General features: G+C 48.1%; 1 long non-coding RNA gene across 1 annotated transcript; it reads left to right on the forward strand.

The window, feature by feature from the left end:
* Positions 1–9550: 9550 nt before the first annotated feature.
* On the forward strand, positions 9551–25584 carry LOC102150664 (uncharacterized). Its single transcript, XR_288369.4, has 3 exons — positions 9551–9689; positions 12325–12377; positions 25247–25584. It is a non-coding gene; the product is annotated as an uncharacterized lncRNA (long non-coding RNA).
* Positions 25585–72089: the final 46505 nt, after the last annotated feature.

The raw sequence follows: 72089 nt of genomic DNA on the forward strand, positions 1-72089 counted from the left end.
TGATAGACGTAAAGCAGCCAGCACACACCTGGCCCGTTAAAGGGACCCCATGGATAGAAAAGCCATCCCCTCCTGTTGCCAGGAGGCCCTTTCAGAATTAAACTAACTCACTACACGCAGTGGAAGCAGCATAGTTACTCTGTCCTGCATCCTGTGGGAGACAGAAATTCAAACCTCCCGCAGGAGGACCAGGAGCTCCCCTTTTCCACCAGCAGAGCACAGAGTTACTGTAATGATCTTTTGAATCAGTTTGCTCAGATAATTCTGGGACTGTCTCTTTTCTGAAATATGGAGAAAAATTGCCATTTCGATAAGAAGTCCACCACCAGCCGGTGACTTAATTTTCACGGAGAATGGTGGAAATTGGAGATGGATGGTTCTAATCATTTTGGCACCCGGAGGGCAGGTGGAGGCGGGGAGGAGCCCAGAGGGGCTGCACCACCTGAGAGGCCGTGTAGGGACTGGGGGAGGCAGCCACGGGGTGCCTCTCATGTGGCAGCTCCGGTTCTGTCCAGGCGCCCCCTGTGCTGGTCTCAGCCCGTGAACACAGAGGAGGTGATGCTCACTTTGGACGGTGAGGCAGTGACTGGGCGACTCACTTCCTCCCAGGGAACCTCCCGGTTTGCAGTCACCTCTCATGCTGCTGGGTGGCAGTCTGTACTCATTCTGCGTCTCACTCCTCCCCTCTGTGGAGCTTAACTCTGAGCTAGGACTTCAAAGGGACCGCTGCACAGAGACAGCCACCCGTCTGTCAGGCCAGGCTCAGCGGCGCCAGCTTGAAAGACATGTCTGAAGCGAATCGAATGAACCAACCCACAAACTCTGAGGATGTGACTGTGTGTAAACAACTAAAACAGCAATCATCGATAGCCAAGCGTTTAAACGTTCCAGATGTTTAAGGTAACTTACTGCTAGTCTCTAATCAACAGCTGCCCCAGGGTTAGCTAGCCTTGCCAAAAGCTCCCCGGGCTTGAGGATGGGGAAAGAGACAACAAGAGAGGAGGATGACCTCCCCATCAAGAGTCGGGCTGAGCATCTAAATAATCGCTACCCGCCCCATTTGTCTGCGGGTCACATCACGCATTTGATTGTGTGACATGCCTCATCGTCCTCGCATCTCCATCAGTCAAACCTGTGCAGCAAGGTGAGCTGTTGGTATCCTGTAAGATGCCCCACAATGCTAGATGCTGGCAACCTTGGAGGCAGTCACTAGTGGAGTGCCACAGGTCTCTGCTCTTGGTCTGCACCCATCCTAAAGGCCTTCTGGTGAAGATGCAAAGGGACACCTCTCCAACTAGATGATGTGAGCTTCGTATATGAGGAGAATATACGGGCCAAATCCAGAAGATTCAACCAAGGAGAATGCAAAGTTCTACTTATATTTAAAAAATCAAAAACAAAAAGTCAGCACCTCAAATGCAAAAGGAGGGAGACGTGGCTTTGCACATGGCCCCACACAAAGAGGCGAGGACGTCAGCTGACGGCAAGCACAGTGTGGGTGCAAAATGGGTGTGTTGGCCAAAACCCTCAGCCTAGTATCCAGGCCAAGACAGGACATCAGGCTCATGGGAAGAGGGACATTAAAAAACAGCATCCGTGCAGAGGGAGGCAGCGCGAGTCAAGGCTACTGAGCGCCTCTCTGCTCACTGCATCCCTCAGGAACCGTGGGAAGAGGGAAGAGCGTGAACACAGTGCTGACGCCCATGCAGCTGGAAGGGCTCCAGCACGGAAGAAGCCAGCTCGTGTTATAACTCAGCAGTTTTGGGGACAGAATAATTGCTCGATGAATGTTAATGAATGTGTTGAATTATGACCATAATTACGATCGTGGCTATAACTGCGTGGCTTCAGGGGGCAGAGCGGGGTCCAAAATGTGCAAACGCCAGAAAGCAGGCTTTCGATTATTTATGGACGCCTTCTCCATCAGCGCTCTGTGGCGACTGGGCTGGGCTGTCTCTCGAGGGAGGGAAGGAGGGAGCACAGTGGTCCCCCTTATCCGCGGTTTCACTTTCCTCGGTTTCGGTTACCCACGGTTAACCGCAGTCCGAAAATTTAAATGGAAAAAACAATTCATAAGTTTTCAGTTGCGCGCCGTGCTGAGTAGCGTGAGGAAATGTCGTGCCCACCGTCCCGGGATGTGAACCTTCCATTTGTACAGCATTCACGCCGTGTGTTCACCAGCCTGCCCCGCAGTCACTTAGTAGCCGTCTGGGTTATCAGATCGACTGTCCGGGCTCGTGGTGCTGGTGTTTGAGTCACCCTTATGGCCCCAAAGCGCAAGAGTAGTGATGCTGGCAGCTTGGATGCCAAAGAGAAGCGGTAAGGTGCTTCCTTTAAGTGAAGAGGTGATAGTTCTTGACTTAATAAGGAAAGAAAAAAAATTGCATGCTGAGGTTGCTAAGATCTACAGTAACTTTTACTACAGTATATTGTTACAACTGTTCTATTTTATTACGTTATTGTTGTTAATCTCTTCTGTGCCAAATTTATAAATTAAACTTTATCACAGGTATGTATGTATAGGAAAAAACATAGGATATGTTCTGTTTGGTACTATCACAGTTTCAGGTATCCACTGGGGGTCTTGGAACATATCCCCACAGAGAAGGGGGGACTACTGTATAAATTAGATGGCCCCTTATGGGGCACAAAGTAAAGAGTGTCTTCGTAATGATGATGATGCCAAGCTGGGTTGTTGAACGCCTGTCCCTGTGGGTCACTTTGCCCATGTGGTGCAGAGGATCAGAGAGGCTCAGCGACTCACTCAGGGACACACAGCTAGTAAGGGGGAGCCAGGACTCTACTCAAGCTGCCATATCCATATAGGAAAAATAAGCACCACACACACACCAGCCTGCTCCTCTCAGATCTCCACTCAAATGCCTTCCCGTCAGAGGGACCTCCGGAGAGCACCCATGTGTGGCGGGCCCCCTCACCCCGCCCTGCTGCACCCCCTCCTCCAGCACCCGCCTCCCAACTACGCTTAACACCTGCCTCCACAGGTCTCAGTAAGTACTGTTGACTAACTAATGAATAAATGAAGGGGTGGACAGTCGAACCTCTTCCCTCCAACTGTCTAGGGCTCCGCAGGCGAGGCTGCCCCTGGGCCTGCAGAAAATAAATCGTGCAGGCCGGCCTGTGGAACTCCCCGGATGCCCAGGTCAGGGTGGATGGACCACTGCTGGGGTGGCAACCTGGGGCCCAGAGAAAGGCTCCTGTGGTCAGGAGTAAACGGCAAAAAGGCATCAGTTCCAACGAGAACAGCTAATACTCTTGGTCACCTACTGTGTGCGGCACTGTTCTGAGAATTTTTCACGCTGCAACTCCTTTCATCCTCAGATTAACCCTCCGTGGTCCTTACTCCATTTCACAGATTGGGAAACTGAGGCCAGCAGGAACTTGACACGCATGAGCAGCTGGCTGAGCCGAGACTCACCTCCCGCAGCGGTTTATCACCGGGCTCCGTGGCCTCCTCAGCGACAGACAGTCCTCAAATCCAGGGCCAACAGCCTTGCGCCGGGGGATCAGCCCGGAGCAAACCCTGGCGGTGGGGCGTGGCTTCAGCGGAGGGATGCGGCGCGTGGGCCCGCGAGCCCGCACCTGTGGAAGGATCTCACCTGTGCCAGGATCTCACCTGTGCCACAGCGCTAGCGCTGTGCTTGTGCTGTGCCGAGCAGCTGGAGCAGAGCACGGCGGGAGAGGGGCAAGGGGCCAGGCCCCGCCTTCAGATGCCCTCCCTCCGCTTATGTGCTTCTTGTCAGTTCCGGCTGACCCCGGTTTAACGCTTCTCTCTTAAAAACCCAAAAGAGTCCAAAGACACACTTGAGGGACTTGTCAGAGGACAGTGACAGGAACCAAGCCTGGGGTTTCCTTAGGCCAACCTGGTCAGTCCCTGGAATGGCTTTACGCAAACAGAAATCAGGATGCCTGTCCCCAGACAGGAAGGTTCACGATCAAAAGCCACCAGCCCGGATGGTCTGACCGTGTGCTCCTCATCCGAGGCCCCGCGCCTGGAAGAAACCGGCCACACGACAGGCAGAAACGCTCTTGGTGTCAGGCGCCCGGCCTGGGGCGCCCTCAGCGACAGGCCCCCGCTCGTCGGTGCTCAGGACCCTGAGAGCTGCTTGCGGAATCCCCAATGATGACGGAATCTGAATGTCCCAACGGCCAGGTTGAGGACGTGGAGGAAGGACGAGGGGGCCTGGAGCAGATTTCATGTGATTTAGAGATTTAGAGAAAAAGGAGTGTTTGTGTTTTTGATACCTTATCATTGCAGACTGAAATTCATGCCTATTAAACAAATCAATAGAGCAATTATAAGGGAATAAGGGATAATGGAATAAAAAATGGGCGCAGGATAGACGAACCTCCCTGAAAATCCGTGTGGCGGGTTCCAGAGCTGCCGTGAGGGCTGAGGCGTGGAGGCGCACTGACGACACCAAGACGCCCAGCGCGTCTGCCGTCCTGGGAGGGGCTGCCATGGACCCCCCGCAGGCCGGAGGCCACCCCTCTAAGGACGAGCTTGCCTTCTACATTACAAGGCCCTCCCATGACCAACTTCCGCGTTGGGCACAGAGAGGACAGGGCCTGGGGCCCACAACACTCTTCAACTAAAATGTTTTAGTTTGTTTTAAAGTCAGAAGAAAAACCTAAATATAATGAAAATGAATATATAATAATGAATCCAGCCTGGATGATTTCATCTTTATACCAAGACAGTTGTAATATGTCTTCTCGTGAGGAAGGGTCCAAGAAGGCAAAAGCACCTGGGGTCCTTGGAAGCCACTATGCAACCCTGGGCCCTTGCCCCTTACACCAGAGACATGAAAGGTGGCTCCACACAGAAGAGACCCTGAGACCCCCACAGACCCTCCTAGTTGACCTACACATTGAAATTTAGCGGTGATTTCTCCCTCCTCCCTCTGCGTCACACAGATAAAACTCAGTCCCCAAATAGTCACATCTCCAGGCAAAGTGCCTGGTCTCCCAAAGGCCTGTGACCACCTGCCTGCTGTGCCATCCTTAGCACTGGCTTCCTTCTTCCAAACTGTCTTACAGTTTCAAGAAGGCTGCTGGAGCTCCAGCCATCACCTCTGCATTCCAAACAGGAGGGAGGAGGAAAGTGAGGGGCAAAAGGTTAAGCCTCTTAGACATCAGGCTCTTTCAAGGAGCTTTCCTAGAATCCCCGACCACCCATTGCAGCCTATGTGCTTCATTGGCCACCCTGCCTGTAAAGGAGCTGGAGGAGGAAGATGGAAGTGTGAAGCAAGGTCCTGAGATAGTGCAGAGCAAGGAAAGCACTGGAAGGGACTTAGGTCTAAAGTGGAATAGCAACAAGCCCCCCATGCCCGCCCCATCCATCCGTCCTCAAGCATCCTGTGGCCCTGACTGTGCCGCCAGACACAGAGGGTAGTGTGGGGCGGAGCATGAGTTTCACCTTCTCTGGCTTTTCATCAGGTTGAATCACGTGACTCAACCCCAGGTCCTTGGAACCGTCCGCTTCTCCCTCAGCCCTTCCGCTCTTTGCAGGGATGGGGCCCAGCCTTCGCAGACAGGTCTAGACGGTTTCGTTGCTGCTCCCACCCAGGGCGGGCTGGGCGTGGTCCTGACTCGGGGTCCCAAGCGCCCTGGAGGAGCTGGCCTCGAGGCCCAGGCCGAGTCATGAGCCCAGACAGCCGAGATGTCTGGTGTGTCCCCTGTGGGGAGGAGTGCTCCGCTGGGACTCAGTTCTGCCGGGCGCCCCTTCTGGACCGAGGCGCTGCAGGAGCGAGGGTTCCCCCGCCACCCGCACCCGCCTCCAGGTCACCGGGCTGCTGTCTATTCACCAGGAAGACGTGGCTTGGAGCGACCTGGCCTGCCTGCTCGCCTCCACGTCCCTGGGTGGGAGAACCGGCCACAGGGTTCACAGCTGAGCACCTCCACTGACTAACAGAGTGACCTCAGCCGCCCCCCCCAACCCTCTGGGTCCCCGTCTGGACAGAGATGGTAATGATGACCTGCCACACACGGCTCTGTGAGGGCTGAGGGAGGTCGTGTTTGCAAAGCATCCAGAACGGTACCCGGCGCCAAGCAGGAGCTCCATAAACACAGCAGTGTGTGAAGTATCATTATTTTATTGGGTAAATGGTAAATATTTGCTAAATGCATGAATGAAAAGAAATCGAATTTGGATTAATCCAAAAATCAAACAAGTGATTTCTGTCCCTTTGCACGCCCTCCTCCAAGTTGTTCAAAGCCCTCGAAGGCACAGTCTCTGCCCTCTGATACCTCTCATGAGAGCAATGTGGTTACTTCACAAAGCAGACCCTGGTCACAGAGTAGCTGACTTGTCCCCGAGTCCATTCACAGGACCAAGAAGGCTGTAACGTATAAATCTAGCTGTCTTCCCAGGCTCCTTTACAGAACAGGTGGCCATGAAAGATGTAGGCTGAAAGGGTTGGTTGGGGATTCTAGGAAAGCTCTTTAAATGAGCCTGACATCTAGGATGCTTAACCTTTTGCCCCTCATCTTCCCTCCTTCCTCCTATGTGGAATGCAATGGTGATGACTGGAGCTCCAGCAGCCTTCTGGAAACCATAAGACAATTTTGAGGAAGGAAGCCAATGCCAAGATGGCAGAGCAGGGAGAGGGACGAATTGGCTGCCTGTTGACCCTCACCCTGGACAGCCTGCTTCCTGTCTTTTTCTGTCTGAAAGAAAGTAAGCCTGACACTTATTGGAGCCACTGCTATTTTGTAAAGTTTTCCTTTATATACTGCTGAATTGACAGAAACCCCTGCATTCCTCTCACACTCTACAAATAATTTGTCCAGTGAGAACAGTTAAAATAACATTTCTGCCAACATTAAAAATTCCAATATTTTAAGAATGATAAATTTTCAACAGGGCAGGATGGAGGGAGGGGCTAAAAGTCCCACAGCAGAAACCCTCACTTGCTAGGTAATCAATTCTGAAGGCAAAAGATAAGCAGGAAAGCCACAGTGGAGAAGATGTGCCGGCACCATTAGCTTTTCCGATTATACAAGGTGCAATGAACCAATTTTTTTATCAGAGAACTCCTCTGAGACCAGGCCTCCCACCCATTCCTCCTCCATGTAGGCCCCACTCCCCTCTGAGCTGGTGTTGGCTTCTCCTCGCCTGAGCTCTGTGGCCCCACCAGAACCCTTCTGACCCTGTGGGGAGCCCCATCTCTGCCTCGCAGCCCTGGCCAAGCATACCACCGCCTGGCCCAGGCACTGTGGGCAGGGGGGTCGTCTGGATTATGGCAGAGGAGCCACTGCAGGAAAGACTCCGCAAATTAGCACCACTTACAACTGACCAGCAGGACAACCAGTGCTCAGCATTCCACGTCTAAACGCCCAGAGAGGAGATGCATGAGGCCCTCGGTGCCTTGCTTTGGCCAGAGAAGGCAGACTGAGCGAAAGGACACAGTTGGGACTTCTGCGGGACCCCTGCAGAAAGAGTGTGAATGCTTCCTTCTGAGGTACTGCCTGACCTTGAATTATCTTCGGAATTGGCAAGGAAAGGCCATGTTCTATTTACCCTGGTTTTAGTTTTAAGTGTATCTTACTTAATATTTTCAATATGAGTCAGCTCCATGTACTGTGATGATTTTTCAAATAACCAGAAGTTGACTGTAGCTGGCTTTAGACAGGAAGCGTGAGTACAGAATCCAGCTGCTTCCACCCTGGGAGCAAGTCTGGGCCGGTAGTCCTGGATTTTCTGGCCTGAGGCCTCAGCCTCCTGGATTACACAAGCAGAACCCTCCTGGGTCCTGCTCTTCCTGACTCTCCTCTCCTGATGGGAGCAAGGGGCTCCCCTGTCCTGGATGCACTCCTTGAAGCAGCTGCTCTGCCTGATCCACCTGCCTGGGAGTCCTGGACCACAAGTGAGGCGAGTACCCGCCATCCTTCCTCTCCCCTAGGGTGGGCGTGTGTGTGTGTTGGAGGGGAGGGGGTTGGAGGTCATGCGTGGAAGGTCACTACCGTGTGGTTGGGGCTGAATAAACTGGGAGCTGTTCTTATTGTGACGATGTTAACAACAGCAATGCTGCTGCTGCTGCTGATGATGATGATGTCCATGACATCTAGAACCCCAGGTTTTCCGGGAGAGAACCAAGAAGCATTTCCCATTTGCCAAATCAATCAATGTCCTGTGAATGCACAACATGCCGTGTAATTGATGACACAGGTGGGATCTCCCTTCAGGGGCATGAGAGCCAATCCTTTCTGGATGCCCCCAAGAGAGGGCCCAGGTAGACACGCCAAGGGATCTGCTTATATATCTGAATCAGTGAATATGTACCTGACAGTTCTTGAGTTTCCTCGTAACTTGAGTGCAAATCATCACTGATCTTTACACAAACACACGAGGCCGGTACTATCCTCATCCCCCTTCTACCATGAGGAACGTGGAGCCAAGACATTAAGTAACTTGCTCACCATGAGGGTGAACTTGCTACTCAGTGACCGGAGGTGGGGACACATGTCGGGTACCATGGAAACCTCTCGGCAGGAAGTAAGGAGAGCCCAGGTCGGGCTACAGATGAGGGGTGGAGAGTGGGAGACAGGGCCAGCAAGCCATGGGCTGGTCCCCAGGCTGGGGATGCTGTGACTACAGGGCACTGGGCAACTTCCAAATGTCATCAAACTGTCAGCATCCTCTGTTTACGGTAGATGTCCTTTTAAAATATCTGTTCAGGGGCCGGCCCCATGGCCTAGTAGCTAAGTTTGGTGCACCCCACTTTGGCAGCCCGAGTTCACGGGTTCGGATCCCAGGCGCAGACCTACGCCACTCGTCAGCCACACTGAGGTGTCATCCCACATATAAAGTAGAGGAAAATTGGCACAGATGTTAGCTCAGGGCTAATCTTCCTCAAGTGAAAAAAAAAAGAGGAAGATTGGCAACAAAAGTTAGCTCGGGGCTAATCTTCCTCAGTAAAAAAATAAAATAAAACAAAATAAAATATCTGCTCAATTTCTATCAGAGAGTGCTTCCCCCTTTCTTCCTTGCCTGCATCTACACTTAGAATCATCTCCCTTTGGTAGGCGGAAAAATGACAATGCAGCAAAGCAAATTAATAAATGCTCTGTTTTCAGACATGTCCTGGGCTTTATTTCTGGCCTTTTCAAATGACTCTCCTGATTACAAAAGTGATGATATCAGCTGGCCACAGCCTTATTTCTCATGGGTGAGAGGCAAGTGGACTTCCAGCATCCATACAACTGCCCGAATTCCACATGAGAGAATACAACCAATGCCTGGGATAAAGTCAGCCACCTCAAAACACTGCCCAACAGTGCTTCTCCAGGAGAATTTAAAGACGGGACCCAGTGATAAACACACATCCAACACCCGGTGCTCCCCTGAAACGGGGACCAGAGAAGGTGCTGTGTGCACAAACTGCTGAGGCACCGTCCAAGGCATTCCGCCTTTTACGGGCTCTTCTCTCCATGAAGGTGGCATTTCTCTGAGCACTTAAGAAGATGACTCACCCAGAGAGGCGGACTGGGCTGGTCTCCCGCCTTGGAAAACCCTGGTGTCTGCCCTGCTGAGGCTCCGAGTTGACACTTGCGTGGCTGCGACCCTCAGCCGCGGGACAAGCGATGACGACGTTGGAATTGCAGGATCTTGCTTGCAAAAGTCATGGCGCCAACTCAAGGGCTGCAAGCCCCAACAGCTTCAGAGCCAGGTAAGAAGAGAAGCTGGTAGAGCTGACGTGGATGGGGTCCCTTCTGGATCCAGGCGCTGTTCTCAGCACCTGGCAGAGGCCAGCTCTCCGGGCCCTCCCAGCGGCCCTCTGCAGGAGGCAGCGTTCCAGCCTGGAAGCAGGAGGCTCCTGGGGTCCGAGCTGCAGGATTCGAGCTGGTGGGCCTGGCTTCAGAGCCTCCCCTCTATCGGAGCCTTGTGACTAGGGGCTCAGCAGGGCCCGTGATGGGGGAGCATGGGAGCCCACCCACCGTCATCTGCCGTCAGAAAACCAATCCTGGGTGGGCCGAACAGACCTCAGTGGGGGGTGCATTCTGTTTGATGGCATTTGGCCCTTGAGCTGCCAGCCTGCAACCCCATGCATTTTTCTTTTTTAATTTTCTTGACGTTCCTCTCCCTTGATAGATAAAGAGAGTAAGCTCTGAGGGAGATTTTCTTCCTCGGAATCCTGCTCTCTGATTTTAAGCCGACAGTCTTCCCACGCTACGTGTCACACGCAGAATGCCCGCTTTGAATCTCAAGCCATGACCTCCTCTCCCGCTCGATCCCTGGCGACTGTGACATCACAGGACGCTCACTGCAGCTTCGGGCCTGCGCCGCCCCTGCCCGGCATAAACCCTGGATTTTTTATTTAACAAACCATGTACTTAACCCGTTCTGTCAAGGCAAAACCTGAAAATTGTCAACATCAGCCAAAGGAGATGGTCCTGGCAGAGGGACCCCTTAGCAGAGAGGTCTCTCAGTTGCATGCAGAGGAGCTGGGACAGAAGCTGAGAGCAGGTCACCCAAACAGGGGAAGCATCTAAAGCTGATTTTAATCAAAGACCAAACAGCCAAATCCTCCTAGAGGGGCCAGCCAGCCACCGTGCTGTGCTTGGGGGCCAGAGCAAAGGCTCTCTTAGCTCTTCCAATTTTAGAAATTGGCTGCTGACTCATTATTAACCCAGGAAGCCCACGCACTCAAATGACTATACTGAAAAAGCTCCCTGTCATACTCTGCTGGCTGATGTGCAGGTTTTTAAGCAAATTCAGAAAATGTTTATCATAAGGTATTTATGACATTTTAACCGTTTCACTTACAGTAACTAGAATGACATTTAAAAAAAAAATGTTTCCTGTATGTTACTTGACAGTAAAGCCAAGTTTCATCAGAATAGTAACAGCCTGAGAAACACATATCAAGGTCAGATCAGGCCCCAACGACTCAGCTACCCCATCCTCGCCCCCTGCCCCCAGCCCCCAGCTTATCTTCTTTCCGATTTTACCACGGTTTGTGACATTCAGCGTTAAGGAAAAGGAGAACACATAAAAAAGTTCCCAGAATCATTCATACGCTTTTCGAGAGAGAAGTCAAAATTCTGCCTATTATATTTCTTGTACCAAAACTGGGTAACTCAGATCACACGGCCAGAAATTGCTCAGGGGCTGTCTTTCCTCCACCTCCAAGAAGCGGAAGCTGGCCCAACCTCAGCACCCGTGGGTTAGCACAAATTCATCCACCTCCATCTCTGAACTTCACTTCGGCTCCAGAGAGCCCCAAGCAGCTTATTTTCCAGTCCAGCATCCCTGTCTCTTCCAAGACAACATAACGTACAACAAGCATCTACATTCTCACAATGAACAACTAAGAAACTTCTCCAGACAATCAGCCCAAACCACGGTAGCTAAGGGGGTGGGGGCAGAAACAGCCACTTTTCTAAAATTACAGATCCTCAGAGTTTGAACGAAACACAGGGTCCACTCCAAGATGCCACAGCTTTCCCACAGCTGAGGCTTGGAGGCAAACTGCAGAAATGATCAGGAAAATGACAGAAATATACTCACCAGGGAGAAGCTAATGGTTCTACCTTCCCAGGAACCGTGCTCTGAAGATCTCACGGCAGACACCGGCTCAGGCACGGCTTGCCTGGAACGCCAGTTGGAAACTTAAAAAGCAACGACCATACAGTCACTGATTTCCCTCCATTCCCAATGATGTCCCCACGATTGAGACCAAAAAAAAAAAAAAAGAAGAAGAAGAAGAAAAAAAAAAGGCGCACACCTCAGTCTTCATTCTCATTGGAACGAGATGACTCATGCTGACTCACAGCCGCCACTTCCTCTCCCGACATTCTCTTCATACTTGTGAGCTGGGCTGGTCCGGTTCCCAGGGTCTCTGCAGCCCTTCCTGGAAGAGCAGCCTCCCTGAGCCTGGCGAAGAGACCCAAACACTGACCTCACATGGAGCCCCTGGAGCCCGTACAAGGGAAATGCTTTATTTAGGAGATTGAGAACTGAAAAGTCAAATGCGTGCTTCTCGTGTGCATTTGAATTTCAAATGTACACTGAGATTTTGGCATGTGTGGCCAAGCTTGTGCCTGAAACCCTTGCTCCTTTCAAGGCATTTCAGGGAAGGGAGAAGAAGGGAGAGGAAGGGAGGATTCTGTTCCTTAAGGAGGCTGGCTTTTCTTTGTCCTGGTCGCACTTCTTTCCCTGCATGCTTTCTTCTGCCTATCTTCCTCTGATAAAATAAATCCTGGGATCTAAAATCATCATCACTTCAAAGCTGTTGATTAGGAGGGTATGTGCCCTGTTTCAGGATTAAGTGACTTACAAAATCTTTTCTCTCCATCTTTCAGGCTTCAAGAATAAGCCAGACTTGAATATCAAAGTCCCAAGGAATGAAATGAAGGTATACCAATCGAACTGTTAAAAATTGTTGGTGAGGGGCTGGCCCGGTGGCCCAGTGGTTAAGTTCTCACACTCTGCAGACCCAGGCGTTGCTGGTTCAGATCCTGGGTGCAGACCTATGCACTGCTCATCAAGCCATGCTGTGGCGGCACCCCACGTAGAAGAACCAGAATGGCTTACAACTAGGATATACAACTATGTACTGGGGCTTTGGGGAGAAAAAAAAAAAGAGGAAGATTGGCAACAGATGTTAGCTCAGGGTCAATCTTCCTCACCAAAAAAAAAAAAAAAAGTGCTAAGTATTAAAAAAAAACTTGGTGGTGAATGTTTACATACAAGAACAGGGGGTAGCCTCTGCCTTCATTTTCTCTGGAATGCCACCGGGGGTGGGGTGCTTCCACAGCTCCTGCGTTTTTAACTCTGAGAGGCAATGGAAGAGAACAGGATCCACGTGGTGCTCAGCAACCTCACAAGAAGCCAAGAAGGGCGGCTGTGATTGCACTTGGCCAACTGGTTTCTGGAGGGTGACACCCTCAAGGCCATGGGTGAACACTGGTGCCCTCAAAAGCTTTTCTGACTTAGTGCCTGCTACTATGCAGGCCATCTCTGATAGCCCTAAGGGATGTAGAGAAAATAAGGAAATCCCGTGTTGGAGGAGGATGGAAGACCCAAGCCAGAGGCCTCTGTGTGCAGGCGACCCCACCCTGGAGGGGTCCGGAGACCCGGTTTCCATTTATAGCCGGATTCATCTTAGGGAAAAAATCCTACCATATCTCCCTTCTTTCAATGGGAAAATCAGGGCATTTTTTAATGAGGCAATACCAAGTCATTTGAGCTCCCAGTGAAAGTTGTGTATCAGCCAATTGGCCAAATAATCCTATTTCTTGCAGTTTTGGGGGCTTTCTTTCCAGAAAAGTGGAAAGCCTGATGGTGTTCTGGCATTTAGAAAGAGCTCTCTTGTGCAATTCACGGCAGTGTGTTTCCTGTAGGGGGAGAGTGGAGAGTAGGGATGGGCAGTGGCCCCATGAGCTTCCTGAAGACGTGGCTTCAGCCACATCTTGTGTTGTCCTCAAGGGACGCGTCTCAGGCAATAGGGGTCTGGCAGCCCCAGGAGAAGCGCGCACTGATGCCAGGAGTCAGCAGGGGCCATTACAGCCGGGGATGTGGGCTGTTACTTCTGTCCTATATGTGGAAAGCCAGCCTTTACTTTATTTATGAAGATTTTCATGAAGTCAGCTCGTTAATCCATGGAGGAACTGAGAAAATAGTAATTAAAAAAAACACCCGGAATGAATTAAAGAAATTTGAACTGGTTGGGAAATGCAGGCCCCCAGGGGCAGCCACGCCTTCCTGCCGGACGTGCCCTGCCGGAGATGTCAGCGCTGGAGCTGTGGGTTCTCCCTCAGCAACACTGTTACAGGGAGCCTTCCAGAATATTCCAGGGCAAGGCCTTTGACACGAAGCTGGGCCTCCTCCCAACACAGCAATTTGAGCCACAGCATAGAAGGAGAGTGGAACCAGGTCCTCTCAGACAGTGTTGCATTGATATTCCCATGAATGCTGGGCCTGAACTCCTGATGGAGCTTCCATCCAGAGCCTTTCTCGTTTGGGCCGGGAAGCGGGGAGAAGGGAGAGACCATTCTTGATATATTAATAAATAGAGAGGTTCACTAAGGCCTGTCATACCACTCCCATGATTGTTAATGTGGGGTGTCCTAGAGCAGAATCTCTTTAAGCTGGCTCATTTCTGCATATTCCAGCAGAAAGGAATCAATGATGACATTTTCAATGTGGCTACATGGAAAACATTTTTTAAACATCTGTGTGCTGTTTCCCCAATGAAAATAGCACTGTAAAAATTTAGGTTTCATTGAATTAGGAAAATAAATAAGCTTCACTCCCAAAGGCAGTGCACAGCCTGCAGACAGTGCATTCTAGCGTGTCATAGGATTCTTATAAACACTGACGGCTCCCATTTAAGAGTGTCTAATACATACCAGTCAGTCTCCTGAACATGCACAGGTATTATAACCTCTGACCCTCAAAATAGCCCCACGAGGAAGATAGCGACATCATCCTCACTTTCTAGCAAAGAAACTGAGGCACAGAGAGGGCCAGGAGCCTGCCCAAGGTTGCAGAGCCCGGATGTGCATCCAGGCCACATGGTGTCAGAGCCGACATCCCTAACCACCAGGCCACGTGGATTCCCACAAAGGACTTTTAAAGAATCTTTGCACACACATCCCCTTACTTCATGATGTGTTCTCCTAAATTCTGCAGACGTGTGCGAGGGAGAGGTACTTTTATTCATTTGCGAAGAAAATCAAAATCCTAGCCTTGAAGTGATGGGTCCCTTACAGTAATAATTCTAACTAACGGAAAGAGTCGATTAGGATTACCCATTGGCACTTCCCAAAAAGGACCATGAAGCTGCACACGCCACCGACGCCTCCACAGACAGCGCTTCTCCTACACAGGGACACGAGGGCGGCAGGGGCCGACCCTCACAGTCCTTCCCTCCCTTGAGCAAATAGGTCTCTTCACCACCCTCCCACCCAGGAGATCATCCTTTCCCTGCAATCTGGCCCCTCCCCCTCACCCCATCCTCACTTCTTCTTTAGGATTTCGTGCCCAATCAAATATTGGCCCTTTCCCTCCAGCATCTTTAACTTTTTCCTCTCCATGGCCGAAACACAGGCCCCTGTCTCTTCCATCTCTGAAAGACCTCACCTGCCTTTGACCCCATGGAGTAGACCCCCAGGTGTCCCCGAAATTCATTCTAACCATCCCCCAGTAGCGGCCTTGCCATTTGGTTGGGACTGACTCCACCCCCACACCCAGGGGGAGTTTTGATTGGGTTAAGCAAAACAAGAGAAAGCCACCCTTTGCCACTGTGACTGCTTCCAGGATTGGGTCCCAGGCTTATGTCAGTTAGGGAATGGATCTTCTAGCCACGAGGATGAGCTCAGTGGTGCCCAATTGGAGCAAAGCCCAGGAATATAGCCATCGCTTCAGGGATGACAGGGAAGAATGTACAGAACTAACGTCTCATTCTTACTCTTAAGTTTCAAAAGTCTGGGACAGGGCGCTACGACGAAAGAAAAAAAAATGATTTGGAAGAATGGGTGAAGTCAAGCAATAATATATAGTTGTGCAGATGGTACACTGCACAACCCCGGGGAGTAAAGTAAATTCACATAGGCCGTGATGTGCACAGTCATATGTGGCAGGGCTGGTCGTGGTGCCCGGTGATGCCTCCCCAAGACCATACAAGGATCCCACAGGCGAGGTGGAGGAAGAGAACTGGGAGGAAGGAATAGAGAGAAGAGGCTGAACCCTACTCCCCTACAGGGGGCTTGGGCCAGAGAAGCACCATCACTCACGCCAGGGCAGTTCAGGGACTCTGAGAACAAAGGGACAACTGCACTGGAATGGTGGGACCTAAGAGTTTCATTGGCAGTGTTTTCTCTTCCGTGGTGGAACTTGAACTTAATGGCGTGCTCACCATTGAGGGCCTCTTAAATTAGATGAAATATAGTCTGTAAAGCCACGAGCCTAGATGAGGGCACCAGAGGAAGGAGAGTAGAAAGAGAAGTGAGAACTGAGCCCGGGCCCCTGTGTCTTTAGGAGGTCAGGGGGTGAGGAGGAGCCAGCAGAGAAGGGATGCTGGAGGGCCAGGGAGTAGGGCCAACGAGGTGGGAGGGAAGCCGGGAGAAGGTAGCATCTGGGAAGGCCAGTGAAGAAGGTGCCAGAAGAGGAGAGAATGGTCACCTGTCAAATCAGTGCTGAGGAGGACTAGCAGCCCCAGTGCCTATGGCAAGGGGAGGTCTTTGCCGGGAACAACGGGGTGAAAGTCTGAGTGGAGTCCAGAGAGAAAGGGGGAGAGAGATGGAAGACAGTGAGGAGAGACACTGCTTTCTAGAAGTGGGGCTGTCACTGAGGGGGCAAAGGGCTCAGGATTTCAGGAGAGATCTCCTTTTTTGTTAAGATGAGAAAAATATCTCATCTGTAACTTACTTGCAGAAGTGATTTGCTAGAAACGGGAAAACTGATGAAACGAGAGAGGGCCAGAGGGAATTTGGTGAAGTCGGCGGAGGGACGAGACCCACTGCTCAGGGGGCAGGCCTGGCCTGCGGGAGGACAGGACACGGACCAGATGGGGAGCAGCCAATACGTGCCTGTTCCCTACACTCTTGTACATTTCATCATTTGTAATAAAAGAAAAGTGACATCAATTTTTAAAACTCAATGACGAGTAGTACACCATTAGAGTCTTTCTACTGAAAGCCTTGCAGCTAAAACTAAAGTCCCCTTTGATGGGGATGTGGCGTTTTTCACTAAAATAATGGGGATGCATTAGAGGGATGGAGGAGGCAGGATTTGGGGAGGTGAAGAAGCATGTGTTCCTAAGGAAGGGAGAAAAATCTTAGAGAGAAATGTTGGCAGTGGCTTTGACAAGTAAAGCTGCTGTGAACATCCGTGTATGGGTTTTTGCGTGGACACGTTTTCATTTCTCTGTAGTAAATACCCAGCAGTGGGGTTGCTGGTTCATATGGTAACTGTATATATCTTTATAAGAAACTGCCAATCATCTTCCAGAGTGGCCGTCCATCCACTTTGCGTTTCGACCAATGCCCGTATGACAAACAGTTGCTCCTCATCCTTGCCAGCACCTCCACTGTCAGCATTTCTCATTTTAGCTGTTCTAATGGGTGTGTAATGGTATTTCCTCGTGGCTTTAACTTGCATTTTCATAGTGACTAATGGTGTCGAGCATCCTTTTGTGTGCTCTTTTGCCATCTGTGTATCTTTTTTGGTGAAGAATCTGTTCAAATCTTTGCCTGCTTTTTAACTGAATTGTTTGTTTTCTCACTCTTGAGTTTAGAGCAGCCTTTACACAGTCTGGATGCAACTTTTTAAATCAGATATGTGACTTGCAAATATTTTCTCCAATCTGTGGCTTGTCTTTTCATCCTCTTTAACAGTATCTTTTATAGAACAAAAGTCTTTATTTTGATGAAGTCCCATCGATCGATTTCTTTCATTTGTGTGCCTTTGGTCTCAGATCTAAGAAATCTTTGCTTAACCCTAGGTCTAGCTAATAAAGATTTTTTTCTTGTTTTCTTCTAAAGCTTTAGAGTTCTACATTTTATACTTAGATCTATGATCTGTTTTTAGTTAATTTTTTGTAAGGTGTGAGGGTTACATTGAGGTTCATTTGTTTGCCTGAATGTCCAATTGTTCCAACACCACTGTTTGAAAAAACTATCCTTCCTCCATTGAATTGCCTTTGGAAGCTTGTAGAAAATCAGTCGGCCATATTTGTGCATGTCTAGATTTGGACTCTGTTCTGTTCCATTGATTGATGTGTCCATCCCTTCCCCAGGATCACAAAGTCTTGGCCACTGTAGCCATCTGGCATGGGTCTTAAAATCAGATAGTATAATCCCTCCAACTTTATTCTTCGTCTCAAAATTGTTTTAGCTATTCTTGTTTCTTTCTGTATAAATTTTAGAATCAGTTCCTTTGCAGCTACAAAAAAATCTCCCTGGGACTTTGAAAGGAATTACATCAAACCTTTAGACGAATTTGGAAAGAATGACTATCTTTACCATCTTGAGTCTTCCAATCGATGAACACAGTGTGCCTCTCCATTTGTTTAGGTCTTCCTGTACAGTCTTTCTAGGTTGGTGTCTCCCCTATGTGAAGTAAAAATTATCTTCCCTACAGAGTGTGGGTTTAGTCATTCTCAGTAAGTCCTTTTATTGTCTCTATAGGCTCCCAAGTTAAACAACCCTGTAGGTACTATTTTATAGAGCGAGACCGACACCCAATGACCCCACCCTATTGGTCCTAAGATTTGGATGCTGAGAGTGGTTTGGGGCAGGGAAGCAGCCCCTCAGTTCTCCTGACTCTGACCCCTTCCATCTTCCTTCCATCCACCCAGCGGGGTGCCAGGAAATGTTTAACATCCGGCTCTCCAAATATAAATGAATAAAACAACCCCTGATTTGCAGTGTTTACTGACTTCTCTGATGGAAACTCTCCCTCCATGGCTAATTTCAAGCCACTGGCATGATGTCACTGAAAGTTAGTTGGGAAGAAATGTATACAAATTAGCTCTCTCAAGCCAGGGAAAGCAAGCTCCAGCGCAACTGTGCATCCATCTGTCACCAAGCCCCCGACCATCCTCGGCCCTTGAGTCTTTCATACAGTAACTAGCTGGTCACCTGTTTCGTGTCCACAAGGAAGCAGTTATTTCTGCATTTGAAAAGGGTTAGATTAGATCAGTTGTTCTTAACTGTGGGTGCACAAAGACCCCTTTGAGATTCTGATAAAAGCTGCAGGTGGCTCTCCAGACAGAGCAATAAAAGTGTATACAACACAACATTTTGTACACAAAGACCATTTGTGCTGATGCAGGACTCCTTAGGTGTCCAGGCCTGTTGGGGTTGGAATCCCTGGACCAAATGACCTCAAAGACCTACTTCAGCTCTGAAGTTGATAATTTGCATTGACTCACACCATGGCGCAAGGGGACACCTGACAAATTAGAAAATAACAAGTGCAAAAAGAATCCAGATTCTCAAGTTTGCATCTATTTTTCATGTGTATTAAAACATGAAGGAGTCTCCGTATTGAGGATGTCACAGCTGATAGCGAGGGCCAACAACTTTGCAGACGCCAGCTCTCTAAGAAACAGCGGCCCAGGTGCGGTGCAGAGGGCTGTTCCTGGAGGCCAGCTGGGAACTCTGGCCATGGGGGTCTGGAGCTCCTCCTGGTCTGTATCGCAGGGAGCATGCGCACACAGCACCCTTCCAAGAAGGCCAAGTTCAGGCTGATGGTTAGAGAAGGGGGTGTCTTCCTCAGAATGGCACAAACACTCATCTCTTAGAAACATCAACTCAAACAAATCACATTCTTACCTCTCTGATTCATTCACTTGGAGCAAGATATGCTCCTGCCAGCACAGCTGGAGGAGGGCAGAGCCAGGAGCTGGATCTTACAACTGCTCAAGGTCCATCCTGGCGCCTCGTCTTTACCCCAAATTTTAGACTTAAACTGATCATTGTTTAGACTTCAGCTAAACCATTTTGGACTTAAACTGGCAACAGTAGTGCTGTGAAGTGATCCGTGTCACTGTCAAGTGGTAAAAAAAAAAAGAAAAAAGAAAAGAAAAACTAAACTTTTGATGTGGCTATCTAGAAGTTTGTCTAATTAAAATGATTTGTGAGCATGGATTACAATTTGGGCCTAATTATTGTTGGCACGATAATGCTATTCTCTTTCCTGGTAATTCAATCACACAGTACTCTAAATATTTCTGGGAAGGGATTTTGCAGATGTAATTAAGGCCAACTCGATTGGCCATAAGATAAGAGAATAAGTGGGAGGGCCTGACCCTGGGAGGTGAGCCCTTTAAAAGCAGAGAGTTCTCCCTGGCTGCAAGCAAAAGAGGAAGTCAGAGACTCAAGCACAAGGGGCTCATGGGCTCAGAAATGAGGGCAGTCTTGAAGAGCTGAGAGCCAGAAGGAAATGGGAACCTCAGCCACAAGGAACCGGACTCTGCCAACAACCCTTAGAAGTGGGTGTTTCCCCAAGGCCTCCACACAAGAGCCCAGCCCAGCTGACACCGTGATTTGAATGGGTGAGGCCCTACGAGAACTTGGTGAGCTCCACCCAGACTTCTGCAGACACAACCATGAATTAATACATCGAGGCTGTTTTAGCCACTCAGTTTGTGGTAACTTGTCACACAACATTAGAAAACTAATACACTCAGCTCACCTGCAAAATGGAGACAGTAATAGTCCCAACCTCATGAGGTTATATGAGAATTAAAAATTAATATATCTAAAGGGCCCAGAACAATAAGGACTCTCTCTAAGTATTGACGATTATTCATACATGTCATTGACTTGGTAAAATGCCAGATACGTGTGGTTGCTTATTTGAAAGTTTTCCCATCAATACAGTAGTTGAGTCACAGGATACAGTCAAAAGTCTAGAATTTTCAATGAATGAATCACATACTAAATATGCATCATCTTTTCAAACTCAGTGCCTATGAATAAGCTGCATGATTATAAAATGTTACTTAACAAAGCAGACCATAAGAAAGAAGACAGCAGACTATATGGAGCAAAATACAAGAAGTCTGGAACTCAACCACCCAACATATATTTAATGAATGCTGCCAGATGCTAAGCACAGATGCAGGTCCTGGGGAAAAAACACACAAAACATCCCTATTCTCATGAAGCTTACACTCTGTGGAATGCGACAGAAAATAAGAAAAGTACAAGCTAGTGATATGAACCGTGCAAAAAATTAGCAAAGGTAAGAGAGGACTATCTGAGATGAGTAGGTCATGTGGAAAGGCCGTTCTGGAGAGGTGCCATTTAAATTGAGATTTGAATGATGGCCAGGAGCCAGGCAGCAGCATTCCAGGGCAAGGAGTTAGCTACTGCCAAGGTCCCCAAGGCAGAAAGGAGCCTGATGTGTCACAGGACCTGAAAGAGGGCCAGCATGGCTGATGCTTGGTTAGCAACAGGGAGAAAGGACAAGGTGAGGCCGGGGAGGGTGGCAAGAAAGGAGCTCAGATTTTATGCTGAGTACAACGAAGAGGCGCTGGAAGGTTTTAAGCAGGAGAGTGACGTGGTCTGATTTGAATTTTCCAAGGCTAACTCTTACTGCTAAACGTAGAGCGCTGGTGAGGACCAAGAGGAAACAGGAAGTCCAGTGCGTCCCTTTGGGAGTCTGACGATTACAGCAGAGACGGAAAGAGAAGGATCTATTAGACTAATGTTTTGGAGGTGGAGTTGATGAAGGGATTGGGTTTGGAGCAATGACAGACAGATTAATCAAGCATAACCCTTAGATTTCTGTTTTGAGCAACTGTGTGGTGCATTTACTGAGATGGAAAGGTTGAGAGAGAAGGCTGTTTGGGAGAGGAGAGATAGTGGGTTCTGTTTTGGCCATCTTAATTTGGACGTGCCTATCACACATCCATTTGGAGATGTTGAGTGGGCTTAGAATTCCGGGGAGAGGTCAATGTTGGAGGCAGATTTCAGAGTTAACGTCCTAAAGATAGACCTAAAGATCAGGTCTGGATGAGAGAGAGAGACAGAGAACGCATAAGGAAGGGACGGGAGCCCAGTGCCCTCAGCCAGCAAGGTTGGAGGAAAAACCAAGAAAGATGGAGCTCAAATGGAGAAGGTGTTACGGCATGGGGTTAGGTGGGCACTGGTAAAAAGTGTAGCATCTGTGAGTGAGTATTCCACGCACCATGGTATCATTCAGCGCTGGCAAACACATTAATAATATTCTGGGGCTATTGTTTGTGTCAGCTGTCCCCGATTTGGTGCAGACAGACTGTACTTTTGAAATGTTAGCTAGAAAAAAATAAAGCAAAATTGTTATTAAGAGCCAAGGCAGTTAAGATTCTCCATTCTTGGCCATCAGGAAGAACTTATGAATGGCTTCTTTCCATTGTAAACAGCAGCAGAAGATCGTCAGCATCATTTTTCATGATTTGGTCTAACTGGGAAATTCTCATGCTTCATAACACATGAAACAAAACCCTTAATATCTAAATAATTCTTTGGTCTCATGCACACCGCCAAGAGATCAGATGGAGCCTATTCCTCTGATAGACTGGCTTGATTTGAAGGCAAATGGCTTTTTAACAGCAGTATTAGCTTCTTAATTTTCACTTCATTGCCCATAAACACATACACCTCAAGCAATCTGTTTGCCCCTTGAAATCTCTTAATTAAAAACTTTAACTGTATTTTTAAAAATCAGCACACTTCTTGACGGCCACCGACAGGTTATTAAATGTAATTAGATATGAACTTAAGATAGTGCACTAATCTATAGTGGTTCTTGATGGAAACTTATGAGTTAAATCTCATATCTAATAGGAACCAGCCCTACCAAGGGCTTGAGAAGGAGTTCCCAATGAAAGTGCTCTGATCCTGGCCTCGCTCGCTCCAACCCCCAAGTGCTGCCCACCTCCATTTAGCCCCAGTCGTGGCAGGTCTGCCTGTGTCTTCCTGCCTCTCACTCACCGCGCACCACTCCCTTCTCTGAACTGCTTCTTTCACTTTTGTGATGAGACAAAGCCACAGATCTGATCGGGCCACTCTCCAGCTTTCACATCTGCATGGCTTCTTGGGGTCCATGTCGGGTTTAAGGGTTTGTCCCTGAGTCAAACAGACCCAGTTTGGAACCCAGCGCCCATCTAAGTGGACTTGAGAAAGTGACCTTCCTGAGCCTCTGTGCCCTCATTTGTCAATTGAGAATAACCATGGTCACAAGAGAGTCTTGTCACAGCATTTTGATGTGGATTAAATAATGATGCAGGTGGAGTGCTTAGCAGAAGGCAGGGCCTGTAGTAAGCACCCGGCAAGTGGCAGGTCTTTGTAGTGGATGTGCTGTCTTTTTGTCTAACAGCACCCTTTCCTGGGGGACCCTCCCCTTCCCCTTTCATGTGGTTCCGGGGGTTCTAACATCTTAGCCTACCTCCCACCCTAAACCACCTATCACACAGTGGGCAAGAACGTCAACTAGGATTCAGTCTGGCTGCATATTGCTGAACCAAATAACAATGGCTTAAGTTAGAACTTTGTTTCCCTCTCATGTGAAAGTAATCTGGCTTGTGCATGGGCTGATGTGGCAGCCCCAAAGTATTACTAGGAACTTGAGCTCCTGTCTTTCTGATCCACCATCCTGAAACATGGCTTTCAAACTCAAAGTGGCTTCATGGTCCAAGATGGCTGCTGGCACTCCAGCCAGCAACTCCATATTCTCCATACTGACAGTAGGAGGAAGTGAGGGAAGACAAAAAAGTCTATCATGGCTCACCTATCCCCAACATTATGGAGTCTTACTGAAAGTTCTACATAATAGTTCCATATATAGAACTAAGTCATGTGGCCTCTCCTAGCAGCAAGCTAGTCTTGGAAATGTAGTCTTTTCACTGGACACATTGCCACTTGAAATATGACATGTTTTTGAATTAAGCAAGAAGGGGAGAAGGGAACTCAGTTGGCAACCAGCAGTGTCTGCCATGGCACATCCCATACACGGAGGATACTGTCAGCACGTGGAGAACCTGAGCCAGGGAAGGGACAGAGAATGCACCAGAGTGAGGTGCCAACTGACGTTCCTTCTCCCCTTCTTGCTTTCATGTTTCACTGTGATCTTTACTCCCCCAGCTAGACCGAAAGGTCCTAGAGGGAAAATCCCGCCCTACCCACACGCACACTCCTACAGGCGACCACAAATGTTTGTCACCAGATGACTGAATGTACAGCAAGTGTGCTAAGGTTTGGCAGATGCAAAATATATCCCAGTAGGAGTCTTCTGAGCAGGGGCTGTAGAGTCAGACTTCTCCCTCTGCCTCCACGCTCCATGGTGTAAAAGAGAGATTGATAATGACACCTCTTCTGGGATAATCCACAATGCCTGGCACACAGTAAGATCTTAGGCAATGGTGGCCATTCATGGTATAATCGTTATTACCGCCTGTCGTTGACTCTGAGATACACTTTTTTTTTGAAACTGTAATAGCATTTATCCTATATGGCGTGTCATGATTGAATTAGCAGAGGTTTTATTTTCTGGATGGTATATAAGATCATGCTCTGTTTTACAATCAATAACGTCTGAAAATCAATGGAAGAATTGTTACTATCATGAAAGGAATAGAGGGAGGTGGGCACTGCTAAAAAGAAATTCGGGGCCTTGCCAAGTCAAAAAAGTCAACTGCTGATAGATCCCAAATGGAAAGAGATGAGACTGAGATGGTGTTTGAGTGACCAAGGCCTGAAGTGGCTCAGAAAGAGACGAAGAGAAAGGCATGACCTTCCCCACGCTGTGTTCTGGGAAGACTCAAGGGAGCCACCATTCAATCAAAAGAGAGGGAAGTGAGGGGCAAGAAAGGAAGGAAATAAAGCCGGTCTGAGACCAACGTCTTGGCAAGAACTCTGGGTGTGATTGCGGCCATGTGGAACCAGCTAGAAGCAGATAGATCAGAAGCTGACTGTTTTTATTGAACCTGCCTTGTCAAAGAAACTGTGAGCTATAAAGGCGTGTGATGCATACAATGGAATATTATTCGGCCATAAAGCAGAATGAAGTACTGACACACGCTACACCGCGGAGGAACTTTGAAAACACTGTGCTCAGTGAAAGAAGCTAGACTCAAAAGACCACATATTGTGTGATTCCATTTATATGAACTTTCCAGGTTGGGCAGGCCCATAGAGACCGAAAGGAGATTCGTGGTTGCCAGGGGCTGACGGATGCAGGAATGGGGAGCAACTGCTCAATGGACACAGCATTTCCTTCTGGGGTGATAAAAATGTCTTGGAACTAGACAGAAGTGGTGGTTACACAATGTTGGGGTTATACTAAATGCCACCGAATTGTTCACTTTTAAATCATTAATTTTATGTTATGTGAATTTCACTTCACACAAAAAAAAGATATTTACTATTCAACTGTGGGACCCCCAACTTCTCAGCAACAAGAAGTGGGAAATGCTGTGCAGCCCCCACTAAAGGCATGTTCTGAATCCCACATCATATACAGCCACTGGAGGTGACAGGAGAGAAGGGCCTCCCTGAGCACAAGCCAGGGGCCTCAGGGGAACCCACTGATGGTGGGACCCACCCCAATCTCAGGGGAGGCACCTCACCCCATCTGCCCAGAAGACTCCAGAATTGCTGGACCAGGGGCCCCTGGTGCCTTCCCCTCTTGGAACGGGAGTGTCATTGCCATCATCTTGTTCCTGCTTCGCTCAGGGGCACCGGGCTGTGAGGGGTAGCTAATTTATCTCTTTGTTCCATTATCTGTTTAAAGGCCTCTGGGACACCACTGAGAGACTGCCATGCATCGCCTGAAGATGCAGGAACATGCTACCAAGCACAGCTCAAATTACGGCCATGGCGGCGACTGTTAGTTCTATAACCCCACATCTGCTCTCTCCTTTGCTGCCAAATAATCAAGCTCCTGCTTTTCAGTTGCAACAGTTCCACGTTTGTTAGTCTCCCTTGCAGCTGGGTATGGCTGCCACCTGACGAGGGCAGCATGATGAGCTGGGGGGAGCCTGAGTTAACCTGGATGGGCTGCTGCCATATAACCCTAGACTGCCTACCTCTAGCTTTCTTTTACATAAGAGAATAAAACTTTTTGCATTTGAGCCTGTTACTGGAGGTTTCTGTTATATGCAACCAACCCTAATGGTAATGGATGCGGTGGGCTCCAACCTAATCAATTCCAGGTACCGAAATGTGAGAGTCTGCAATGCAGCCTTAACGCCACCATCACTTGGGATTCGATGAGCCTCCTCATTCTCTCAGACCTTTCACAAATTAATCAGGCTCACTGTTGTACAGCAGATCTCTAGAATTTATTCATCTTGCATAACTGAAACTTTATACCCATTGAATAGCAACTCCCCATTTCCTCCTGCCCCCAACCCCCCACAACCACCATTCTACTCTCTATTCTCTGAGTTTGACTAAGTTAGTTGTCCCCTGTAAGTGGAACCACACAGTATTCGTCCTGTGACTGGCTTATTTCACTAGCATAATGTCCTGCAGGTTCATCCATGTTGTCGCAAATGCCAGGGTTTCCTTCTTTTTTAAGGCTGAATATTTTCCATTGTATGTATATAGCACATTTTCTTTATTCTTTCATCTGGTAATGGACATTTCGGTTTTTTCCACATCTTAGCTATTGTGAATAATGCTGCAGTGAACACGGGGCTGCAAATATCTTGTCCAGATTCTGATTTCAATTCTTTTGGATAAATACTCAGAAGTGGGATTGCTAGATCATACGGTAGTTATATTTTTAATTTTGTTAAGAGAGTAGATCTCTTTTTAAATGTTCTTACCACAATAAAGAAAAAGGGAGAGAGAGAGAGACAAAGAAAGAAAGAGAGAGAGAGAGAAAGAAAGAGAGAAAGAGAGAGAGAAAGAGAGAAAGAGAGAAAGAAAGAAAGAAAGAAAGAAAGTTAATCCCATTGTCTACAAAAAACATTATACAAATTCAATAAAATATAATGTTTTTAAAAAAATTGATGAGGGCACTAACAGCTTCTGGCAGAACGATCCCACAATTTCATACTAGAAATTGCAATAAGGTCCTTGCTAAGTTCAGGCCAGATGGTCATCTCTGAGCTGTAGGCCACCTCCCTGGACACCAGCCTTTCTAGACGGATCTACAAAGCAGTAAAGGAAAACAGCATTAATTACTGCACTTTTCTGTACAACATGTGCTTGAAAATTGATTGCAAAGCATCTTAATTTTACCCAGGATATTTCTTCACATGTCCCTAAGAGGAAATTCATTTCTGATGTAGTTTGTGGAATTTTGATTTTTGTTTTCATTTCGTAGGTGATTTCATCCACTGATTACCCAACTGACAATCACTCCCACCAGTTTCTGTTTAACATTTATCTCGTTAATGGTGAGAGAAGACGTGTTAATCAAGATAGCAGCCACTGGTTGGAGGAACATGGGTTTCTTTGATCAGACGTTCCCAAAGCTGGAGAGAAAGTATTAAGAGCTTGAAACCATGTATATTTTAATATAAACTTAATTTTTTTATGATTATAAAAGTTATAAATGCTGTCTGGGGATAATCTGGAAAACAGAAAGAAGAGACCATTAATCCTACCTCCCAAAGCCAAGCAGTATTAACATCATGGTGTATTTCCTTGGACTCGCTCACTCGCACGCTCTCTCTCTCCGTCTCTGTTTACACAGTTGTATTCGCACTGTATACATAACTTGGTGCCCTGCTCTATTTCGCTTAACATTACAACATAAGCGTTTTCCCCATTATTAACACTCCCTACTGGCCAGAGCGGAGGCTTATTTTCATGGTGAAACCTCGATGGTCGTCAATGGGATCATCACACCCAGTCTTCACTACACAAAGACAAGTTTTCCCCAAAGTTGGGGGCTGCTCCTGGTCTACTGAAAGGAACCAGAAGTGAGACAGTCACAGAGGGGAGGGACATGCCCAGACTTGTTCAGCTGCCCGCTCCAGGGCCCAGTTTGCTGCCCGCCCAGCAGCTCTGCTAATCCAGAAATTCTTTCCTGCAGAAACACATGCTGGCTTTGAACCCAGGAGGCAGCCCCATGCCGCAGCAGCCCCAGAGGAAAAAAATCCAGACACGAAAAGAAAAAGTAAACTCTGCGTGGGACTGCTCATTTTAATTTCCAGAAGAGAAAAGAGCCTTCCTGACTCAGAGACATGTCACAGTGAAGGCTACCCAGCAACCACAGGCCTGTCTGTAACACGTGGTGAGCACCCTGGAGGTTGTGGCGAGGCTGTGGGCCTGGAGAAGGGGAGCCAGCAGCACGGCACTGGCCAAAGACTGGACCCCTGGCCAGGCTCCCTGGTGTCTGATTTGGCTTCTCCGAAGCAAAACATCTTTTCTGCAAAAACGCGGGAACATGAGGGCAGGTTGTGTGTATCTGTTCACTTCTGTGTCCCCAGCCCCAGCATGTGCCAGACACTCACTGAGCATTTGTGTAGTTTATTGAATAATGACTCTTTTTACAAACTCCCTTGAAGGGGAGCAAGAATTATCCCTCTGCCCTCTAGGTCCTTCTGGCGGGTCTAAGAATTAAATTTATGTGAGACAGAATAACAGGAGAAATCAAACAAATTTAGTAACATGTATACATGGGAGAAACCGGGGAAAACTGAGTAGCTCACCAAAATGGCAGAAGCCACCACCTTAAATACCATCTTCAGCCAAAGACAAAGGAGGGTGTTGCGGGTAGTGGTTTGGGACTTCAAAGGGGAGGAGGACAATTCACATGGAGATGGAAAAGCAAATGTTTGGTAAACAAGTGTTTGCTGAGCCATCTATAGACATGGGACCCAAGAGAGAACTTTGATAAAATAGGCCTCGCTAGATGACTTCCTGTCTACCACACCTAGAGTTGTCTATGGTGATAGTTCCTTCCTGGGACAGACCTTCTATCTTAAATTCTTTTAGGCAGTTAGAGGGAAGGCCAAAGTTTCCTTCTGAGTCTTTTGTTCTTAAAAATAATCAAGCCTGGGGGCTAGTCCCATGGCCTTGTGGTTAAGTTCGGTGAGCTCCGCTTTGGAGGTCCAGGTTCAGTTCCTGGGCGCGGATATACACCACTCATCAGCAGCCATACTGTGGCGGGAACCCACATGCAAAATAGAGGAAGGTTGGCACAGATGTGAGCTCAGAGCCAATCTTCCTCATAAGTAAATAAATAAATAATCAAGCCAAAGAGACACAATTTTGGGTGGCAAATTCTGATCCCCTTAGATGTTGACAGCTAGAGCTCAATTTGAGCATTTTCTTGTGAAGGAGCGAATGCCTCCAGGGATGTATTCATGCTTAGCGGGCACTCTTCCTGGGTAGGAGTCAGCCTTCTCAGCTCGCTGTCCCTTCCCTGACCTCCTCCCCCTGGTAAGGTGACCTTGGCTTCAGCAAAAGAAGGCCAGAGGGACATCGGGGGTAGACATTGCACTGAGGAATGGAGGCGCAAGTGGCCATAGATAAACTTCCCTATTTCATAATTTTGCTTCAGCATACCTGCCTTCTTCAAACCTCTTCTTCTCTGTTTCTTATTCCTTTATCTCCCCCTAATTCCCAGGGCCCAGGACTCAGGTTAGTCCTATTAATGCTAAAGATAAGTCATGTTAAGAGAAATATATCTTCAATGGGCAGGCCTGTGTGCCATTTATATCATTTTATTTCTGGGAAATGCACTGACAGTTACAACTTTAAAAGAATACTTTGCGGGAGGGGGCCAGCCTGATAGCACAGCGGTTAAGTGTGCATGTTCTGCTTCAGGGGCCTGGGGTTCACCGGTTCCGATTCTGGGTGCAGACATGGCACCACTTGGCAAGCCATGCTGTGGTGGGCATCCCACATATAAAGTAGAGGAAGATGGGCACGGATGTTAGCTCAGGGCTAGTCTACCTCAGCAAAAAGAGGAGGATTGGCAGCAGATGTTAGGTCAGGGCTAATCTTCCTCAAAAGAAAAAAAAAAGAATACTTTGGACCATGTGTACTTTCATACATTAGACGTTGCTTGTCTGTAGAATTGTATGGGCAACTGGACCAATCAAGGGTTGTTCTAGAATCTCCCCTACCCTAGGAGACAGGGAGGCAAAGGAGTCTACCTCCAGTATAAGTGTTCTCTCTACAGTAGGACAAATAGACAATATGCATAATATATACACATACACATATCTTCATAAGCAAGAAAATTATAACCAAACTCTAAAATGGAAAATTAATCATTATCATCATCATCATCATCATCATTGTTGGCGTTATCATTTTGACTGTTATCTATGTGGTTGACATGTGCACAGCTCTGTGCTAGGCAACATGCATCTTGTCATGTAATCCTCCAACAGCTTTATAAGGCAGGCACTTTATAAATGAGGAAACTGAGGCCCAGAGATATTCAGGAACTCACCCACAGGGACAGAGGAATCAGGGACCCACACCTAGACAGCCTTTCTCCAGGACCTGGACCCCTAACTACTCACTGTTATAAGGCAGATGGGACTCCAGGACTCCACCTTAAGTCCTGGCAGCAAAGCAGGGTGGCACTGGCTCTCTCGAAGTTGCCCAGGTGCCTGCCTCTCTTATTCGCCATGGTGGCCCCAGGCAATGCCTTGCACACTCGGAAGATGGCCGTTGAAAGGACATATGAGTGACCCAGGTCTCAAGGTGAGCTTCCCAAGTTGTTTTCAGATCTCTGAATTAGGCTTCCTGAGCTGTACTTAGGAGGTTGCACTTGTGACTTCTGTGCCCCATTCATAGCAATAAAACTCTGATGCTGCCTTGCTTGTCAGCTTGACAGTGGGTGAGGTGCGAGAGGGTTTGAAATTCCCCTGTCCAGCCACACAGACTCACCAAACATAAGAGCAGCCATTAATACAGGCATGATTGACTTGACAAGCACAAGGTCAGCTTGAGGAGCAGGCATGGTGGTGTAGAAGCCACGTAGCCATGACTTCCCAACTCTCCGTAGCCATGAGAGGTGGGAAGGGGCAGAAGGCAGGGGGCACTTTGAAAGAATGGTGCATGTGATTACATTTCCTAGTCTCTATAGCAGATAGGAGTGGCCATGGAAATGGGAACTGAGCTTGTTGAGTAGCACTTCCTAGAATGATGGGGATAGATAGTGGGCTGGTACTCTTTTTACCTTCATCTCCCATTCTCCACTTACTCTACTGCTACTGTGAATGCAGACATGATGGCAGGAGTTCTAGCAGCTATCTTGGGGCCATAAGCAAAAGGCTTAGAAGAACCACAAAGCCCTCAGCCTCTGAGCAAAGGCCAGAAACTATCTGCCTCCAGACTTCTCACTATGTTAGAAAAATAAACTCTTATGTATTAAAGCCACTTAGGTCAGATCTGTTACCAGCAGCTGAACCCAACCTCAACTGGCACACTTTCTGAGGTAGGCAGCCTCTGAGATAGTCCCATCTGATAATGGCCCATCACCTCCTCTGGGGAGGCCTTATGAAGGTAGAATAATATTTAACAGCTCCCAACGTTTATCTCTGGGTCTAAAAGTAAACATAAGCTTTATTTATTTCTGTGCTCAACTAAACAACACATTAATACAATGTGTTAAGGCCAGAAGCCACCTCCTGCTAGTCACACTGTTGTGTGATTCCTCTCCTTGAGTCTGAGCTGGATTTATTGACTTGCTTTTAACAAAGAATATGGCAGAAATAATGGAATGTCACTTCTGAGATTAAGTTATAAAAAGACAGTAGCTCTGTCTTGAGTGCTCTCGTACTAGCTTCCGTGTCACAAGGCCGCCCTACGGAGAGGGCCACGTGATGGGGAGCCCAGGCCTGCCAACAACCACATGCGTAAACTCAGAAGCAGATACCACCAGCCCCAGTGGAACCTTCAGATGAGATTGCGGCCCTGGCCAACAGCTTGACTGCAACTTTGTGAGAAGTCTCGAGCCAAAGACACCCAACTAAGCCATGTCCAGATTCTTGACCCACAGAAACTGTGACAGTAAAGTTTTATTGTTTGAAGCCTGTTTTAGACAGCTAGTACATTCTCCAAACAACAATTTTCTTGGGTTAATATTCAAGTTATTAGTGTCTATTCTCTAAGTCTTCTATTGTGTGTCTTAGCCCACACCATCCTCACTGAGATCTTGACACTTAAACAGAATGCTTGACGTGGGGCCTGGAACATAGCAGGTGCTCAACTGATAAATGAATGAATGACAGAGGCTGTGTCCTGCTGAGCTGTTCTGCAGCACCTGGAGCCTCAATAAATATTGAGCAAAGCACACAGGTAAAGATGAGGGACAAACAACAAGACGCATCAAATCAGCCAGCCACAGTTAGCGCATCAGTCATTCAACTTGGATTGGCACTTCCAGACCCAGCTCTGTGATTTACTGAAGGCAGATTCCTCCTGAGAGGCCTTATTAAGCTGGAAGAGTATTTAATGGCTCCCAATATTTATTTTTGGGTCTAAAAGTAAACAAAAGCTTTATTCATTACTGTGCTCAACTGAACGCCACATTAATATGATGTGTTAAGGCCAGAAACTACAATTCCAATGAACAGACTGACAACGAAAGCAAAAGCTCACCAATTTCCCTAAGAATATGTGAACTGAGGCCAAAAGAAGATCCAGTTTCAGAATCAGCTGCAAGGGTCGTGGAAACGATGATTGCAGCTGTTTGAGAGGCAATGAGGGGTCCTTCTTCACTGTCCAGTGCAGACAAGACTCTTAGGTTAGCCTGCCCCGTTTTCCATTTCTTTGTCCAAGACATTTACATGGAGGCTGGAGACAAATCGTAAAACCCATGGTGAGCTCTCATCTAAAGTAGGTCTATTTAAAAGCTTTGTGACAACATGTGATTGCCAAATTCTACTTGTATATCAGAGGGGTCAGGGAAAAAAGATTTTGCAAACTAGAGATAGAAAGTGTGCTGGCTGGAGGAGTGAGGATGGGGAGGGGAGAGGACGGGCAAGAAGAAGGGTGAATGGCAGAGGGGTGGCTGAGTGAGGGCTCCATGCTTGACCCTGATCCCTGCCCTGACCCCAGGAGGGGCAAGAAGGAGACACTAAATTCGGTCAGGATCCACAGTATTTCTGTACAGTGGGGACACTATGCTCTCAAAATTGATTTACATGGCAAGGACAATATTTCTTTATCTACTCTGAAAACCCAGTTTTAAATTCAGAGGAAAAAAATCTGTCTGGGCTTTTTATGTGATTTGCTTCAATGCATCAAGTAGATGAATGGTGGTCAGTGGGGTCTTGTAGAGAGCTCAGAGGCAATCCCACACAGCAAAGAGCTGGGGGCTTTCTCCGGTATTTATTTTGGCAACAGTTTGATTCCCTCCCTGCCCTCAGTAGCCCCCTCATTCCCTGCATGCCTGCGTCCCCTCCTATTCCCTCAGGACTGGTCCTTATAGGTCTATAGAACAGGACTTCCATTCTTTGCACAGCAACATCTCCTATATTTCTTAGAAATAATTTTTTCCTAAGTAGCAACATCCTGGAAACATAATTGGATTCTACTACTGGCCCCAGAGGAGAAGGGAAGTTCACAAAATTACTCAAGGAAATAGTTAGCAGTGAGAAATAATCTCTAAAATTGGCCTTCTGGTGGAAGACAAAAAGCTCTGAGAGAGCCAGGCTTGGTTGAGTGGGGCAAATGCCAGCATCCCTCTAGCAACAACCTTACTACCCCTGAGACTAAAGGAATTCTTAATCCCACCGCTGCTTAGTTTCCTGCAATAAGCAGTCTTATTGTGGTACATTTCCATCCTCGTCACTCTGGACCCATCAGCCAGAAGGATTGTCCCTTCCTCAGGTCTCTTGGTCTGTTTACATGACAACTTCATTCCTCAGCCAGCAAGAGGAAAACTTCCCACGCTCCCCACACACCAAAGTTCTTCCACTGCAGAAGCCAAATGCCTCCTTCAAAAGGCACTCATCAGTTCTCACGGCTTCCCCGGGCCAAGGTGCCATTCCTGGGAAAACAGCCAGTCCCCATAGCTAGGGAAAAGCAAGAGAAAGCCTGTGTGAGAACCAGCTAGAAAAAAAATGGGATTAAAAAAAATCACACACACACACAACAACAACAAAAACAAAACAGAAAATAGCAAGTGTTGGCAAGGACGTGGAGAAATTGGAACCCTTGTGTGTTGCTGATAGGAATGGAAAATGGTGCAGCTGCTATGGATTTTCCATGATCCAGTCATTCCAATTCTGGGTATATACCCAAAAGAATGGAAAACAGGATCTCAAAGAGATATTTGTACTCCCATATTCACAGCAGCGTTATGCACAATAGTTAAAATGTGGAAGCAACCCAAGTGTCCATGAGGGATAGATGGATAAACAAAGTGTGGCAGATACATATAATGGGATATATGTATAGGAATGAAATTCTGTCCCATTTTACAACAGAGATGAACCCTGAGGACAGTATGGTAAGCGAAGTTAGTCACAAAAGGACAAATCCTGCATGATTCCACTTGTATGAGGTACTTAGAGTAGTCAAAATCAGAGAGACAGAAAGTAGAATGGGGTTTGCTGGCGCTGGAGGAGGAGGGATGGGGAATCATTGTTTAATGGATACAGAATTTCAGGTTTGCAAGATGCAAAGAGTTCTGGAGATGAGTGGCGGTCATGGTCGCCCGACAATGTGAAAGTATTCGATACCTTTGAACTGGACATTTAAAAATGGTTAAGATGGGAAACTTTATGTTCTGTGTATTTTACCACGATTGGAAAATTATTTTTAAATCACAAAGAGATAAAAAGAAAAATCAGGTCACACCCTGAGTCTTCAAAGAATAATATCAGGCCCTGAACAACCTCCATGGCTGGCCCCAAACTCAAACCCGATTCCATCTGTGAGAGCTGCTCCCGGGGAGTCGGGAAGAGAGACACTAGCCCCGTCCTGGGCCTGATGGAGGAGTCTTCAGGCTCTTCCCACGTCAGTGTCTAAACACCACCTTCCCCAGACTTGGAATACTCAAAGGCACTCGACGATGGGTTTCTAAATGTGACATCTCCAGGTCTTAAAGGTGACATCCAGAACTATGCAAAAAATACGATGTGAAAGTATGTCTTCCTGAAACTACTTAGAAAGGTGGTAGTCACTTCCATAGGGCAAAGTTTCCATCCCATAGATAATCTGAAATAGTCAAATCCCAATCCTGTGGGAAAACTAGAGGATCGTGAGTTTTATCACTGGAAAAAGGATGAGTGATGACATATTGTCCACCTGATGGCTGAGGAAGCTGAGCCTAACTGGCTGGGATGACCCCATGGCTGGTGGCAGAGCCAGGAGCTCCTCTGGCCCCATCCTGACTCCTGCCTGCCCGTTCATGTCAGGATCTCCTCTGTTCCACTGGGTTGATAGTGACATGGTAACCTAGACTCATCTCCTACTCAAGCGAGAGGTCAGCATGGACATGGAACAGAGCAGAAGCCTGCCCTCTCTCAGGTCCAGGCACCCTCGTGAAAAAACAGCCAACACTGCCCAGTGCACATGGCATCTGCAGGGAAGCCAGCCTCCGAGGCAGGGGCCAGGTCTCTTCCCTCAAGGATCAAATAGCCTCATCTTCAAATGGATGCCCTTTTCTGTCTTTCAAAATATCAGTCAAATCTCATTTCCTTCTCCGAACGTTTTTGTGACTTAGCATATTTTTGTGACTCCAGAGGCAGAAATCCTTTCCAAGGTAGCCAAACCACTTCACCAGCACTTTCTCTAAGTCTAGTTTCATTTAAATTGATGGAGTTGGGTACCTTGGAGGGTGTCTGCAACCTAGAAAATGTCATGCCCACCACCATCACCATCCAAGGGGCTGGGGCCCCGCCTGCTGTGTTTCTGCTGGTCTCTGCACCCCTGGGACCAGGGCTGGCACAGGGCTGACCTGCTCCCCACTCCTTCCCAGGCCTCAACTGTTCAAATCTCTCTCTGATTCCATGACATACACCTGAATCTCCCCATAAACTCTCTCTTTTTATGTGATTTTCAGTTTTCTGAGTTTTTCTCTTTCTTGCTACCAAAAACGCCTAACGAATACAATGTCTGACTCTCTGCCTTTTTGCAGCCTAAGCTACCAAGCACATCAAATGACAGCATTTCATGTCATTTTTTACAGCTTTACGGAGCTGCGAGGAACATAGAGGTGAGCATTTTCCCACGACTGCAGAGAATGACCACAGCCTTAACCCCAGCAACCGACGTTGTGATAACATTTTAAGATCTCAGAGTCTCTTTCATTCGGGGAATACGCATTAGTGTTTCTAGAGTTGAAAGCCACCTTGAGAATATGGGGAGAAGAGCAAACCCATTAGTTTTATGTTCGTAACTAAACCAGAACTGGAAAGCACATCAAATGCGGCACAGCTGATGGTGTCAGGCACGGCTGTCAATAGTCTGTGTGGCCCTGAGCTAATACTCCCCTAGCTGGCTCCCTTCACAGGGCAAATGCATCAAGCAGGGTGACAGTCATTTACTGCTTGCCTAGAACATGTTAGATACCACAGGGCCGGGGAGGAGGGGATGCAAATCACAGAGGACCCACCACAATTTCAAAGGCCTGTGAGATCTGACAGGCTATGCCATGCCATGCATCATAGGTCCTGAACAGGCCCAGAGAAGAGAGGGACCCCCTCCAGACAGACCCTTGTCCTTGCAGGGTTTCAGTGAGCAAACCCAGAGGCAGAGCCCGGAAGAGATGCAAGAGATGCAGAATCTTCTCCAAGTCACTTTAACATTTCTGAGTCTGAGGCTTATCCAACAAGAAAAATATGAAAAGAACATAGAATCCTTTCTTCTGAAACCATCTATGAAGTTAGAGACTCTGACACTTGATATGAGGAGGTGAAGGTTTGAGGGGAGGCCAATGGAGAGTCGTTAAAGCCAAATGAGAGGGGATGAAAAAGAGAAGCAGAAATGCAAATTCAGGCAGTGACAGAGTCAAAGGGACCCAGAGCTGAGCAATGTGCATCTTTGATGTAAGGGCTGCAGTCAGAGGGACCAATTTCTTGATATGTAGTGGCATCTGTGCTACAGTGACTACCAACGTGGCTGGGAAAACTCAAGTCCTGAGCCTCAGGCCAAATCCCTCTGGTGGAGCCTTGAGATGGAAACTCCAGTTTGCTTGGGCTGGGAAACTGGTGGACCATGTGTCTCTTAACCTGGAACATCAGAACTCGGGGGAGACAAATGAAGGAGTCAATCAAACCGGTAAATTAACCACACCAATTTCAGTGAGCAATCAGCGTGTGTTTCATCTTTAAAAGGTGTGTAACGTTTTGTAAGTTTTTACAAATCCAACAGATTAGCCTGGTGATTATAAAAGATATAATGGGGTATTAGATTTTAGAATCTGGATACCAGCTGAAAGGTATCAAATGATCTGTCTAAGGTTGTACATGGATCGAACATGCATTGTAAGATTAATTCAACAGAGTCGCAAAAATGTTATAAGTTCTTGGAAGGGTTTTGCTTGTTAGGGCGTTAGGAGTCCTTCAGAAGAAAAGCAAATGTATTAGATGTGAAAATGCAGTTTAAAATATTTAGAGGGTAGAATTAATAGGTAACAAACTAGATAGTAAGCAGAATAATAAATTTACAAGCTGAACTCTAAAGCTTAAGGAAACTAGTGCTTGGAAGTTTAGCTTTCAGAATTCTAGCATTCATTTTTAGACTTCCATCAATTGTACTTGATCTCTTCTAGGCACACTCACTGCTCTCCAGGATGCCACCCAGACTCACACTCACAACACCAGGGGGGTGGGAAACTTTGTAAATAAGTGGGGCGGTGGGGCGTTAAAAATGAAAAACAAAGAGTGGGGAGTGAAGATGCATTCCAGGCAAGGGGAGCCCAAGAGTGAAGGAGATGAGTCCAGAAACAGGATGAGGACCACAGAGCCCATTCTTTCCGTGAAAATCAGTGGCTTCGATTCGCCAAGGCTTTGTTCAATCGGATTGAACTGGAATGATTCAACTGGGGAGGAGAGAGAGAGGAACAAGACGGGATTGGACTGTAGGACCTTGACCATCAGATTAAGGATTTCTGTCAGATTTAGGACCCTTAGAGCTGGAGTCAGTAGCAAGTCTCTTAGCTGGTGAGCAGCACGCAGACTCTGCAGGCTGCTGAGGGGAGGAGAGTTGTAAGAAAGCACACCTGGCCTTGATGTGGAGGGTGGACTGGAGCTATAGAGGATGCTGGAGGCAGGGCAGTGGCTGCTGGCGGAAGCAGGAAGGAGATTTCTGATGATAGAGAGAGAAGGAAAGATCGCAGCGAGGTTCCCACCCAGGCACCTGAGAAATGAGGATGGAATGAAATAGGAACAGGAGAGGCAGGAGATGCCCCACGGGGAAAGAAGCGTGAGTACTGGCAGGGAGACACGGAAGAGAAGATGTCCCCCAGGCACACAGACACGGGGTGTGCAGGGCAAGTGCGTGGGGTTAGTGAGAGATCCAGGTCGGGGGTTGAGATCGGAGCAGCCTTGCACAAGGGTCAAAGAGTGAGGAGGGGGCTGAGGAGGACTCTTTCACCAAGGAGTGTGGAGGGAAGACAGGGGAAGGAAGTCATCTCCCACCTGCCACTTACTGATCACACAGGAGCAGCCTCTGAACCCTGTGTCTCCAGCCAACACGGCAACTCTGCAAAGTGGAGGGTTTTGCCCCATTTTACAGATAAAGCAACTGAGGCCTAAGAATCTACAATTCTTGCCCAAAGTCAGATGTTCTCAGGTGGCAGAACTGGGTGACTCTACAGCTAGGTCTTTCCTTCGAGGGCCCGTGTCTCCAGGCAAAAGGCCAGATGCCCCCCAGCCCCTGTGCTCAGAATGAATGAGGTTGGGCTGGTGTTTGGTTACTGGATTACTTATAGTTTCACAAGAACTTGGTACATCTGCATTTTAGGGGAAAAAACAAAACAATTTTCAGGTTCCAGTAAAGTTATGAAATCCAGGGAAGCATAAACAGTGCGAAGCTGGCCTGAGCCCTGGGTCGGTTCTTCAAAGACTTAGCAACTCCTCTGCCACCCGGAGAACCAGGCCCGAGATGACTCCAACGGTGGGTGCTCGGGCTGAGGCCCCACTTGAGACTTGGCCCCATGCCCCACAGCCCTGTGTCCGGCCTCATTAGACAGCAGGCCACAAAGCTGCTTCTGTGAGGTTAGCATCTTTCTCACTCACTTGCTTTTTTTTTTTCTTTAATTAAAATCGATACCATAGTGATGAAAAAAGCAGGCTTTGCAAAGCACAGGAAGTCCCTGGATCTTTGTTTCTCCTCCCACATCTGCCAAAATGCAAATAAATTTCCCTAGGGCCTCAACTCACACTCCATAAATAAAGATCTGAAGTCACTCAAACTTCCACATAGGAAGTGTTAGACATCTCAGAGGAAATTCGCTTGTTAAACCCTTGAATACACATGTGAGGTGTGGGAGAGAAGGCATTTGTCAACCAAAACGTAGTCCCCTCTTCCTACTGTGGAGCGATAGCTAAAAACCTCAAGGCCCAGCCCTGTTGCAGCCTGCTGTGGCATGCGGCCAGGTCTTGCCAATGGATGGGAGGGGATGGAAGGGGATGGTAAGTGATGGAGGCCTCACCCAGGCCAAGGCTTCGAGGAGCAGGTAGGGTTTCTCCACTCTCTTCTGCTGCTGGATGCAGAGGCCTCCAAGGCCGGGAAGGGTGGAGAGCCGTGAAATGGGAGGAGCGTGGGTGGCTCTCTCCGTTGCTAAGGAGAGGAGAGAGCTGCCAACCAGGAGCAACACGGCTGGATTGTTCCTGAGCGTTGAGCCCCTGGTATGTTTGTTTGCATAGCTGCTGGCATTTCTTTATCTGGTGTATCTGAGTGTCTATAAATGTATTTATACACATGTGCGGTGGGTGCGTTGTTTTAAGAAACTCCGAGATACCAGCCTAGGCTTTTGAGTTAACTGCATTTGCATCACAGGAGGGTTCCTCACTGCACAAATGATCCACCGCAGGATAGCCCTCCCCAGTGCAATTAAAATACTATTCTGCTTACAAAAAACTGATTTCCATACAGCTTGAGAACACGCTGCCCGTGTCATGAGTGTGTGCGCTGATTCGCACAGAAGATGGGGTGGCCCCGGCTAACCCTGGAGCCTCTGCAGGCCTTGTCCCCTGCCTCCAGGCTGATGAGGCTGGGGTGGACTTCCTCCACAAACACTCACTTCAGACCCACAGCACAACGTGGTCTGAAATATGCTCGGATCCCTGCGAGGCCTCTTCTTACGGGGCCCCCTAGCACGGATGACACCTCCATGAAGAAGCCATAAAACAGCGGACACGGATTTAGCCACAATGGGGTCACTTCTTGTTGGTGAACAGGGAAGTCAAGGTTCCCAGGCTTTCCCTTCTAGAATATGAGACTGAGGGCCCCGTGAAGAAGGTTTGGGCACAGGCCACCTGGCCGCAGGGGGCTGGAGGCCTGCACATCGAGGCTGGGAGAGGGTGGGAAATGAATCCTAAGTGAGGAGCCAGAGATGGAGGCCAGGGCGGCTGCTGGGAAGGCAGAGGCGGAGGGAAAGAGAGTCTAAGAAACAATCCTCGCAGTGAACCCACACTAAGGGGACAAAGCAAATGTTACGAAAACTCAAGGGAATCAAGCTGGGAATTGGGAAAAGAAGGGAAATGGATTCTAAAAACTGCCTGGCCTTTAAATCCATTCGTTATTTATGTAAAAAGTCAAAGTAGCATGATAGGGTTTAAAAAATTTTTTTATCTAGATTTTTTTTGGGGGGGTCGTTTATTTTTTATCAACAAAAAGTCGTTGCAAGTGTATGCAACTACTGGAATTGAAGGCAGGGGGGCAGCTGGGTCCCAAATATTCTGCCAAAATACCCGATTGGTCCTGATGAGAGATTGGCAAGGCCCCCTTGTCCCAGAGACAATCCTCCCCCGGCCTGCGGATTTAGCCCACACCCAGTCGGGTCCCACACACTTCCACTGCTCCACCCCTGCAGAAACCCATCCTGTCTGTAATCCTCCTGCTCGCAGAGAAGAACTTGGTGATGGTATGGTTAGGCACACTCCTAACCAGAGAGCCCCAGACCACAGATATGACACCAAACAAGCAGTAGAAAGCCAAATAAGCTTTAAAATACTCCACCCCCAACAATGTTTTATTACAAAATCACCAAAACAAGGATCAGAAGACCCATAGAAACAGGCTCTAGAGAGAGCAGAAGAGAGCGTCAGCTGCATTGGTGGCCTAGAGCAGCATGTCCCCACTTCTCAAACATGTGTGGGCGTTCAGATCCCCTGAGGATCTTAGCAAAGGCAGATTCTGATTCTGTAGCTCTGGGGTGAAGCCCCAGAATCTGCATTTCTTACAAGCTGCCTGGGGATGCCATTGCTGCTGGTCCAAGCACTGCACTTCGAGTAGCAAGGATTTAGAGCAATTCAGGGGTGAAAGAGCTACAGATGTTCTGATCCCAGACTTGGGATATGCAGATAAATGGGGCATCAAGAAAGCTCTGCCCAAGTCGCTGAGACTGTCAAGGTTTCAACACACACACGCATGCTCGTGCTCACAGACGAGAAGGAACCTACTCAAAACCTGCGTTACCGATTTTTATTCATACCACACATCACATGGGTAATGCATTCAACCTGGAAGTTCGAACATTAATTCTTGAAGTTTCTTTTTGAGTCTCAGTCACAGGAGGAACTTTTGAAAGCAAACGTCTAAAATACATTCTGATATCCAGGCATATGTGTCGCCCGAGTCTTTTAATACCTCTAACCTCAGCAGATGGGTATTGGGGTTTTAATTGATATTAACATGCGATACGGCACTCACGCGCTCATAGCCTGAGACCCCAAAATGAGTGTGATTATCTCGTTGTTCATAAATCTGACAGCTGTTGACTGCCAGCAATGTGAAGTGCACCAGACGCTGTGGACGAGGAGGAGATTCAAGGACACTAAGTCCGGGCCAGGTCCCAAGATGCCTTTCTCTAATCGCTCAAGAGTTAACTGCCACCTTGAATTACCTTGGAACGTACGGGGAGGAGCTGTTCTCGTCCTTCTCTGCCCTCCAATGGTATTGTATGAACTTTAAACTGAAAAGAGTTCCAAATGAAAATATGACTTATAAGTAGGTAAAGTGAACAGCACCGTTTCTTTGAACGTCTGCTTTGTTTAGCATTTAAATTATGTTGTGATTTTTCTATCAAACAGTTCATCTATACTCTGAGTGAAACAAAACAGAACATGTGGCCAAAGGGGAGCCCTTGCGAGAAAAAGGCAGGGAAGGAGCAGACACAAACTCATGCCGAGCTTGGGAATTGCAGCCCTATGGCCTGTATCCTGGGAAATACAGCCTGGCGCCCTGTCGGACCCACATGGACTCAAATTTCCCAGTTACCATTTAAGAGCTGCCTGATCTTGGGCTAGTCATTTGACCCTGCTCAGCCTCAGTGTCCTCAGCAGCATATCTACTTCCTTGGGTCACCATCAAGATGGAATGAGATATCGTGTACAAAGGGCCAGCGGGTCACAAGCCCCCCACGTGGAAGTAGATGATGCTACAGCCCATGAACCCTTCTGCCCTCACAGAGCTTTCACCTGTTTGCAAGTTGACACTCTCCTCCGAAGCCTGCCTTTTCAAAATAAGGGAGATGTCCCACCCCTGGGGTTCTTTGTGATTCTCAGAGCTTTCTTTTTCACCCAGGTAGGGAAAACTAACTTTTGTACCCAACATTACATCAATGACATTGCTTTATCTATGTCTTTGTTTTATGGTGCTTTTGGCGTCCTCATTAAGAAATCTTTGCCTCTGCCAAGATCATGAAGATAGTCTCCTATGATTTCTCCTAGAAGTTGACTTGTTTTACCTTTCACATTTAATTCTGCCATCTACCTGGAACTGATTTTTAAAGACACTATTTCAAATACTAATTTGGTTTTTGAATATAATTTGCATATTAATTTGGTAGTATTTGTCCTAAATTTTCTTTTTTGTTTTTAAATAAAAAACCAGGAATTTAGACAGTACTAATTTTCTGGATGGAAAAAAGAATTTATAAACTCTAAAATTATACTATTGCCCGATTTTAACTTTAGGATAGTCAAAATATCAGAAAACAACTTTTCCATTTTGTGAGGCCGAATGAAAGTCAATTTGCTGTAAGTATTGATTACATACATAGAGAATGCTTGTATGAGGTAAACGAATCATGGTGACTACTTAAGACACTGAGACTGGTTTAAGGAAGGAGTCATTCATTCAAGAACATTTTACTGATATTTATATTATAAATACACACTTGCAATAAGTATATTTGTATAAAATATTTATACTTGTCAGCTATGCTATATTCATTATATTTATTTGCACATGTTTATGTATTTATCCATATGTATTATATTAAATTCATTTATATTGTTGTGCCTGTGAAGATATGTGACTGCTCGGGTGAAACTGGGGAAATTCCAAAAGCAACTGGCACCAACCACAGAATGAGGACACTTGAGGGCAGGTTAACAATGCCATTCGTGAGCAATAGCAAATTTTACTCTTTGCCCCGAGCATTATCATTATTTCAGATCGGAGTCCTTTAGGTGACAGATGCCACGTGCACCAGAAGTGTGATCTTTGTGTAGTAAGAAAGACCCGGCATTTACAGTGTCGCCGCTACACTTTGCATCCTGAGTCAGAACGGGACCATCCCCGAGACTGACGGTGATCGACGTGGCAGAGCACAATTTCTCCTGCACAGAATTAACTTCAGATACTGGTTTCTCAGGTGGCCAAGCCACTAAGCAGGGGAAGCAGTTTATTTACCCTTCTTCTGAATGTGAAGATCCATGAAATTGGAAAGTAATCTGACAGTCTTAGGTAAAAAGCAAAATTCTATGCTGTCCTATTTATAGCACCACAAATCACTTTTTATTCCAAGCTGTAAATGCTGTCATCGGTGATCCTAGCAGGTTCACATTAAAGAAAAAAAACATGCTGCCTGAGGGAAAGGTCAGGCCAAGAGATTCAGGGTTCTCATATTATAAAGATTTGGCCACGGCGAGGGGCCAGCACCAACGAACCCAGTGCTGTCTCCAGCGGAATCTGAATTCCGGCCTGCTTGAAACAGAGCTGTCAGACTATTCTGAAATTTTTTAAAGTTTGTCTTTACTCCTGCCGAGATAAAAGACTAGTTATACATCTCCATGGCCTGTGGATACCTGAGCGGACCCATATTTTCCCCAAAACCGCTTTAACCAAAATCATGACCCAAAATGACGTCTCACCCTTTGGTCTTGAACATGATGATTTTTGAACTTAAAAACTTTTTCCAGAGCCAGAATTACTAATGACAGGGTCAAGTGCACAAGAATGTAGGCATGGGACATGTAGGCTGTGTGACTCAGGAAAAAGTCATGCCCATGTGGGGACCGCAAAGCTCTATTTAGCTCTCCTGTCCACGCTCAAGTTGAAAACTACTCAATACCCAGTTTTTGGTTAATTCTAATGGATTCTAAGCTGCTCTGCATCACAATAATTTCCCTGTATGATTTGCTTCTCTTAACTCCAAGTTAGGAATAATAAAACTGAGACCTCAACTCGAGGGACAATGCTCCCCCTCTGTGCACAGCTGTCACAGCTGTCCAAACCATGTACCAATCACGAGTTAGAAAAGGAGGGGAGCTGGTCCGCCAGCCCCTTTTACCTAGTGCTTCAGGTTCCTTATATCATTGTTCTTTGCTGATTTTTAGCAGGTGTGGTCTAATCCACACCTAATCACACCTCTGGGCTCAACCTCTGGGAGCAGCCGCTCTTGTTCCTGGCAGGTTTCTTGATGACATGAAGTAGAGGATGGAACGAAATCTGCCAGACCCACCTGCTCCTGACCTAGGTGTCGGTGGAAAGACCCGACTCTGCCCTGTAGGCCTTTCACAGCCTCCAGGACCCCACTACTCATCAAAGAAGAGAGCATCTCTTTCTCCTCTGTGAGGGGACTCTAAATGGCAGGAAATGCCCGCCATTAAAATTCTAGGAGTGTTAAAATTTAAAAACTGCATTATTAGTGAATTCGGCACTTAAGTTCCTTTCTGTCTAGCTTGAGAAACAGATGGTTAATTCTGAACGTTATTCCATGAACTTCCCAGTTCAAAACGACATCCTAAGCTTTGATTAAAGGAGGTAGTATAGAAAACATGTAGAGCAAAGAATATGGAAACAGCCATAATGACTGACACTGTGGCCAAAAGTCTTCCAACTATGGTAGAAAATTTGGTTTGATTTTTTTTGGTGGGGAGGGGCAACGATACCTTGGAAATGAGAAATTGGAGGAGGTGGGTGCAATATTTCCAGTTTTCACCTTCACGGTTTCAGCAATACAAAATGGTTTAAGCGCAGGTCACCCCACAGTGACTGTGCAGAGACTGCAAGTACAGTCAGCCCTGGGTATCCTCAGGTTCCGCATCCACAGATTCAATCATCCATGGTTGGTTGAATCTGCGGATGAGGAACCTGCAGATACCGAGGGCCTACTGTAGGGACTCGGGCATCCGCAGATTCTGGTATCTGCCAGGGGTCCTGGAACCGGTCCCCCGCAGATAGTGAGGGACGGCCATCGTCATTTACCCAGTGTGAAAGCACACAAAGGACAGAGGGTCACATTTCACGGCCACTTTACTTCTCATGGCCTGGCTACCTGGAGACTGAGCCGCTAGCTGACTGCCTTGTTCATCTCCCTGGCCCTTTGCTAAGTCACAATCTACTTCAACACGGAGGATGAAGGGAGAAACATGAGCAGACCATTTTCCAACCGTCGATCATCTGACGTGTGATTGTGGTTGTGCAGATTTTATTGCTCTTGGCAAAATCTTGTCCTTCCTGCAGTGCCGCTGAAATACTAGGTGGTATCAATTGCCGTCGAAAACACAACCCGTTATGTGTCAGACACAAAGGAAATAAAAATCGCTGACACTCTGCTTTGCAAGGATAAATTAATTTGCCCCAGAAGTGGTGTGTTTGCCACCGATCTCATTAGAAATACCGTGAGATTATCGGGAAAAATTAATACAAGCTGTTGGTTATCAGCTACATCATTTCAGCTCACCAAGGCAAGTCCTGGTTGTCAGTTTGCTGCTGGGGGCAAGGACAAGGCGTTAACAAAGAAAGTCACATTCAATTAGAAACCATCACCCGGGCTGGCATTTGCGGTTACTCTGCACAGATCAGCTTGAAGAACAACCACACTGCTGCATTTTGGTTTGAACTTGAAAGCAAGGGCATTCTGGGCAGCAAGGGGAATCAAGTCCTCTCTCTTAACACGCGGATGAGAAGAAAAAGCTGTTTGCCTGGAAAGTTTGGAAACGGAGGCCCCGTGCTCCTGAGCATGCTCAGGAAATACAGGATTGAATAGTTATTTTTCAAGTGCCTTAGGAAAAATACTCATTTACCGAAGACGGGGCTGGTTGAATCTGCAAGATGCCAGTGATGGCTCCCGGCTGTCCCTGTGCTCAGGTCCTCTTAGAAGCTTTCCAGTGACTGGCCTATGGTATCCATGCATGGCACTCACCTAATGCCTAGGATGCTCATTGATAACTGCCACACTGATGGTCCTCATGTGCCTCCTGAAACATCCACTTAACAAACTTATTGAGACATAGCTGTGCACCCAGCGCCACTCGAGGCACTGGGAATAAGTAGTGAGCAAGAATGCCAGAAAAAGAGAAATTGTGTTCAGTAGTGTTTCATTGCTAAATAAATTTCATTCGGTTTCCAGCCTGCACAGATTGGTCATCGGGGCTGTGGGTCATCTCTGAGTTAAGTTCATCTGATGCTTTTCAGGAAGAGCCTGTTTCCCAGCTATTCTGCACAAGTGGCTGTTGCAAGTTCTCCTTTGTTCCCCTTAGACCAACACAGATGCCGACACGCACACCTGAGGCCAGGAGAAGGTCACTGCCACGCTCTTAGCCCTGCCCCAGGGCCTTTGCAATGGCCATGCTCTCTGCCCGGAGTTGTCTGCTTTCCAGTAACCTCAGTCTGTCATTTTCTCACTTCTTTCTGGTTTTACTCAAAAGTCACCTTCTCCTAGGTGGGTGAGGCTTGCCCTGGCCACCTCCTCTCAAATTATACCATCCCCCAATTCGACTGCTTCTCCTCTTCCCTTCTCTATGCTTTATCCTTGGTCCTTCTCATTATCTACACTCTACATTTTATGTGTCTGGTTTATTTCTGCCTCCCTCCCTAGACTGTCAGCGCCCCAAGGGCAGGAACCTCAGTCGGCCTGGAAGAGCTACTCGCACACAGTAGGTTTTTAGTTGACCTCTGCTGAGCGAATGCGCGAATGAATGAAAGACTTCAGTATTTCTGGTGAATTTAAACCTTGCCTCCCCTTTATTTAATGTATACAGTTGAAGCTTCTTATCACAAGCATACAACCCTTTCATCCTGTTTCCTGTTGATTTTTGTAAAATAATAGAAGCAAAATGCAATAGACTATTCAAAAAATTACCCTCTGACATGGCTTGGAGGATGTGGCTGAAACTGGATTTTGATGGCCTGGGGGCAGCATTGTCAGGAAAGGTTTGTCAGCCAGGTCACAAAAGGACAAATTTAGTCCCTATTATAGGCCTCAGTATATTAGTAACCAAGGTTGTTCACGGGTTTTTCTTTTGAAAGGCACATCTTTTTAAAGGCCTATATGAAAGTCTGGAAGAGTCTGCATGTGATCCAGCCTTGGCTAGAGCTGGCCTGTTGGCTTGTCACTGCTGCTAGGACTTCACATCCTGGGGTCAGAGGAGAGGCATAATTTGTCATATCATATCCCCCATGGCATTTTTCACACAACTTTGCTATAGTAAAGGTCCAAAAAAAAAAGTGTTGTTGAAATGACTTGACGGTGGAATTTGCTTCTTCATCCTTTCTGGGCGTGAATCCCAGGATCCGCAGGCAGGACCGGTGCCCTCAGGACTGAGGCAGTCCCCGCTCTGCACCGAGAGGCATCCGCATCCCTGGGCCTGGGGAGGCAGAGCCAGGAGCCAGTCGCCTCACTGGCCTGAGACGAGCATTTAAAGAGACCTGGAGACAAAGGCAGCTGAGGCCTCCTGTACCACCCACCAGCCTCATTTCCCAGCCCTGGAGCCTCGCTCATCCGCTGCTGGTTTCTCTGGCAGCGCTGTCTGGTTTGGGCTGGGGCCTTCACCCCGCCCTGACTCACGTATCCAAGAGGAACCAAGCCCCTTCCCCTGCCAATGTGTCTGTGAGCAGCAGATAACCAGGCTGACAGAGGTTTCACTCCCCCGGTCAGGGGCCCCAGCACCACAGCGGGTAACTGTGAAGGTGAAGGGGCTCCATCCGCTTCCTCCTTATCTGAGATGTCTCTGGGGCACCTGGGCCTCTTCTGAAGGCGGCGCACTACTTCCAGTTCATTCTTGGTCCTACCCAACGGCAGGAACGGGTCCTCAGAGCTCAGCTCGGCCAGGCTTGGTGCTTCCCTCCCAGCTCCCGGAGGTATGAATCAGTCAGCGAGTGGCATGGGAACCAGGAGGGCCAACCAGTGACACGTCCAGCAGTCACATCCAGTTTCTCCGAAGGATCCATGAAGAAGCAAGAACCACTCTCTTGGGCTAAAAGGAATTGGAGATGATCTGGTAACACGATCTTCAGATCCTGCCTCCGGTCTCGGCCTCAGGACACCAGGCCCCCTACCAGAGACTTGAGCAATCAAGGACAGAGCCACTGAAAACAACTCCATTCACAGGTCTGTTCAGGTGGCCTCCATGACCAGAAGGCCCCAGAAGCTCTTCGGGGTCTTTTGTGGATGTGCACTGGGAGGAATTTGTGAAAGCACTACTTGCAGAGGGAGAGGAAATCCTGCCCAGGGCCTCCATCTCAAAGATATGAGCTTTGGAAAGCTGGTGGACTTCAAAGTGGATGGAGAGTCTACACTCCTCGGAACTGGAACAGAGCAGAGTCACAGAACAGTGCCTGTCCCTGAGTGCCCTTCAAAAGCAAGCAATGAAACAAATGTGATCACTTGGGACAGAGATCCATGGCATCACGCTGTAGAAGTCCGTGGAAGGGGCCGATGGGCACAGTGCAGAGTGGGACTCTGTTTGGTTGACTCCTAAGGGGCGAGCTAGACAATTTTTACAATAATTAGATAGAGTGAGAGACCTAGATACCTCTGGTTGAAAGAGACTCATTAACAGCTAGTACGGAGGCAAACATCTTTTCTTGTTCATCTTAGAGAAAGCTTCCCCCATGGGACAGGGGACCAGGCTGGGCCAGGGCTGCTTTCCATTTAACGCAAGTGAGTGGTGTTGAAACTGCTGTGAAGCTGGACCTCAAACGCTCTCTGGTTGTGATTCAGAAAGCAGCTCTTCGCATATTGGTTCCAATTTTCCTTTTCTCTTCACTCGACATCCTCCGACAAGCTCTCTGAACCTCATTCTGGCTTAAAATCTGAGACAGCCGCGAGGGTGAAAATCCACATTATGGAACTTCACCTCCACCCTGCCCCCGACTCAGCCTCCCCCACAAGGCTCCTCCCTGGAGATGATTAAGCTCGATCAGTCTGTGGGCCGGGGAACGACGCGCTGCTGTGTGACAACTCCATAGGTGTGCTGCGTTTTTTCTCAGCATACCCATTTTAGGCTCGTGTGGTATTAAACTTTTCTGCCAGTAAGTAGAAAAGGCAATTTTTGTAAAAACTGAGAAACAACTTGCAGGCGAGAACAGATATTTCAGAAATGACTCAGAATCGTGTTTTGCTAGAAGAATGCTAATGAAACACAGGGCATATATTCATGAAACTGATAACACGCCCTCAGAAAGAATGACTCTTATTAGACATCTGAAATGGAGCAAAACATCCATGTCATTGATTATGATATAGTGGATTGACTCCTACTTCAGCAGCAAAGGTTAGCTTTAATGTAACTACAGAAGTGAAGATTATTCTCTGGGGAAAGAGAGAGCTTATCTTTCTGACCCTCTGAAACAGTTCACTCACCTCTGAAATTGACTGTGAACCTTGGTGAAGAAGCTTCTCAGACATATCTGACCTAGTAAGCTAAGAGCCACCTCCCCAGGGCATCACCGTCCACACCCACGACCTCAAATCCAGGGACCCACGGAAAGACAGCTTTTACAGCATCCCCATGACCCTTGGAGAACAGGGCGCCATCATCCTACAACCAACTGATCATGAGAAGTCTAACTAGCTGTTAAGCTTGAGCATGACAACAACGACCTTCCTAACTTCTGACTTGTATAAATTAATCGAGTCACGGCGTATCTGTGATTCGTATCACCTACCTAGGGCATTTCTGGAGATGGCTAATTCCTGTTTGGGAAGCAGTCAGCTAACGCTACCTGGATGTCAGTTGCCCCTCATGTTTGGGCAGCTCTTTATTCTCTCTTTCAAAGAGATGGTGTCGGCACTCACTTGCAGCTCTAGTTGATGGTGGCTCTGTTTTCAGTCCTGCCTTCATCACTCTTGAGGATTTCCTGCAGCCATGAATGGGGATGGTTCAGAGGTAAGAGGGTGAGATGAACAAAAATCTGGAAAGAAGGCAGGTGCATTCACAAAGCCATGCCTAGCTGTACTCTGGGTCAGAGGGCGGACTCACTCCTCTCAGAATTCAGAGGCTCAAAGTCCAAGTGGCTCATCCTCAGCTGGCACCTCTTGCTTCTCCAGGAGAGCTTCAGAAGGATGCGAGTCAGACTCCAGAGCAGGCTATAACCAGCACAAAGAGTCATTTAAAACCAAGGTAATAAGGAGGGTGTGAATGCTGGGGATTTCTTACTTAAACTTCATGAACTAGATTTGATCTTTCTTAAAATCATTCCTTAAAATCATAATCATTATGATAACGTTTAAGAAAAACATTAGAGATGCATGCTGAAATATTTACAGATAAAATAATACAGTGTTTGGGATTTGCTTAAAAAAATGCAGAGGGTGGTGAGATGGGGTTACGGATGAAACAAAATTGACTATAAGTGGATAATTGTTGAAGCTAGGTGATGGATACATGGGGCTTCATTATAATATTCCCTCTATTTTTGTATATGTTTTGGATTTTCTATGATATAAAGTTAAACACTAAATATTTTAAGAGGTAATGAATGTCTTCCTCTGAGACAGTTATCTAGTCTGAGACTCAGTTTCCCGGAACTCTCGAAATTTGTTTGTCTACATCTAAACCACATGGTTTTTGTCCTTCAAAAAAGAAACCACATAGAGTTACAGCTCTCTCTTCTCTCCCCTCCTCGCCTCTCCTTTCTTCTCGCCTCTGTCTTCTTCCCAGGGATTCCAGGGGACGGGCACACAGCACGCGCCTCACGTCCAGCAGACACACTCCAGAAATACGGCGACTCGGCCCTTACCACCTAGACCACTCTCCCGGAACACCGGGCTCATGGCCTGAGGACACACAGCCACAGGAAGCAGCCAGGCCTCGACCTTCAAACACACCCTTGAAAGAAGCAATCACAGAGCTTGACTAGAGACAGTCCACAAAATCTTTTCAAATTCTTGAATGAGAAAAAAAAAAATGGTGCCACTGAGAGACACAGAAAGAACTCCCCTATCTCTGGCCCCTGCCCACACAGACGGTCCCTCCCTCCTTGAGGGCAGGCCTGGCCGGGTCTGGAGTGTGAGCAGAATTGAACTGGACTTCCACCGGTGGCAACCCCCTGAATCCTTTCCCTCATCAAAAGGCAGTTCCTTTTGCATGGGCACAGCTGAAAGGAAACTATTAACTGAATGAAGAAGACCAAAAAACACCCAAAACATTCCTGGAGGATCAAACTCTCCACAAAGAAGCTGATGGCATCTGCCTGGGCCAGGGATGGATGTCGCTTTAAATTGTTTGTTTGTCCCAATTATAATAGCCTTGTAGGTAGACAGGAAACGTTGCCAAAAGCCAGAAAGGATGTCTGCTGGGTCAGAGCAGCAGGAGGGTAGCTGGACACAAAACAAGGGAGGAAGGTCAGTGACCGGCGGCTGTGAAAGCAGACTTGGGCCGAGGCCACACAGAAAAAGTTGGCCAAGGCCCCCACCTGTTGAGTGCTTATTCGCTGTGCACAACTGCTCCGTTCCAAAAAGGTTGTGAAATCCACTTTGAGAAAGAATTATATTTTGAATGTCTGAATGGGATTGTACTGAAAGGAAGTCCTTTGCGAGTTATCTCGGAGAACTTCTGGAGTTATCTGTGTGATCTCAGGCAAGTTTCCTAACTACTCAATGCATCAGTTTCCCCAGATGGAAAACAGGAATGATGATGGTGCCTGCTTCATGGGGTCGTTGTGAGGATTAAGTGACTAACACCTTCGAAGGACTGAGGACAGCATCTGGCATCTGGTTAGTGCTCAACAAAGCATAACTATATTGCCATCTGGAATTTCAAATGTTCACTATATTGAATTTCCAAATATGAAGAAAACTGACTGAGTTCTACGTGTTCCCTTCCAAGAGCATAAATGAAATCTACACAAGCACGCGTGTTATATAATGTGCGTATGCTACACGTGACAACCCCATTGCAACCTTTGTGGGCATGCTCCCTGTGTGTGCTCCCAGGGTGCATAGGAGCACAGGATCTCGCTCCTCCACCCCTGCCTGCTTCGTTCCGCCTCCTGAGTAAGTTGTCTGGCTCCAGTTTATCTTCTACACCACTGCCAAATAATCTCCTCAAAGATCAGCTCTGTGTCACCTTCTGCTCCAACACCTTCAGTGACTCCCCTTTGTCTACCGAAAGCCCAAGCTCTTCAGTGGCACTCGAGGCATTCCAGGATTTGACCCAAACTCAGACTTTACATCTGCTGGAAGCCCCTATCCCAGTGGCCTTAACACCTAATTGATCAACAGGCCTTTCTCTGAATTCTTCACTTCCCTTTCTCTTTTGAAGCCTCTGCTAAAATCCCATTTAGTCCTCTGGAACCAGCTCAAAAGACCCTTCTCGAGCAGCCTGCCCAGCTCACTCAGCCCAGCAGAAGGAGTGTCTTCCTTCCCCGATCCCCTCACACTCAGTGTGAGACAGCTGTTGCTGGACCTCGGGTCTGGGAGGGAAGTGGTTCTCTCCTGCCCTGTTCTCTTTGAGTCCTCTGACCTCATCAAGGAGGAAGAGTAGCAGCTTTAACTGGTCCAAATTCCTGTTGACCTTCCTTTTCCACAGAGAGAACCAGCCTGAGGCTCAGCCTCCCGTGGGGAACAGCATGGAGAACATCGCTGTGTTTCCGTGTGGTCTTTTCCTACCCATGTAAGGCTGATCAAGTGCTTCAATCTCATATTGTCTGTTAATGGCAAGTGATGCTGGTTTTTCATCTCTCATAGCAATGTGAAGCATGCACTCTAAATAAAGTTATTTAAGCTCAATGACTGAGTCATCATAAAGAAAAGCAGCAAGTGAAGAGTAGGCCAGCGGTGCGTGGATAAGGCGAGCATCGTGAGGACGTTATGTGATGTCTGAGACATGTGGTTACGAACCCTTCAGCCTTATCCAGCTGATTGTGCAGCCATTTTTCCTTTACGTGTCTGTGTCCTTCCCCCACCTGGTACCACCCCATGTGCTCCCCACAGCAACTGCCAATAGTCAACAAGGGGTGCCTGGGGCTGCCTGTCCCCACTCTGGGAGCTCGCCAAGCCTGGAGCCACTGCATCTTCTCAGGACCCAGCATGACATTCGCCTCCGAGAAGTCACCCAATGAGCGTTTGAAGCGAACAACGCCCACTAGAAAACAGCTGCCCAAACGCTAACCTTGAAGGTCAGATTTTACATATACCACCAATAAAGGCCTTCCCTGCCTATTCTTCATTAAATAGTTACTGTCCACAGCGCCTTACTCAGAATGAGTGCCCAATAAGCATCTCTGGATGAATAAAATGCTATTTTAGTTCCAGGTGACAACAGGTATTTCCCTAAGATCTTTCCTTTCAATTTCCGGAAAGTTAACTTACAAAAGCTAAGAGTCTCTCTCCTGACTTTGGAGTGGTCCAGTGAGCACGCTAGAACTGGTCACTTCAGATTTTCTGCTTGCCTGGCCCAGGCGATGCTGGCCCTCAGGGCATCTTTGTGCAAAGTAGGAATGCAGCACCTCTGCCCGCAGGAGCAGAAGGCCCGCGCTAGGGTGCACGCGAGGTGAGGTGACCAAGAGACCGAGAGCTGGGTTTGGCCCCACATATGCCCTCCTCTGGGCACCTTCACGCACAATGCTGCATGAGACAGTCTGACCTGAAAAGGACCTCTCCTTATCAAAGCAACACATTTCCCTTCTGGCAGGTCTCATTTCCACCCAAATCAAGGCTGTGTCTGGAATCCCATTTGCTGCCAAGGGCCAGAGAGAATCTATCACCGGCCTAGTGTCCTGTCACCAGGCCCCGGCCCCAATCTCCAGGGCTGTCAGAGCTCACAGGTGGCTCATTCCCCAGGTCGCTGTCGCGGCCAAGCCTGTGTCTAACCATCTGAGCCCTCCTCGGGGAGCAGCAGGTGCCCTGCAGCCTTTCTCTTTCCTTTTTCTTTTTTTATGACTAATTGATTTTTTTCACCCTAAATGGTTTTTTATTAATAGAATTTTTTTTTTAGTAGTTTTCGGTTTACAGAAAAAGTGAGCAGAAGTACCAAGTATGAAGAGTTCCCATAACTCCCTCCCCCCACCCTCGTCTCCCCGTTATGAGCATCTTACATTAGTGTAGTACATTTGTTACAATGGCTGTATTATTGTTGTTGTTGTTGTTGTTGTTGTCATTAGTAACTAAAGCCCACATTTTACATTAGGGCTCTCTCTTTGTGTTGTACATTCTATAGTTGGACAGATGTAAAATGACCTGTATCCATCATTACAGTATCAGATAGCATAGTTTCACGGCCCTAAAAATCCTCTGTTTCTTTCCTTTTTTATTAATTCTGCTTCTCTAAAAGGCCCGCAGACCTGCTTCATAGGTAGCCACATCCGAGGCCTAGTGGAGTCTTGGCTGCTCTCAGATGTATCGGTCCTTGCTTACACAGGGGTTAGGGGGCGTGGAGCAGAGCTCTGGGGAGAGGAGTGCCGTGAAAAGCGGCCTTGTCGCTGAGAAACAGCAGCAGCGTGGGTGAATTCTAGTCTCAAATCACTGGGTGGGAGAGGGGGGGCGAAAACATTCCTCCTGCAGCCACTGCGAACCCCTCGCTATTGTGCTCATCACTGCGGGGTAGGGCCAGGAAAAGGAGAAAGAGCTGCTCGCCCAGCGGCGTGGACCCGGCGTGCGCAAAGCCCGCGGCTTTCTCGTGGGACTCGCCCCTGTGGGCGCGGACGGACAGCGCGCCTCCTCCCCTGCATCCCAGCCGGTGGAGCAGGCCGGGCACACAGCGCGCCCAAGCCGCGAAGCAAAGATGCTCTCTTTCAGACTCCTTTTTTGCCCCACACTTCACCTTCCCCTGGCCAGGGTGGTCCCTGGCCACCAGAGTTAGAGGACTGACCGTCTGGAGAGCAGACCCGCGGCCACGTCCCGGTGCATTTGCCGCCACTGCCCCAGTCCGTGGATTGGGTGTTCAGCCGCACCTCTTCCCTACAGGGGAGGGCATGCGAGTAGGGACGAATGCGGGGCCAGAGCAGGATGGCTCGGACATGGGGCTCTCTGTTCCATGCGCTCTAGGAGCACAGAGCCTGATGCCTACATCTCTGCCTCGGGATTCCAGGGAGAGCCTCCAGGAAGTGGTGTGGGAAGGGGCCTTGAGGGGCAGCCAAGTGGGATCACCATATTTGGGGGATGGGTGTACGGAGGAAGACCAGCCGATAAATTTGAACTTCTCTGTTGAAACGTAAGACAATTTGGTGTAAGTATTGTGCATGCTAGGTGTTTGGGCACAGAACCAAGCACGGGCTTTCCCCGCTCCTCGAACATCGGGTCCCCAGGCTACAGCCAGCCTATTCCTGGAAGTGGGGGTGAAGGAGGCCCCCCACGACAAGGAAGTCTGTCTGGTTTCCACCCCGTGGGCGCCCTACACTCTCTGCAGGCCTGTCCACACCTCTGCAGGTCACAGACCCAAGCCAGTCTGCAAAGGAGGTAGCTTAGAAATGCACGCTTTATCCTACACAATCGAACTAAAGGGATTTGAGAAGCAGTGAAAACAGCCATCTTAAGAGTCCCAGAGTGTAAAAGATGAGCACCCCACCTCCTCTGACCCCTCTGTGGCCTGCCCAAGTCCTCCTAGCGTGGCAGCCGCTTGCAGTCACCAGGGGCAGAGTGGACACCAGGACCTGTGGGCCCGTGCCCGCCCTGGAGCCTGAGCTGGCGGGAGAGAAGCCGCCAGGAGCACTGCACCCTCACTCTTAGAACTCTAAGGAGAGGACCGGAGAACGTTTCTCCAGCTCTGGTCTTGGCGGCCTCTAGGCAGAATGGATGGAAAGAGGTCCAATACAAAATATGACATCAAATCCACCCACCTCTTGTGTTTCTCCGTGAAGGTGGCTGCCAAGAAGGGAGGGTTAGGAGCCAGGCCGGATCTGCTGGCTGCTAGTCCCAGCTCAACTGCTTATTAGCTGTGTAACCCCGGGCAGGCTAGTCTACCGCTCATGGCTTTATCTGTAAAACGGAGGTGCAAATAACACAGCCAAGGACCACAGAGGGGTGTCATAAGAAGAAGTGAGCGACTATGTGCATAGCCCTTCGAACAGCGACAGGCACGCGATAAGCCATCTATAAAAATTATAAGACACCATCAATCTATAAAACACTTCAGAGGACTTGAAGGCACTCTTTTATTTATTTTTGCCAGAAGGTGAGATAGATCTTTTCTCTCTCTTCATGCGTGGTGACAAAAGCCACCTGGCTTCTCAGGGTTTGTATTAATCAAGTCACATATCTCACTTTCTGATTGACACCATTCCTGGTCTTGTTTCCTGTGGCTGCGGAACATCCTCCCTCACTACCAGACAGACACCAGCTCCCTTATCCTCACCAAACTCCAGGAAACGGGCTCACATTTTACAGAGCAGGTACATCAGGAAAAGGAGACCGTCTCCGTAGGATGTTCTTGCCTTTGGCTATAATAAGACCCTAAGTTTACTTAAAAAGCATTAATAGTGAAGATAAGGTAGGAGGATGTTGTCAGTTCTGTTGACACAATCCAGCAAATATTTTTAATAATAATATTAAATATTAGTTTAATATTTAATTGTTTTTTTTAAACATAATGTTTAAAATCCAGTACACATGTGTGGACATGGAAATGATAAGATGTGTTTCAGAACGTGCCGTCTTTCCATATTCAGAATTAGCATCCTCAATCAATACTTCTGGGCTGCTTCACCATTGCCCGTATCCATGCTGCCCTTTTTTTTGCCCTCTGATGAACACCTCAGAATCTGGAGAAATGGGTTTTGAGAAATCTCTAGTACACGTTTGAAAACCTTCGAGAAATTAGACTGAAAGCAGCAGTAATAACAACAAGAAAAACACATCTGTCTTGGGGAGCGTGTGAAGGGGATGTGCAAGAATTCTTTGTGCACACCTGCTTGCACACACATACACACACACACACACACACACAAGCACATACTCAGGGTCAGGCTGAGGCCCCACAGGCCTGAGGAAGACAATGTCACCTTTCACCGTGGTTCGGGAAACCCTGCTCTCAGCTGGAATCTCATCTTGGCAGCAGAGCATGCTGCCTGGGACAATGCTCCCAAAGGTCAAAGAGAATTGAATTGTGTTTCTTTTAGCATTCGCCCAGAGGCAGCCCCACTTCACATGTCACAATAAACCAACCTCAGAGAGCTCCTTTGGGGCCCTGTTTAATTCACTTAACTTTTGTTGGCAATGGAAAGCGGCCCGCCACCTCTGATGGCTTGAGCAGCTTCATCCGAGTCACCTGCCTTCCCTCACGTGCATTAGCGGGTGGAATGGGAACAGCAACCTGCTGTTCTGGACCACAGCCACGCAGCCAGGGCTGTAAAATACACTCTGGCTCCAGCCCTGGTGGAACACTCGTCTACAGAGGCAAAATCCCAGATTTGTACCTTGCCCGAAGCACAGTGGCCTTTATCAGGGGTAAATATCTTGCAGCCGCCTTCTATTTAGAAGCCATGAAAATCAGACCCCGCAGTCTTGCTTTTCCTTGATTCTCTGGACCCGTTTGTCCAGGTTATATTGGATTTTGCCCCGGAACCATAGCTGCCACTGGTCCTTTATGGACTTGTACGCCTTCAAGCGTCTGGAAGGCAGCTCTTCTGTCTCCTCTGTCTGGGTTCTCACAGAGCCGAACCCACAGTACGTCCTCAATAAAGGCTGCGTGGAGACCAAGGGGATGAATGAGCGGAGATTTCAGCGTGGAAGTCAGAGGCCGTTCTTTGAGGCATGTTTGGTTCCAGCATCCTGGGCAGTGACTAAGCAGAGGAAGCCTGCTGAGGACCGGCAGATCTGGCTTTCATCAGTTCAGAGATGGGCTAAGAAAGGAGAACAGGCTGCCTCGTCCACAAAGGCTGCCACCTCCGTGTGCCAAGAGGAGGGTCGCAGCCTGACTTGTCCTACACAACTGCAGTCTTAGTCACACCCCCAAAGCCGGCCGTTACCATGGGTCATCTGGAGACTACCTGGAAGATATTTGCCTGTCGAAATTGACATTTTCAGAGGTCATGGGGAGACAGGTCTTCAAAGTCAGTCTTTGTTGAGAAAGGACACACATTATTCTAGGTTCCAAAAGCTCCCTGAGTCTCTCAAGAGCCAGAGGTGGCCAGCTTGACCGTGGAGTTTGAAGAGGGCATGGAGGACTTCATCACGGAAGCCTCGCCCAGCAGGAAAGGGAGGTAGACGCCCTTCTAGCCGAGAGGAGCTGCTGAGGAAGAGATGCGGGGAGCAGACGGGGTGTCTCCTGATCCCTCCTTGCAGAGCTGGGTTGTAGAAAGACCCAGCCTGGTGAGCAATGAAAGGGCGAGATGAGAGAGGCTCTGAGAGGAGTAGGGACCAAGCTAGGGTCTAAGAAGCTTCCTCGTGCTGCTGGGTCCACACCGGGGAGGCAGCGGCCGTGGAGTCTATTAGGTAAACAGCCTGACTCTCCCTCTGCTTCCACGGGGCCTGAAAAGACCCAAGGCTCCTATGTGCGCCCCGCAGGGAAACAGGTGTAGCTGTGAGCCGGCCTCCCACGAGGTCATCATCACAGAGCCTGGGGACAGATGACAGACAAGGCGGAGACTGAGAGGCAAGGCCAGGGAGCTCCGAGCCGTGGCCGTCCAAAGGACAGGGGGGCTGGCCAGACCCAGTGGCGCCCAGTACTGGACACTGAAAGACAGGACCAGGCCAGCCCCAGCCCAGCCAACACGGGCTGTGTCTCAAAGGCTGGGTGAGTTCAGAGGCCCCGCCACACACCACGAGAATCCATACGCTTCTCCCTCTTCCAGCTGCCAACCTGGGACAAAGGAGGGGAAGAGACACCTTTTGAGAAGGAAATCTGAATTTGATTTAACCATGTATTTACCCCCCACAAAGTGAGTTAAACCAAAAGAGTCCAAGTTGCTTTCGGCTGGCCAGTAGGGTTCATCTCCATTCCGACCGCCCTCAGCAGTAAGTGATGAGATCACTGTAGAGAACTTAAAAAATGAAATAGATTACCGTTTTCTGCACTCTGAGTTGCAGCCTTAAATCTTTCCTCTGCTAAAAGTGTGTGCAATACAGGAAGCCCAGCACACAGAAGGAGCTTAATTCATGCCACGGATTTAATAAATATTCGTCCTGGATGTGCTGGGAAGCTCTGCCCATGGCAACACTACCGTCAGGAGGAGGTTGTGCCAGAGAGAAGCGCACATTGATATGTGATTGGGGATTAAGAGAAAAGACCACTGCCTTTGTATCCCAGAGGCTCAGGTTTTCCAGGCCCAGCCCTGGCACTGAGCAGCTGTGGGAGCCTGCCGAGTTGTTAAACCGTTCTGGGAATCTGTTTCTTCCTTTAATATGAGGCAAGGTTGAGACAGTTTCTAAAATTTTTCCATTAATTAGTAAAGACGATCATGTCAGTCCACAAGCACTTACTGAGTGCTCACCAGCTGCCAGCCGCAGTGTTACTTGCTTTGCTTGCATAACCCCAATTCACCCTTAAATAGGCTTATGAAGGAAATAAACCTGTTATCATCTGCATAAGATATGATTGTTTACACAGAAAATTCCAAAAGTCTATAAACAAATTATTAGAAATAATAAAGTTTAGTGAAGACGTAAAATGTATATACATCAAAAAAGTGGGAAATATAATTAAAGAGACACCTTTATAATAGTTTCAGAGAATAGCAATACCTTGTGAATAAATCTAGCAATAGATGTGTAAGACACGTAAAAGGAAAAGTATCAAAATTTATTAAGAGATAGCAAAGAATAAAACTAAATAAATGGAGAGATATGTCATGTTTATGGATAATATGACTTAATATATAATATGATCTGTACATTCAGTGTAATTCCTATCAAATTCCCCATACTTTTTTAATAGAACCTGAAAAAATGATTCTAAAGTTATTTGAATAAGGACCAAAAATAGGCAGGATGTTTCTGTAAAAGAAGTGAAGGGAACTTCCCCTACCAGAAATCTGAACTTTTATGAAGCTGGAGTAATTAAAACACTGCAGTATTGGTTCATGGACAGAAAAATTGACCATGGAATACAAAGGAGATCCCAGAAGAAGACTCATGCAAATAAAGAATTTTGGCTTATCACAGAGGATAAAGGAGCTCAGTGAGGAGAGGAGAGCCTGATCAATAAACAGAGATGGAAACAATAGTTACCCCTGTGAGAAAAAAAGAACTTGGCTATCTCCTTCAAGCCACAGTTGGAAAATAACCCCCAGATAGCTTAAGCAAGTAAATGTCAAAAAGAAACTTTAAATTCAGAGTAGATGGTACAGGTGGCCATCTGTTACACCTTCCAGCAGCTAAAGGTTTTCTCAGACCAGCACAGAAAATTGACTATAAAATGATAATTTTAACTGTATCAAAATGAAGAACTTTTTTTCACCAAGAGATACCTTTAAAAAGTGAAAAGACAGGGTAGAAACTGGAACAAGATATTCATAATATCGACCACAAAGATTTAGTATCAATAGCACACACAGAACTGCTACAAATCAATTTTTTTTCAGAAAAGCACAAACAACCTAGGTTAATAATGGGGGAACGACACCAAGAGGCATTTCAGAGAAGAAGAAACATACATGCCCAATAAATTTATGAAGAAATTCACAAAGAAAAATGCAAATCAAGATCACAATGAGATAATACTTTATACCCACTCACTCAATTAGCAAACAGTAAAAATTCTGACACTATTAACTGTTGGAAAGGATGCATCTCATGGCATGTAGATTGGTGCAAACTCTTTAGAAAATGGTTTGGCATTATCTCCTAAAGTTGGACTGCCACATGCTCTCTGTCATGACTGCCTTTCAAGGTCATAGCCAAGAGAAACTCTTAAGTGTATAACAGCAGATGTGCACAAGTATGATTATAATAACTCTGCTCTATCCAGCACGAATCTGCATTCCGTCCTTCCCGCGCACCTCAGTGGGAGACTGGGTGACTACAGTCTGGGATATTCATTCCCGAGGATGCAGCAGTCGGGACAAATGACACACTATAGGATGGATGGGTCTTAGCAGTACAACACTACCTGAAAAAAGTAAGTCCCCCAAAGTTACATGTAGAATAGCATATTTATAAAGTTAAAAACAATTAAGATAAAAATATGCATACCTTCTAGAAATACACACAGAAGCATGAAACCAAGTAAAGGGAAGCAGGGGTATTAGGATGATAGTGACCTCAGGAGTGGCGAGAAGGGGTTCCTAAGATATCGGGGACCACACAGTGAGATGTAGGTTACTGTCCTAGTCAGAGCTTTCAATCTGGGTGGTGGATTCATGGGTGCTCTTTACACCATTGGAAATAACTAACGACACAGCTAAATAAATGACAAAGCCAGACACAGATCAGAGGTGGAGACTGTCATAACCCAGGATGGCGATGAATCTAATTCTTTGAGTTCTGAGGGATGGGGAGGGGAGTTAATGTTGTTATTATCTGCATGTTACAGGCAAGGAAACTGAGGCGCAGACTGGTTAAGCAACTTGCTCCAGGCCACACAGCTAATAAACAGCAGAGTGGGGACCCAAAGCCAGGGCATAGATTACCCCCATGCAGTCAACAAGCAGCCATGAGTCCATGAGTTTAGACGCAACCTGTTGACTAGACAGAGGAGCCCCAGTGGTGTCCATAATGAGTGGGTCTCCCAATTTAAACCCAGATCATTTCTTCCCACAGCCACCCTTGAGGTTTCTCATTTGCCGTCGTAACCTGGAGGTCTTGGAACACTCCCATGAGCTGAGATCCCACCCCCACACACATTCAAAGTATTATCTGGCACCTCTTCAAATCATTTTCATATTCTTTTGAGCAGTTTCATTTTCTAGGCCTGTTAGTTCAGAACTCATTCATAGGGTACATATGAAAGAAATGTTGCTCAGCGATGACTAAGCATATGAGTAAGTTTTTATTTTAATAACACCATGTAGGAGGTTTCTTTATAAATGAATGGGGAGAGTAGGGGGAAAGCTTGCAAACTGCCCACAGACAGGAGCTAAACCCTGTAAAAGCAGGCTAACTCAGAATTACTCTTTTCCGTTTCAGGGCAAGCTCTGTTCTGTAACATCTTTTGCAAAAAAACAGTGAATAATCTTTTTACATTGCAGCTCTTAAGAAGGTGTGCTGTCCCAGTGAGTGGGAATTTGTGGACCGCAGAGACAGACGGCAAGTTTACGAGGATCCCATTCTGGTCGGAGATGTTCGTGCCCCAGAAATGCTCGTCTCGGCATCGAGGAGGACTGGCTGCTCTGTGCTTAAGCACCATGACTTTGCATTGCACTGAGCTGCTAAAACCCATCTGCAAAATCACTTTCAAAGTGATTGGGCCATGACAGGACTTACCACGGGCCTTACACAGCATCGTCCCTAGAATGACTGGGCAGAGTCAGGAAGTGCTGGTAACGGCTCTCTGTCCGCCAGCTTGCACCCTCAGTCCTTGCCTGTCACTGAGGTGGCGCCATCTCTAGAGGGCAGCACGTAGCAGGTGTAGCTGAGGGTACACAGTGTGTGGACGGAGTGGAGCCTCCAAAGGGGGCGCTGGCAGCGGTCGTCTTGGAGTTGGATTCCCTCCCTGCCCCCTTCCCCTTCTAAGTGAGGGTTTGTTGTGACCTCAGGACAGATCTCCTCACTCCCTTTTCCATGAGATGGCCCCTGAGCCTCTCACAATGATGGAGCAGGGTCTGGAGCCCACTGGCCCCTCCCTGGGTTATGCCCAGCAGGTGCCTCAGTCTCTCTTGGAGGACTGACTCACCACTTTGCAGTAACTTCAATACCCACTTCTCTCTCTTAGACTTCCCTGACCACGGGGACACAAAGGTCCCACATTCCCAGCTAATGATCATTTCCCTGCCAGTGGTCCAAGGGCCAGGGCCATCCCGAGCCTTCCCAGGCAATCCCAGTGCCAAGGGTCTGCCTAGGGTCCACTCCTAGGAACGAAGGTGAGGTCTCATCCCCACCCTTCTCTCCTCCTTTCTCCTGTAGATCCTGGCTGTCCCTTTTCCCTGAAATTCTGCCAGTGGCAAGGCCAGGGACAGCAAAGTTGAGGGCCATGCTGGGGGTGGGGAGGAGGTGCTGCCGCCCTGCCCCACAGTCTTGTGGGGGACCGAGGTGGGGTGGGCCCCCAGCCCAGAGCAGCCTCTTGTGGGGGGATTTTCCTAAGGAGTGTTTACCCCCATTTGAAGATCCTGAGCCCTTCTCTATGTTATGGACTGAAGGCTTGTGTTGCCCCCAAATTTGTATGTTGAAGACCTAATGCCCTAAAATGATATTTGGAGATTGGACCTCGTGAGGGTGGAACCCCTACAATGGGATTAGCGCCCTTGTAAGAAGAGGAATAGACCAGAGGTCTCCTCGTTCTCTGCCTCGTGGGGACACAGCAGGAAGGCACTGTCTGCAAACCAGGAAGAGAGCTCCCCCGACACATGGAACCTGCCCATCCCCTTGGTCTTAGACTTCTCAGACTCCAGAACCGTGAGAAATCAATGTCCTCCGCTGTTGGAGCCACCCAGTCAATGGCTTTGGTTAGAAGAGCCGAGCCAACTAAGAAATCCAACCCAGCCCTGCCTGCTGTGGAGCGAGCTGCACAGCTCCTGAGGACTGCGGTGCGCTCTGGCGTCTGGAGCCGACGAGGGGCACGGGCCGCCCTTTGCCCTGGCGACCACACCGCAGAGCAGCACAACCTCGTGTGGGATCTTCCGTGGATCTCCTTCTTGCTTTCTCAGTAAGCCCACTTCCACCACAAAACTCACTCCCACTTCCTTTATTTTTTAAAATTAACTTTTTTTTAAAAAAAGATTGGTACCTGAGTGAACATCTGTTGCCAATCTTCTTTTTTTTTTCTTTCTCCCCGAAGTCCCCCAGTACATAGTCGTATATTCTAGTTGGAGATCCTCCGAGTGGTGCTAAAATTAGCTGTTTTTAAAATTGCAAGTGTGCGAGCATCATAGATATTCAAAAGCTACAGAGTTGTGTAGGTAAAACGTCGGACTCCCCTCAACTTCTCCAAATCCTCTGCCCCGTGAGCGCCCACGGTCACCAGTCTGGAGGGGCCACCTCGCAGCCTTTTTCTCTGCACGGATCGTGGGTGCAGCTGAGGCTAGAGACCTGGAAATGGGATCTGGGAGCGGGTCCAGCGACCCGTGTTTTGAAGGAGCTGACCCTGTGCACCCGCTTCTCTGAGGCCACTGCCCCATGTGGTGTTAATTCAGCCGCAGCCATCAGGAAATGACCCTCCCCGGGAGGTTTGACTCTGAGGATGCAGCATGAGACATTCTAGAAGAGGAATGGGCTGCGGAAGCCATCCCGTCACCCTAGAGTGATTTTCCCCTGCATTGACTGCGAGGGGAGGGGCGGGGGCTGTCATTGGCTCTTCAATGCTCCTTTTATTTTCATCATTAATATTTCTTAGGGTGTGTGTCCCGAAAGTAGCAGACTGGTAGCTCCTGATGTTTGGGGGTCTTCTTCATGACATTTTATCTCACCTAACTTTCATCTCCAAGTTATTGATTATGGGTGTATTTTTTTGTTTAAACTAGCACTAGGATCATCTCTTGAGTAGTTGCTTCAGGATATACCATTTATTTTAAAGATTGTAGCACAGCAAATGTTAAAATGACTGCACGGCATCAGCAAAACTCAAGAGTCATGAAGCCCATGGACAGCGTCGTTGACACCAGAAAGCCGAGGCTGGCGGGATGTCTGTCTTACCCATCCAGCCGCTGAAACGGACAACAGTCCACTCACGCTCCCCACCCTCACCTTGCCACTTGGAAATTATGTAATATTTGTTTTTCAGCTACAGAAACTGTATTATTTCAAAAGTTTCACATCCCCATGATTCCAATTTATGTAAAATTGACCACATGGTTAGGCAGGAGCTGCACTCCATTCTCTCTTGTTGCCAAGATCTCCATCAGCAGGCTGTGTGGCCCCTCACCAACCAGAAGGCCAATGAGTAAGGGGTCCCCATGTGGTCCCCACTGTGGTCCCTTAGTCTTGCCCCAAAAGACTGCGTGGGCTGCCAGCCCTCAGCATGTCTGGGCAAACCGGGAGGCCCGGCCCTCCCAGGCCAGTGTGGTGGAGCTTCTTGGAAAGGGTCCAAGGTGTTAGAGAGCGTCGTGCGCCTGTGCAAGTGGAATAGTGTCCCGGTGTGCTGTGCTCTCAGACCCAGCCTGCTATGAACGTGCTGTGGCAGAGAGGCCCTGCTCCCGAGAGCTCTCAGCTGCGAAGCCTTCCTGCCTACACTCAGGCAGCCCCAGGGAACCTGACCATCACTACCAGGCCGGCCACCCTCTCTGCCTGCCGCCAGCGTTCTGGGGGGCGAGCACACCAGGTACGTCGGTCACTGATTCTGCACCTGCCAATCAGATGTGGACATGCCAGGCAGTTGGTTTATAGACTCTGCATCATCCTGGGCAGTAAAACAGTGCCTAAAGCTGTCCTCATTGCCTCCCAGGCCCAGCGTTATGCCAGCTGGGCCAAAGCTTCAGGACAGGTCCTGCGGGGGTCACCATCACCCTGCACCTTCCCCCATCACAGTCCAAAACCACGCTCTGATGTTGATCCTCTTTTGGTTCCTGTGGGATGTGCCACAGACCACTGAGGGTTTAATTCTTTCTCTTTGTTCAACGTTCTTATTTCATTTGCATCTTTCCACTAAAACTTTCTCCAACAGCTATCCACTATGAGAAATTCTTCAGTATGCATGGCACCACGTCAGGAGGCAGCTCTCCATGCTCCACCAAACCAGGCTGGTTGCCCTCAGGTGCCTGGTGGCAGCCCTGAGATTCCCACCATGTGGGACACGTGTGCAAATCGGGTCCCAGGAGCCAGTGGAAACTTCCACTGCCTCAAACTGAGACCAGGGGCACCTGTGCATTACAGAGACCTGATGACAGGAACTGGACGAAATGGCATTGTGGTTGACGATGCAGGAGCCTGGGGTGGGGTGGAGATGGGGCTGTTGGAGGAGGGGCCTGGGGGGAGAAAAGGAGGAAGGGGCAGAGGAGAGAGAAGGTGGAGGCTGGGGACGAGAGGATAGAGGGTAGGGATGAGGAGTTTCTGAAGAAAGCACTTGAGAACTAGAGCCAGCAGGGCGTCCAGGAAACAGCTGCCAAGGGGGAGACCTGGGCAGCCGAGGGTCAGTCCACAGTTAAGGTGATTTATTCCATCCTGAGGAGGTCCCTGGCAGGGTCTGAGTTTGGGCGATAGACCATCCATCACAGCCATCCAGCAAGGGGATCTGTCCCCAAGCAGAAAACCAGGGCCACCAGGGCAAGTGTCCCTTTTCATCACGGCAACTGCAACTTAAGCCCTTAACAGCATAAGCTTTCACATTTTAGAGTCGTTCTGATAAAACCTATCCTAACCACAGCATCAGAGTCATTTGAGGCCAGAAATGGCTCGTATGGCAAGCGGAAACACACTGCAATCCTCCCGTCTATATACTTTATAAATACTTATAAAATGTATTTTTGTATGTGTCAGTACCATGTTATCACATTTTTATAACATCATGACGATCTCTCAGCACCAATGCATGAATGAAAAGAAATATTATAAATTGTACCTCCCTTAAAAGTTCTGTTATTGAACTTTAAAGAAAGTATTGAAAATTATGGTATATCTCAGAGGGACTGAGGAGTCGCCTGAATCCCAGGGAGGACCCCTCAGAAATGCTCACTAGCACACACAGTGCACGGCTGGAGGGGCTGGCATACGAGAACTGTCTCCCCAGAAGCTCCAGGATCTGAGGCTTGCCACCTTGCCAGAACATTTAAGTGTCTGCCCAGGAAAGTGCCATGAGCAGTGCTGAATGAGACGCTCTGCTCTGGGGTTGAGCCAGGAAAAGGACTGGGACCACCTCAAGAGCAAGGGAAGACAGGAGGAGCTCAAACGACAGCAGAGCAGGCATCAAGGGACCACGTTATCGGGACCCTCTCGGGGCACTAGACAGAGGGAGTCTCACAAGGCGCCACACTGTCCTCAGAGATGCCTGGTCTGAGCCCCCCCACCTCTGTCTAGCCCCTTGCCTCAGTGCAATTTTTCTTTACATCCCTTATTGCATGTGATATTATATTATTTCATGGCTGTTCATTTATTGTCTCTTTCTCCTTCTAGAATCTAAGTTCAGTGGCGACAGAGCTTCACACTCTCACGTAGATAAACACCCCACTCGGCATTATTCATCACCCTTGCCATCACCATCATCGTGGACGCAGTGTGCTCACCTAATTGCCACAACCCCGTGCTGTAAGTGACTGTCCCCCCCAGTTACAGATGGAGCCTCCCAGGGGCAGCCCGGAAGGTCCCACAGCTGGAACGCAAGCCCAGCTCTCACTGAGTGACGTTGGTAATATCCAGGGTTTTACGAGGTACAGGAGGGTGGGTGTGGCTCCCCCAAAGCTACGTAAAGATCCTCCTCCAGCTGTGCCTGACCGCTCTGGCCTCTCACCTCCATCTCCCCCACTCACCTCCACCCCTCTCATCCTGCAGAACAAACAAGTCTCAAAGAGGGTCGAGGGAGGTAACAAATGTTTTTTCTCCTTCACATTCATGAATTTCCCGCCTGTTGCATCCATAAGGATGCTCTAGAAATGAAAGACGGGCAGGGAGCTGACACTGATGCTGCACCTGCCATGCGGCAGTCGCTGCCCTCGTGACTTTTTTGTCTGTCACCTCATTTAATCCTCACGGCAAACTTTTGGATTTGTGATCATTCCGACTTTACAGACGAGGAAGCTGAGAGACACAAAAGCAAAGAGCGGAGCAGAGAGCCACACCGAGGGCCGCGTGTTTCCAAGCCTGCTGCCTCTCCTCCCATGAGAAGACTATTAGCGGGAGCCCAGAGGGAGTGGGGCCTGAGCTGGGGAGGCAGCACTCAGAGAAGACCCCCGTGGAGCGCCTGGCTCTGGGACCACCCAGAATCTGCGGAGGAATCCGGGGCAGCCCAGGTTTAGCCCTGGAGGCTGGCTGGATGTGGTGCCACCAGCAGGGACCGAGACCCCAGGGAAGAGAGGGTTGGGCTGCAAGGCAGCAGGTTTGGTTAGGACGTCTCGAGGTTTAGGGAGACTGATCGCCAGCTTCTCTCTGGGCTGATTAGCACCCACAGAGGCGACGCATGATGGCTCAAGGGCAGAGGGCGGCGTAGGTGGCTGCCTCATAGCCTTGGACACTGGCACCTTGTGGCTGCAGTTCCCCACACCCACGGGGTTTTAGTAGCAGAGCTCATGACCAGACTGAACGTCAGCGGTCCAGCCAGCAGTGCGCGCCTGGGCACCACTCTACCCAGGACCCATGTGAAGGAGGCAGCATGGGGCAGTGGTTGGGGGAGGGGGGTGTTGAAGGAGAATGGAATAAATGAGGTACAAGCAGGAACAACCAGTCCCTGGGCTGACTTCTGATGCTAGGCCTGAAGAGTGAACTTAGGGATTCCTGGAACCAAAAATAAGTCCACATGACAAGGGCGTGCCTGAGGAATGTGGCATTTGTGCTGGGAGATCAGGCTAGAAAGAGGAGATGAGGGAGCCTGACCCTCTCGTGTTTGATAAAAGCTTCTCATGCATGCCCACGGCTTAACCCAGCATTTGCAGAGCGCAGGGAGCTGCCAAGCTGGGCAGCCAGCTGTGGCCACACACACAGCTGGATATACAAGTATGCATTCTTGCCCATTACTAGCCGTGACATCTCCAACGAGGCTCAAAGTCTCAGGACTTCCATTTCTTCCAGTAGAAAATGGATAGAGGGGTTCTGTCATTTTTGTTTGGAGACCATTCTCAACACTTTAAAGACACAATCTGAATCATCGTAAAGGCACACGGGTTTGGAATGTTGTGGATGTGGTGTCCTCAGCGGCCCTCCCAGGTCAGAGGAGAGGCTGAACACCATCTGTTGAAAAATTCAGAGCAGAGAGGGACTTCATCCTGGCGCCTGCTGCTAACTGGCTGAGTCTGGTTTTAGCTCTAAGCCTCACCTTCCTCGTGTATAAAATAAAGCCCTTTAGGAGATCAGTGGTTTTCAGCCTCTTCCCAGTAGAATTAGGGTCTTAAATGCAATTTTGCACTTAGCTCCAGCAATGACAGAGTCACATTTATTAGCTAGGCGTTGTTGTAAGAGCTTTATGTGTATTAACTCATTTAAACCTCACAAAAGCCCTATGTGATAAGAACTAATATTATCCCCATTTTTCAGATGAGGAAATTGAGGCACAGAGTGCCCAAGGTCACTCAGCTGGTGAAAGTCGTGAAGCCAGATTCAAACGTTGCTCCCAAGGCCTGCTGTTTCAACTGCTATTTCTCAACAATGAAATGCTCTGCTTGGTCTGGAGTTTGAAGGGCTGTGGGTGAAGTTCCTTCTTCTAGGGTTTTCTTTCTTCCCCTTTCCTTCTGAGAGAAAAGCCTTAGGTTTCACACACTGCTCGGGGCAGTCGGAAAAGCTCCCTTCCAGCTCTGAAATTCAGCCATATCCCTGATTACTAATCTCTCCTGGAGGTGTCAGGACGAAATGAGAAATGCACATGGGAGGGCGTTGGGGACTCCGGGGGGTGCGCAGGTGGAACAGGGGCCGGCATAGAGAGCTAGCACTGTTTTCAGTAGCCGTAGTCATGCTGTTAGCCAGCCTGGGAGGGTCAGCTGAGCATATTAAAACTGTGCACAGGGAGTTGCGTGATAACAAAATCAGGAGAATGAGGAAAGAAAGAGTTGGGACCAGAGTGATGGCAAGAAAAGAAAAAGGACTTAGCTAAAAGGCTAAGGGAAGCTACATGAGAAACACTTGAGAGAAGCGATGGGGAGGAGGAGAGGCAGCCTGCCCAGGTTTGGGACTGGCAAGCAGTTGGGTGGAAGGGAGTGGGCGAGGGGGATGGGCTGAGGAGAACCAAGCCCCAGAGAAGCTGCGGGAGTCAGGGCAGGAGACTCCCGTTTAAACCAGTGATATTGCGGGCTAGGCTGGCATCCATTTGCACAGCACTTGAACAATGTAATTGAAGGATTTCACTTATTTTCAATTCAAGAAACAAACCGACGGCACACAGGCAGTGGTGTGCTGGTAAATGTTTAACAACCGGATCTCCAAATAGCAAGCTATTGATTTATAGCATTTGCTGATTTCCTTGGTGTAAATACTCCCACGATGGCCCACATCAAGCTACCAACATGATGATGTCACCGAACTCAGGATTGGGGAGCGGTGGGCAGCCCTATGCCATCGTACAGTATAGTATTCCCACCGTTCGGATACAGGAGATGTAAATAACCTCAAGTGCATAGATAACAGTCAACTGTAGTAAAAGCATTAGGAAGTGATAAGTTTTGAGCTCATTACCATTCATTCCCTTTACTTTTGATATAACTGATTTAATTGAAAGTTTATATAATTTTTAATAACGGCTGTAGTTAATAATGAGCTCACAAAATTCCTAGAGATCTTAGAGTTGGCTCTGGCAAGCCAGTACCAGCGGCTCTGCACCTGGTGTCGGCTGAGGAGGGAGGAGGAGATGGGGCCCACAGGCCAGGAGGGTCAGCCCAGGGCCCTGCCATGCCCACGTCTCAGGCACGAGGGAACCACACGGCTCAGAGCTCTGGGGCTCCCAACAGGAAGCAGGCGCTGAGAGAGTCTAGGAAATCACGTGCACTGTTAATCCCAGCAGACAGCTCCTGTTCCAATGTACACTTGAGAAAAGGAAGCACGCTGGCCGGGCGGGGCCTCCCGGGAATTTCAGGGATGTTGCTACAACAGGCCATGAAAGACTCTGACTGTGGGAATGTGCTGGAGGGGCAGCAGCTGGAGCAAAGAGAATGGGGGCTGGGGGACTGCAGAACCTACTGGAAAGGCCTAACCACAGGCAGTAACTCTGGCCCACCACCTCCCAGGGCCGCTGGATTCCTAGCCCTGAGCAAGACACTCACTAGGAATTTCTTTTCTTTTTTAAGTCATTTTATTGGGATTATAATGGTTTATAACATTGTGTAATTTCAGGTATATTTTATTATTTAACAATTTCTGAATTCACTTCATCATGCTCACCCCTAGTAGTCTAATTTTTATCCTTCACCATACATATGTGACCCTTTGTCCCTTTCACCCACCACCCCCAACTCCCTTCCCCTCTGGTAACCGCTAATCTGTTCCCTTTATCCATGTATTTGTTACCTTCCACATAGGAGTGAAATCATGCACCATTTGTCTTTCTCTGTCCGGCTTATTTCGCTTAACATCACACTCTCCAGGTCCATCCATGTTGTTTCACATGGGACAATTTTGTCTTTTTTCTGGCTGAGTAGTATTCCATTGTATATATATCCCACAGCTTCTTTATCCATTTGTCAGTTGATGGGCACCTGGGTTGCTTCCACGTCTTGGCTATTGTGAATAATGCTGCAATGAACATAGGGGTGCATGAGTCTCTTTGGATCATTGATTTCAAGATCTTTGGATAAATACCCAGTAGTGGGATAGCTAGATGGTATGGTATTTCTATTTTTAATTTTTTGAGAAATCTCCATCCTGTTTTCCACCGTGGCTGCACCAGTTTGCATTCCCGCCAGCAGTCTATGAGGGTTCCCTTTTCTCCACATCCTCTCCAACATTTGCTGTTTTTTGTCTTGGTGATTATAGCCACTCTGACCCATGTAAGGTGATACCTCATTGCAGTTTTGATTTGCGTTTCCCTAATAATTAGTGATGTTGAGCATCTTTTCATGTCTGTTGGCCAAGTCACTAGGAATTTCTAAAGGCTGAAAATGTTGGGTCGAGAGCAGGGGGGTACGGGAATGCGGACATGAGGAAGAAAGGTGGCCAGCATTGAAGCTCTTGGGCCTGAACTTTGCCTTGTGGGCCTCTCCAGCTTTGTGAAGCGGGAACACGGACACCCTAGGAGACCCCAATCTCCTCAACTGTCAAGCAAACCATTTCACCCTCGCCTCCTGACAAGCCCAGCTTTTGGTTGCCCAGGTCTCAGGCCAGCAACAATCAAAAGAGGACCCACAACAAGGCTGACAGAGGCATCAGGTCTGGGAGAGAGGGCCTCAGGAGGCGGAGCCACCTCTAGCCTGGTCTTGCCCTTGGTCCACCA

The sequence above is a fragment of the Equus caballus genome, chromosome 15 (genome assembly GCF_041296265.1).
Source record: "Equus caballus isolate H_3958 breed thoroughbred chromosome 15, TB-T2T, whole genome shotgun sequence".
In the NCBI taxonomy this organism is placed as follows: Eukaryota; Metazoa; Chordata; class Mammalia; order Perissodactyla; family Equidae; genus Equus; species Equus caballus.